Source organism: Urtica dioica, chromosome 2, assembly GCF_054948205.1.
Source record: "Urtica dioica subsp. dioica isolate 48M chromosome 2, U.dioica_male_clone48M_v1_H2, whole genome shotgun sequence".
Lineage (NCBI taxonomy): Eukaryota > Viridiplantae > Streptophyta > Magnoliopsida > Rosales > Urticaceae > Urtica > Urtica dioica.
In genome coordinates, this window is record NC_142757.1 from 51,594,556 (window position 1) to 51,657,648 (window position 63,093).

General features: G+C 35.9%; 6 protein-coding genes across 7 annotated transcripts in view; 3 read left to right on the top strand and 3 right to left on the bottom strand.

Annotated features, from left to right (window-relative positions):
* LOC149405444 (short-chain dehydrogenase TIC 32 B, chloroplastic-like) overlaps nucleotides 1-2,610 on the top strand; it is a 3,623-nt gene extending 1,013 nt beyond the window's left edge. The window contains exons 3-8 of the mRNA XM_089603611.1: nucleotide 1; nucleotides 95-251; nucleotides 664-745; nucleotides 908-995; nucleotides 1,282-1,328; nucleotides 2,100-2,610. The exon at nucleotide 1 is cut by the window's left edge and continues 79 nt beyond it. Of these exons, the coding sequence (XP_089459737.1) occupies nucleotide 1; nucleotides 95-251; nucleotides 664-745; nucleotides 908-995; nucleotides 1,282-1,328; nucleotides 2,100-2,294 (570 nt within the window). The 3' untranslated portion in view covers nucleotides 2,295-2,610. The remainder of the gene's footprint in view (nucleotides 2-94; nucleotides 252-663; nucleotides 746-907; nucleotides 996-1,281; nucleotides 1,329-2,099) is intronic.
* Nucleotides 2,611-7,060: 4,450 nt separating this feature from the next.
* Nucleotides 7,061-12,063, top strand: LOC149405445 (copper ion binding / methyltransferase). Its single transcript, XM_089607187.1, has 12 exons — nucleotides 7,061-7,271; nucleotides 7,361-7,632; nucleotides 8,500-8,573; nucleotides 8,693-8,787; nucleotides 9,312-9,409; nucleotides 9,568-9,651; nucleotides 9,894-9,974; nucleotides 10,082-10,165; nucleotides 10,286-10,381; nucleotides 10,887-10,966; nucleotides 11,098-11,186; nucleotides 11,272-12,063. The coding sequence occupies exons 1-12, from the start codon at nucleotides 7,136-7,138 to the stop codon at nucleotides 11,865-11,867; spliced, it is 1,785 nt and encodes a 594-aa protein (XP_089463313.1). The 5' UTR covers nucleotides 7,061-7,135; the 3' UTR covers nucleotides 11,868-12,063.
* A 7,062-nt stretch (nucleotides 12,064-19,125) lies between these two features.
* LOC149405446 (WD repeat-containing protein YMR102C-like) lies at nucleotides 19,126-22,703 on the bottom strand. The gene is made up of 7 exons (XM_089607186.1): nucleotides 21,405-22,703; nucleotides 21,229-21,319; nucleotides 20,949-21,106; nucleotides 20,776-20,827; nucleotides 20,586-20,665; nucleotides 20,418-20,511; nucleotides 19,126-20,197 (listed from the first exon to the last, which is right to left on the bottom strand). The coding sequence occupies exons 1-7, from the start codon at nucleotides 22,314-22,316 to the stop codon at nucleotides 19,629-19,631; spliced, it is 1,956 nt and encodes a 651-aa protein (XP_089463312.1). The 5' UTR covers nucleotides 22,317-22,703; the 3' UTR covers nucleotides 19,126-19,628.
* Nucleotides 22,704-24,126: 1,423 nt separating this feature from the next.
* Nucleotides 24,127-28,036, bottom strand: LOC149405447 (serine/threonine-protein kinase WNK8-like). Of its 2 annotated transcripts, XM_089607188.1 has the most exons (7): nucleotides 27,283-28,036; nucleotides 26,584-26,621; nucleotides 26,254-26,481; nucleotides 25,936-26,156; nucleotides 25,709-25,866; nucleotides 25,202-25,610; nucleotides 24,127-24,897 (listed from the first exon to the last, which is right to left on the bottom strand). In XM_089607188.1, exons 1-7 carry the CDS (start codon nucleotides 27,358-27,360, stop codon nucleotides 24,245-24,247), a joined length of 1,785 nt encoding a protein of 594 aa, XP_089463314.1. In that variant the 5' UTR covers nucleotides 27,361-28,036; the 3' UTR covers nucleotides 24,127-24,244. The 2 variants fall into 2 exon arrangements, with proteins under 2 accessions (XP_089463314.1, XP_089463315.1); XM_089607189.1 differs by lacking the exon at nucleotides 26,584-26,621 and having other exon boundaries at nucleotides 27,283-28,035.
* A 13,984-nt stretch (nucleotides 28,037-42,020) lies between these two features.
* LOC149405448 (dof zinc finger protein DOF1.8-like) lies at nucleotides 42,021-43,854 on the bottom strand. The gene is made up of 2 exons (XM_089601473.1): nucleotides 43,644-43,854; nucleotides 42,021-43,324 (listed from the first exon to the last, which is right to left on the bottom strand). The coding sequence occupies exons 1-2, from the start codon at nucleotides 43,665-43,667 to the stop codon at nucleotides 42,527-42,529; spliced, it is 822 nt and encodes a 273-aa protein (XP_089457599.1). The 5' UTR covers nucleotides 43,668-43,854; the 3' UTR covers nucleotides 42,021-42,526.
* A 15,166-nt stretch (nucleotides 43,855-59,020) lies between these two features.
* On the top strand, nucleotides 59,021-60,222 carry LOC149405449 (putative glutathione S-transferase). The gene is made up of 2 exons (XM_089603440.1): nucleotides 59,021-59,384; nucleotides 59,783-60,222. The coding sequence occupies exons 1-2, from the start codon at nucleotides 59,073-59,075 to the stop codon at nucleotides 60,128-60,130; spliced, it is 660 nt and encodes a 219-aa protein (XP_089459566.1). The 5' UTR covers nucleotides 59,021-59,072; the 3' UTR covers nucleotides 60,131-60,222.
* The last annotated feature ends 2,871 nt before the right edge of the window (nucleotides 60,223-63,093 follow it).

Here is a 63,093-nt window from a genome sequence, read left to right on the forward strand (position 1 = left end):
GGTTTGTTTCTTCTGATTAAATCAACTGGTTGTTTATTACGAGTTAATTTAAATTATTTATTTATTTGTTTGTTTTTATTTCTTTTATTTTCAGGTCATTTCTTGTTGACGAAGTTGCTGTTAAAGAAGATGATCGAAACAGCGAAAGTGTCGGGAATTCAAGGCCGAGTGGTCAACGTTTCGTCAACGGTACACGGCTGGTTCGCCGGCGATTTGCTGAAATATCTCGGCGAGATAAGCCGAGCTAAAAGGTGAGGTAGATATTTAAATTAACAAGGATTTCAGTTATTTTTTTTTTATTTCAGCAATATTGAGAACATTTTTAGTTTTTTTAATTTTTTTAATTTTTTAAATTTATGTGGCGAAATAATGAACATATAATGTTTTATAAACTTATAAAAACAAGAATTATTTGAAATAGTTCATTACTATTTTTTTTAGCAAAATAGTGGATGGATAACGTTTTAAATTTATAATAGGAAGTAACTGTTTAAATTATAGCTCCGTTTCTACCTCAACTAAAATTAGAGATTGATTATCTAAACTATTTTAAAAAAATATAAACTTTATGTGTACAATAATAATACCTACTTAGCAAACCTCAAAATCATTTATATTTTTATTCGTTAATTTGACTAATTTATATATTTATTTATATATCAGCCAATATGACCCGACACGTGCGTACGCACTTTCGAAGCTCGCCAATGTATTGCACACGAAGGAACTGGCTCGGAGACTCCATGTACGTTCATCATCGTTAAAGACAAAATATAAGAACTAAATAATATAACGAATATATAAGTACTAACTACATATAAAATAAAAAAGCGAAATTTGTTTTCTTTCGTAATATAATATATATTCATTTATTTGGATATTAATTTTTATCTTAATTGATCTACAGCAAATGGGTGCGAACGTGACTGTGAACTGTGTCCATCCAGGAATTGTTAAGACCAGACTCACCAGAGAAAGAGAAGGCCTAATTACAGGTTATAATTAAATTTATATATTGCTTTCTTTCTTTATATATATATATATATATACATATATATGTTTAAGTGTAAGTAATCATAGTTCAATAATTTTTTTAGTGGATTAGTTCTTTTAATTTTATTTGTCCTTTAGCCTTGATCACGTATAGATTTTCTCTCTTTATATATACGATTTTTTTTTTCTAATATTCTTATTATATATGTACTATCAAACTTTATTTTGGTGGATTAGTTTCTTAATATAATTTTCTTTTCTTTTTGCTTAATCATTGATTTTGAATAGATTTGGTGTTCTTCTTGGCTTCCAAGCTCTTAAAGACAATTCCTCAGGTAACCATTTTCTATTTGGCCTCTTGTCAACTATTATTTTTTTCTTCTTCTTTTTTTTTTTTTTTTTTTGCCAATGATTTATATATGTATTGTTTGATTGATCTATAAAAATACTTCAAATTAGCTAGTTTGTTCAACATCTATATACGCACTCTCTAGTTGGAAAGTATCTATGTAGATATAGAACCACGAAATATTGTTGTGTGCCAATTGCCAACTAATAATCTATGTTTTATGTAGTAATTTTAATCAATCAATCCATTTCATAAAATCATTTTTAATCGTTTATTTTATAGAAAATATATTAACATTACACTCTAGCGAACTAGCTATTTATAAGTTATAACCTTATCTTTAAAATAACACTTACACATAACCAACACTGATAATTCACTATACATGAACTCTTTTAATACCTAAGAACTCATGCAATAGCCAAGAACTCTTTTTTTTTTTTTAATACTATTGTCTTTTGGCTTTGGTCTATTTGCCCGGTTTAATAAAATTAATAAAATTAAAAAAAAAAAAAAAACTCGTCTAGCGACTATTTTACTTCATTTTCTGCACGAAATGTTTCAATCCTCTATTATTTATTAAGTTTTGTAAATTTTTAAGCTATCTCTACAAGGATTCATGTGATCAGCCGTAAAAAGGCAAATGTGAATTTTTAATTTGAGATATCTATAAATGTATATTAATCGTAATACAAAAAAATGGTCATGTCATTATCTTGTAATACAATTCATGATAATCAGTGTTAATTTTATTTAGGCGGCAGCAACGACTTGTTACGTGGCAACAAATCCAAGACTGATCGGCGTCTCGGGGAAGTACTTTTCTGATTGTAACGAAACGTCGGTTTCGAATAAAGCTTCGAGTTTGAACGAGGCATCGGAGTTATGGACTGCCTCTGAAATCATGGTCTCCACAGACACCAAACTAGTAAATGCTTTTATCACACCTTGAGAGACACGTGGACAATCAATCAAGTGTAGTTTATTATCGAAAATATAGTAGTACTGTTCTGTTCATAAAATGCATGCTTCCATATATTATATTGTTGTCATATTATTTTTATCTTGTTTGTAACTGCTAGGGTGTGTTAGTTGAGGGATATACATTTAGTTCATCAAGAGTATAGAAAGCTTTGGATACATAGATTATAGATATATAGTTTTGGATGTATAAACGACGTGGTATACGTAGCATATAAATTATATAATGGAAGGTTGGGGAATATTATATTTTTTATTATTTGATATCTTTGGGAAACAATCTGATACATATCGTTGTACTTTTATATTTGCAAGCGTTTATTTTTTAGCAACGTTTACGTCACATGAATGTTAGATTGGATCTATTTTTAATATAATTTCTATAAAATGAAATTGAAAAGTTCAAATTAACAACCGGTAAAAAAAATATTAATTGTATTTGGTATTTTTATTCATAATTTCAGGGTCGGATGATATAATCTTGTGATTATGGGATAGAATATGGTATATATATTAGTGTGCAATGATACAATGATCAAATGAGGATAAACTTTGAGTTGGAAAAAGAAAGTGCTTGGAAGGAAATCCAAGTGTAGTTAGGTACTTTGCAATATAATATTGCTAAAACAAATAGTACATATACACTTATCGATATAGTAATTGGTTGATTTCTTTAATTATATACATAATAAAAAAAAGGAAAGAATAAGAGGGCATTAAGAAGGTGGACATGTGGTAGGTTGATTTTAGAAGAGTATCTTCCGGTGGTGTGTGATGATAAATGGGTCCTACTAACGTGAATGAACCCCAATGCACGCGTTTAAGGAAAGATATATATCCTTATTTACTTTTATTAAATTTTTTTTTTTTTGCTCGAAATTTACTTTTATTAATTATTCTACTTGATTGTGTCCCAATATAGTTTAAAACTTTTGAATAATAAGTATCTCTTCTACGGTTGTTTTAGTCTCCATCGCTTAGAATTGCTCAGGGATTTTAGAAATGTGTTTTAAAAAGGGCTTTTTCTTACCGTGAGTATTTGTTTTCAACTCGAATCCAGACAATTTTTAACATATGTGCTTTTGTACATTATTATTATTATTATTATTGATTTATTGATGTAGTTAGAGGTCGGGATCAATTTATCCTATTTCTTAGTCTTTTCATCAAATTAATGTAGGTAAACACTTGATTTGTGAATGAATTTCATAAGAAAACTATATATATATATATATATATATATATATATATATATATATATATATATTAGTAAATCTATTTTGAGCAATTTGGTGATTATTTGTCAAGAGAAATGGAGAAAATACGTGCAAAATACATAAAATTGATATTTAAAGTTGAAGATTGTGTTAAAGAAAAAATCATTCTATTAGAAAATGTCTTCATAATAAAACTTAAAGAATTCCTTATAATATGTGCTTAAAAATGTCTAATGTAATAACTTGTACATGTATATATGTGATGTAACAATGAAAAATAGTAAATTAAAAAAAAAACGATATTAACTTAAATTTTGGCGGCACATAGCAATTCAAACCATGTAATAAAATAAATAAATAATATAAAACTAAAAAAAAAAGACAAAAAAACTCACGTATAAGCTCAAAAGTTGTTGAGCATTATAAAACCTGTCTTTTTTAAATATACATTATCTATTTTGTTTTTTTTTTACTATCTCATCATACAATTATATGTGGAAGATTTAATCTCAGTTTCAATAAAATATTGTAAAGATTAAATAATGGAGACAAATCGCTATCTCGAAGGACTGAACTCATGTTCTAACGCAAGAAGAGACCACGCAAAAAAGAGGTAGTACCACCTAAACTAAATGCTTAGGGTAAAACCTGTCTTAGATGTTCATGGTATGGTATATGAATTTAATTGTATTTTAGGAGAGCGCAATGTTTGTGTGCCACGAGAAATGTCAGGTTTTGGGTGTAAGAGCGAAAATGAGAGTGAAAGGGATAATAGATTGTTTAATGTAAATTTGAATGTTCAATTGGAACTGCCTTATATTTTTAAAAAGCACATCCGGTCTTGGCCGAAACGGTATTTTCCAACTGTAAGGATTGGAAGTATCGTGATTCCGAAACAGAAATATCCAGTGTAGAGCTGGAAGTTTTCGTTTCCGGGAAAAGATAATAATTATAATAATAAGTATTTACATACGATTGTAAACAGGTTTTCAATTATCTATTTTTTTTTTAAAAGAAGCTGCTAAAATGAAAAGGTTGGATAATGAAAAAAAAAAGATTGAAAACGTCCTCATTGAACCTTCTCCAAGCAACCTAGTGATAAACGTTGGTAGAGAAATGAGTGTCTTTAAATCTTATTATAATTATTCAAAGTTACAAATATTTGATGAACAAGCCAATCTTTATCAAGCATTTATGCCTCGACCATTTCAATGTTTAACTACATTTCTTATCATCGATAATGCGGCCCGGACTACTAAATGCACTTTGGATGAAACAGTCGAGATCGATATAGTGAGTATGTCAGGAGTCATTTTTGACAAAATGAGAAGCATGATTTGTGTTGCCTTGACCATGCCAAGATTATCTTGCCTCATAAAACAAATTTCTCGACAGCTAAAGAGTGTGTGATCTCGTCGTGTTGGGACAGTTCTTGATATTTTGAGGAACTTGGCTATGAACTAATTTATGTAATCACACCAACACATATGGATGGAGGGTTTGAAACATGTAACAACTTGTTGATTCTTTGTCTACAACTACCTTTAGTAGTTGTGGCAATTCTTCCTACACAAGCTCCTTCTTATTGTTCTTCCTTTTTAAATCTTTAGGATTTTTCTTGATATACTTTATAGGGGTCTTGAGACCTTTGACCATGCCTAGATTTTGGTTGAAAATGGAATTGAGGTTGTAGATAATATGGATATTAAGGGTTTATTTATAAGGGAAATGTGGGAGGAAATCTTTTAATTATTTTTTTTGAAAAAATTGTAAATATAAAAAGCAAACTTAGTGTTCTCAATTTGAAAAACACTCGTTTTCGTGATAAAAAAAAAAGTTTTAAAAACATTATTCATGCGATGAGTTTCCAAAAAAAAAAAAAAAAACACTTTCACATGTACTTTTTCCAATTTCATTTCTTTTTTTGGTATGTGAAGATTGAAGCGCAAATTTTGAAACGATGTTTGAAATTTATCTTACATGCCCCATTCTTATCTAGTAGATAAAAAAAATGTCAATAGTAACATATTTGATGCTTCATAGGTGCAAATAATAAAGTGAAAAATAAATGTTCATGCACGGTTCAATTTAATAGTAAAACACCGAATGACTACACTTTAGCAAAGACTGGGAATACCCTGTTATTGTGGGTGACTCTCTCGGTGGTGAGGTCTTCATCCCCCTAGAGACTAAAAAATTTGGTGGGAAGCTATGTGGAAGCTTAGAATTAGAGATGACAATTTTATCCGGTTTAAACGGGTAATACCTGTTATTGTGGAGATAATGGGTAAATTGTGGGAAGATATTAGTGGGTCCGGGTAACAAAATAGATAGACTCATACCTGTTTAATCGGTACTCAGTCCATTATCACTAAAAAAATTAATGCTTTCACTAGGATTTGATCTCGAGTTCATTAAGTTGTTTCTAACATCAATTACCACTCGATTAACCTTCTAATTTAATGTTGATAGTGATTTATTATGTTTTATAATTAGATAAATTAGATAAACAAAACAAAAGTCATAAACTTTGATATTTATAAATTTTGAATTTCAAATTTTTTTTTTTATTGTATTATGAGTTTGATATTTATTTATATTTGGATTAATAATAATGTTGGATGTTTAGTGTTTTTTTTTTATATTTTTATATTAATTTTTTTTACAAATGGGTAACCGGGTCTACTCGACCAAGATTCGAACCTTCATTCGGAAGATAGGACAAGAATGGATCCCCACATTTGGGAATCTCGCACGTAGAGGCATGCCTATTAACCAATTTTGTCCCCGTTGTCCAAAGAGAGTGTTAAAAGTTTTGAAGGTGCTTGGTTGGTGAAATATGATAAATGCTTTTTATCTTCACACGATTTTTGAGCTTTTTGTGATGGTGATATAGAAGGCTTGGAACCGCCACAACATCCTTCGTAACATTCCGGTTCCGATCGAGCTTTGTCAATTGGGCGGTCAATTTTCTCGACAAGTTTCCACGCAAAATTGACGAACCGAGGCAACACCGGCCTACGCCTCCCCGAAGAACACATTGCCCCCGGTCCGTGAAGTGACGGCCGTGAGTGCTAATTCGACCATTGATATTGACGGAATAAAATGTGGAGGGCGATGTATTTTTTGTAACTCTATTAATATTTTTTTTCTTTGTCTAGTGCTCCTTTTACCCGATTTTTTTATTGCGAAAATTACGACGATTTTGCATGATTTGAAGGAAGCTCTTGTCGAAGGGATCCCGAAGATTTTGGTGTAATTGTATTATAAAGTGGTTCCCGGGCCTCATTAACGCAATCTCCGTAGTCAAGAAAGGTAAATAATCTTCTAATTTTACATCCATTAATTTGAACAATTTTTTTTTAAATTTGTCGTTTAAATAAATACATTTTGCAAATTAAAATATTTTGAAACAATTTTACTTATGTAACTTGGTCAAAGTTTTCATTTTGGAAAAGGAAAAAGAGAAAGAAAAAAGAAAACTCTAAAACTAAGAAATGCACCTAAACCCTCAATAAACCCTAGAAAACAGAGAAACACAGGAAAATAAATAAATCAATAAAAGATTCTTCTCTCCTCTTTGGCTCGTCCGAAAATGGCGAACTCAGTCGTTTCGGAGACGACGAAGAGACTCTTCACTGCCGACACTCTCCGCATCGCCGCCAAACACTCCATCGGCTGCTTCGTCGTCCCCGTCCGCCTCCGCCGCGCCATCAAAAAATACATCCGAGGTTTCTCTCTCTCTATCCATTTTAGCCCTAACTGAGAGATTATCTATATATCTGTATACTTACGTGTATATATTTACACGAATTGGCAGATAACGAGGATCGTCACGTAAAAAAGAAGGTGCTGAGGCTATCGCAGTCGCTGAACGAGATCAAAGCCACAAACCTCCTCATTGCAGCGTCCGAGACCTCACGGCAGCTTATCGAGGATCCGCAGAGCCGTACGAGTAAAAGCTCGCGGCGGTGGAAGATCCAGAGCTCCTATGGCGACAATGGCCTCATCTACAGAGACGATGAGACCATCGCATATGTCGCCTCTCGAATGCCCGCTGTCTTCTCTGCCTGCTACAGAGTCCTCTCCGAGGTACATTTTTTTTTTTTTTTCTGATAGTGACGATTTATGCTAGTTGATGGAGTGTTGATTGTTTGATTGGTATAGTTCCTCATACTGTCGAAAGGAATTTTTTTTTTATGGCGATGATTTCTTTTATAGCTGATCAGTTCAGTGATTAGAGTGTTGATCGTTTGAAAATCATTGTTCTTCATACTGTTGAAATGAACTACTTTGTAATCTCTTAGACGGTGATGATTTCTGTTAGTTGATAAGTCCAGCATTTGAAGTGTTGTTTATTTGATTGACATTATTACTCATATTGTCGAAATGAACCAAGTATTTTTTATTTTATTTTTTAGTTTTATTAATTGATGACTGATGCTTTCTTGGCTTAGAATTGGGTGAAATAGGGATCAATTTAGCAACTTTCACGCCAAGTCCTAACATTTTACTGCGCTAGGATCGGTTTTGGAGAGTACTGTGTCACACCTATATTTTATTGGATTTTCAGCACCCGTGACCAGTTACAAAATCAGATTTCATATTCTCTCTTTCACTACAGCTGAACCTTTTATAGTGAAGGTGGTAGTGTTTTGTATGGAGGAGAGTGTTACTTGGAGATTAACATTTTTATGTTATTTTCTTGAGACGATCGACTGGTTCATAGAAGTGTAATTTTGTCGAGAAGCGTAAAACTTGGTTTGTTTCTGTGCAGTGGAGGTTTTTATGAGGTGTTTCATAACCTCAATTTTCACTTTGGTCAAATGTGCAAAACTGAATTCAAGAATATATATATATATATATATATATATATATATATATATATATATATATATATATTTTACAGTCTTCCTTTTTTATATGGAATATTAAGTTCATGCTGTGTTTGCTACACAGTTACATACAAGGCTGCCCGGTTTTACTCCAACGACCGTGCTTGATTTCGGGGCTGGTACAGGTTCAGCATTTTGGTGAGGATCATTATTTTATGTGGCTATTACAATCAATCAAGTTCTGAAATTTTCCTATTGACCATTTCTTTTATATTCAAAAGTTGATGAGTTTCCCGATTATTAAATGCATGACACAGGGCATTGCGAGAGCTTTGGCCAAAGTCTTTGAAGAAAGTAAACATCGTAGAACCATCCCAGTCAATGCAGCGAGCAGGCCAGGGCTTAATACAAGGTCTTTATTTATCTTTGATTTTAACTCGACGTATTAATGTTACTACGCCACAAAGGCTTGCTGATACACAAGTTTATATGAGAGCATTAGCCAGTGAAACCGATTTCCCTGTATTAACAAACAAACCAGGGTACGTTTGTTAGGCCTAAAGAGACGAGGGATGGATTAGTTATTTTGTTTGCTGTGTTGGCAAGGAATATGAGTTGGGAGTGAGGCTATAGGGTATTGACTTTGGCTGTGAGAGGAATCATTGGAAAAAGAATTGTTTTTACTGAGCTATACTTATTTGAGAGATACTCAGCTTCTCGAATGGTCACTTTGCTCATAGTGCTCTGTACTTTTTATTTCTCAGATTTGAGTGAATTACTTCATACATAATATAGCTCAGTTTCATCGCTTCCAAGTCAAACTCAGTTTGTTTCATTGTTGTTTCAAGAATTGTTAATTACAAAGGCAGATCATAGTGACAATATTTGGTTGAGATATCAATCAAGCCTCTGATAGTAACTTGCTATTGATTTCAGGTCTGAAGAACTTACCAACTATTCACAGTTATGATTCCATTAAAAACCTATGTAAGAAACTTAAAATGCCGGAAAGGAAACATGACATAGTGATAGCGGTGAGTTGCTTATGAAGTTCACTGTTTGTTACATTTGAGTACATGTGTCATCATGATTTCAACATTCAAGTATTGTACGGAAAATTATGCACCGTAGATATTTGTAACCCCAACAGCGGTACTGATCAATGATCTATGTTTGTTGCTTGATGATGAAGTCTTATGTGATTGGAGAGATTCCATCTACGAGGGACCGTATAACTACAGTACGCCAGCTCTGGCAACTCACACAGGATATTTTGGTAAGTATATCAATGGTTCAGAATTTTTTTTATAAACTTCCACAATTTCATCATAACAACTGATGGAAGCTAGAAGTTAATCCTTGCTGGCCTAGTTAATATAAGTAAAGGATGTTTGTTACTTGAATTTTCGTAAATGGGGTAACATGGAGGAAGAAAACACTAAAGCCGCTCATCTCTTAACGGTTTCAAGCTCCGCTCTTTATTTCCTTCTCTAAAAAAAACACAAAAACAAATTGTAGGTCTTGATTGAACCGGGAACTCCACAAGGATTCAAAACCATATCTCAGATGCGATCCCATATATTATGGATGGAGAAAAGGGTACATCTCCACTTTTTATTTATTTAAGATTTGCATAGATAGATATCGTTGCTTCTGAAATGGCGATCTTATTATCTTGTTATAGTCTTTTGTTCGTGATCTTTCAGAAATTGAATAAATTAAATGCAAAAAAAGACGAGCACTGTCGGGACTTGACGGATCCAAGTCAAGGCGCACATATAGTGGCTCCAGTGAGTAAAATAATGTTACACACGTACTTTTCTCTGTTTCTGGTCCAATTATTTTTTTCCAGTGGCTCTATGTAGCTTATTCAGTTCATGTATGAAGAATTCCATTGACTCTTAATGCAGTGTTCTCATGATGGGGCGTGCCCATTGGAGAGAACTGGGACATATTGTCATTTTGTTCAGCGGTTGCAAAGGACAAATACTCAGCGTCAATTCAAGGTTTGAGTTGTGTCATTAATTCTAATTGCTTACACAGATACATATGAAGTAGAAGAGAATGTGTGTGTGTGTGTGTGTGTGTGTGTTTTTTTTTTCTTTCCGAGACGTTAAGATATGATGTCCTAATTGAAGTAAAAGACTAATAAAAATTTGCTCAAGCTCCTACTTAACGAGATAAATTACAAAGGGGGGATTTAGCGAAGTAGAAATATCCATTTGCAAACATACCGATTTAATTTTAAAGCTTATATAATATATCAATTTTTCAAATGGTCGGACCACTTAATGGAGAAACACATTCAAGCATCGAGGATTTTTATGGAAAGATAATTTTCATTGCCTAAGAGCAATTGGGTCTAATCCTTAATGCTGTATCAGAAACTCGTAGATCTGCCAAAGTATAGCTGATGGATTTTTCTTTTTCTAGTCTTTCAAAATGTATACAACGATGGAAACTCTAAATCAAATTAACATTTACGACTTTTCCCTCCCTTTTTTTTTGCAGACTTCCAATGGCAGGGCTTTACGTGGCTTTGAAGACGAGAAATTTTCTTTCGTTGTCATCAGGAGAGGACAACGTCCCAAGTAAGTTTTTATTTATTTATTTACTTTTTTTTTAAATTCTTTCAAGACTAGTCATTGGATTAGTCACCTCTTTAGAATATTGCAACTGCACAACATTCTGTAACTTGAGAGACGCACTTCTGATGCTTCAGGGAAACTTGGCCTCTGGACGCAATGTACTTCGAGAATTTAAAAGAGCAAAAGGCTAGACTGAAGCAAGAGGGTCTTGGTATATACCACGGTAATCCCATATCCCCATAGCTTACTCTACCTCTCTTGAAATATTGTTCGAACTCTAAATATTCGTTTCTTTTTACCTCTTCCAGAAGATGATTTTGAAGAAGAAGAAGAGACCAACCAAGCTTCCTATGACTCTAATAACACAACAAACATCGAAAATGAGAGAGAAGAAGAAGAAGAAGAAGAAGAAGAAGAAGAAGAAGACAAAGAGACCAACCAAGCTTCCTATGACTCTAATGACACAACAAACATCGAAGATCAGAGAGAAGAAGAAGAAGAAGAAGAAGAAGAAGAAGAAGAAGAGAACAATCAAGCTTCATATGATTCCGATGATGCAAATGAAGAAGAAGAAGAAGAAGAAGAAGAAGAAGAAGAAGAAGAAAGGAACCAACTTATCAATGCCTCGGACAGGGAAATGGACGAGGACGGTGATGATGAGAGCGGAGGCGAGCAAAAAGACGATGAGGACAGCGAAGCGAGAGCTAATTTAGGGGGTGGTTGGGGCAGGATCGTCTTTTCACCAATTTGCAGAGGAAGACATGTCATACTGAACGTGTGCCGGTCGGCCAACCCGGAAGCGACATCGGGGGCTTATAAACAAATAATAATGACAAAGTCGAAGAACCCGACTTTGCATCGCCACGCTCGCAAATCCATGTGGGGAGACTTGTGGCCCAATTGATTTATTTATTTATAACATGATATTGCGAATTTTACATTGCCATGTATAATGTATGTAACCGTGGACTTGGCAAAATAATAATAATAGGAAAAACAATGATGCAACCATGGACAAGAAGGCCTTTATTTTATTTATTATTTTGCGAAGGGTTTCGCTTGAGATAAATGTTTTATTTACGAGGAAATGGCGGCAAAAGTCCCTAAAGTTTCCAGAAACGCTAAGTTAGTCTCTATTTTATTTATTTATTTATTTATTTTTTTACGGTAAAAGTCATTAATGTTTAGTTTTCCTAATTCCGTAGGTCCCTAACCTCATTTTGGCGTTAATATGTAACGATGTTAGGTCAAAAACGTTAATTTTGACTGAAAATATATTTTAAGTCAAAAGTTAAACAAATAATAAAAAAAAAAACAAATTAAATGAAAGGTTTTGAAATAAACAGAGGCCATATTGCCGAGACCGATATTGCCTGGGTGAGACTGGATTTATAAGTCACCAGCCAAATGAAGTTTAGGATCATCAGCAAGGAGCCGGATCTAAGCCTTCTAGATCTATGTGCTCCGAAATAGCCCAAATAACACGAGCACATATTCTTGGAGTATTCACCTGCCAAATGGCAGAACGATTTATAAGTCAATTAAACAGGGCCGAGCATAACCATCTAAAGAATTTCCATACCTTACGTAAATCTTTCACAAGTTCACGTTGCAAGTTTTGCAATCTTGTCACGTTTAAGATTTGTTATTGAGAAGCACCGTCCTTGACTCTTTTCACACCTCCCCTCGTATCATAGATTTGACACAACCTAACGAGCAGCTTCAAGTAGCAGTCTATGGTATACGTTCGACCATCACAGTCCCATTTGACAGAAGGCCTGCAAACTTCAACCACTTCAAGAGCAGGCTCGGTCCAGTTTAGCGCACCATAGCCAGTTCCGTAAGCTAAAGCTCCGATGACCCTGTTCTCTTTACCCGAGTTCTTTTATTCGGGTAACTATAGAGATAACTGGAAACAACTTTCCACCAAAGACGCCACTAGCTCCTCCCTAAACAAGCTTTTACTCGTAACACTGTTAAGGTCATCTCTTATTCTAGCGTCCTCAAAAAGAGAGGCAATATCGGTCCCGGCAACAGGTTTCTGTTTTTATTTGTTTGATTTGTTTTTATTTCTTTTATTTGTTTAATTTCTGACTTAAAATATGTTTTCAGTCAAAATTAACGTTTTTGACCTAACATCGTTACATATTAACGCCAAAATGGGGTTAGGGATCTATGTAATTAGGAAAACTAAACATTAAGGATTTTTACCGTAAAAAAATGAATAAGGACTAACTTAATTGTTTCTGGAAACTTTAGGGACTTTTGCCGTCATTACCGATTTTGTGAGGCATCATATCTTATCTACATAACTAGTTAATTTTAACAATTTTGGATTTTGTTTTAGTGATACATCTATGAACAAGTTATTCAAATTTATAAATAGTATTTTAAGTTGCTTACGTGTTGAATTTCATTGAAAACATCTGTTTTATTTATTAAAAAAACGAAATTGTTCGAAATCAATAGTTTTGAGGATAATAATTGATGTAAAATTAATTTAAGTACGTAAATATCAATTGCATAATAGTTTAGAGCTCTTCACTAAAAATAAACTTTAGTATTAGAAGACATCATGAGGTTTCAAAAAATCGTAATGATATAGTGCTAAGAATATCATTATTAATGTTTTATTATACAATGTCGGGCAACGAATCTCGTCATGTGCCAAAGAGCTTGAGAATAATTCATTCCCTATTTTTCTTTTTCCTTATCCGGTTTCTCTTCTACTCTATTTTCTTCTTAGTCGTCTCTAAATAAATTGCATAACCTAAATAAATTGAAATAACACATCGTCAATAAATAATAAGCTTAAAATAAACGTCTATTACATTACTCACCTCCTCTTTGAACTTGTCTTCATGCTCAAACTCTAAATAGGTTTCCTTGTTCCGCTTCATCTTCGTTCGTCTCCATTTGAATTTTTACGCAAAACAACCGCTACAACGACATCCCACAATGTAGATTTCTTCGTAGTTGACAACAAACATTTAGCTCTTCGCTCGACCATCTCTACTCTTGAGGTTGAGACCTGCTTAAAGTGATGGCTTGGTTTGTCCTTATACTCTGGTCTGGTGGTGGTGCACCTGTCGATATGTAGACCTCATGCTTCCATGTCCGTGTGCTTTCGCTCAACTGTTCCGGCTAGATTCATGGAGATGCCCAATTACACGAGTTATTGTAGCTCTACACTGCATTGTAACGAATCTATTAGCGTTGTTATGAAGAATTACACCTGTTGATCTTGGCGCCCCCACACCGTGTAAGCCAAGAGGGATTGAAACTCTTGGTGGTAATCCTCCGCAATTCCATGCTAATTCATGTTTGTTAATCATCAAAGCGGCTTGTTTCTCAGTCACGGCCTGAAGCAAAACGTTGCGTCGAGCACAAAGTGTTTTCCATGTGATGTGGGATTGTTTATGCTCTAGCTACATAGTCCTAAATTTGTGCTACTATCTCACTCGGTTACATTTTTAGCATATTTCTTTTGATTAATGGCTTCCATTATTGCCCTCACACTTTCTTCAAAATTCCAGAGCTCGCCGTCACGAGCTTTTAACAATACTTTCTTTGTGATTGTTATTCTCCAATATTTTCTTCTTAGTTGTCCCTCATCACTTTGTTAGGATTTGAGTCCCAAACCCGACCTAAAACCAGAAAACGAATCACACAAACACGAAGAACAAAGACACATAGATTTAAAGTGGTTCGCTTTCACTGTGAAAGCTACGTCCACTCTTGCCGTTGCAGGTTGTCACTGATACCCAAAATCGGGAAAAAAAATGTGTTTACAATCTCTCTTGCGCTTTGAAACACATATCGGTGCACATAATATTTATAGGGAAAAGCTAAGGATAATAGACAAGCCGATCCGCGAATCATCGGCGTAAGGTCTTCAGTTGTTATAGCCGATCGATTAGGCTCCACACCTCAACACACTTTTCTAATCACACCTTTCATTTAGCTTTATATTTCTAAATAAGTGAAGAATTATTTTTCTTTTGGTTGACTCTCTAGTACCATATTTCTCATTCATTAGGCTCTTTAAGTACGCCAACAGCTACACATACTAGTGAGATGAGCCCTTATAACTGTTTAAATAAGGAAGGTGGACATGAATAATACTAAACAAAATGCTTTACCAAACTGTTGAAAACTTTTTTTCTTCAAAATTAATATTTTTTTTATGCAAAACCCATCATAAAATACAGCATTTTATGACGAGTTCGTCATAAAACAGTTTACGTTTAGATAAATAATTATCTTTCATTTTCTGGTAAAACTAAAAAACATTGAAGGATTATTCATGTCAATTTTCCTTTAAATAACTCAAACCCTAATAACAAGTAAAAATTTAATAAGGTGGATAAAATAACTTAAGCCATATAATTTAGCATAACCTAAATAAAACCCAGGTAAACCTAATAAGCCAAAATAAAACTCCGACCTATTCCTAATAACAAGTAACAATAATGAAACTTTGTAACCATTGTGTGATTCTACTATTTTCCCAACGCTAAAACAATATACAGCAGTTATTTTTCAGATTCATCATAGAAGTTTCTGATACTCTTTATAGATCTCATCAAGCAGAGCTTCAGAGCCACAAGCTTCATTAAAAGGCACAGACTCTTCACCACCATGACCATCTTCAAGCTCAGACTCGAGCCAATAGAGACACACATCTTGTTTTTGAAACCCATCAATGTTTGAGTACTCGACCTTTGTACTCTCTGAAGACTGTAGCTCTTTTTTGCAAGTCTTTTTGCGTGCACTGCAAAGTCTAAGTGTGTCTTTTCTTTTGCTGAGATGTGAATTCCAATGGATTCTTATTTCATCGACGCATCGGCCGGGAATTCTTCGGGAAATGAGAGACCAACGGTCTCCGAGAAGGGAATGAAGCCTTATTATCAGATCTTCTTCTTCAGCTGTGAATGTCATGTCTGCTCTCATATTGTTCTTCCATTTTAGCCCACAGCTAATTATGCCACATCTCAGTTCACCTATACGTTTTCACAAATTTAAACGAGATTATAATTTTACATTATCAACTGCACTAGTTGAAAGAAGTTTTAATCAGGAAACAAGGATAAATGGTCATAAAATTGACCCTTATTGTGACTTTTCCATCACTTTTTGTTTTAGAAAAATAATACTTTTCGGAACATAGAACTAAATTTTCAATTGGCGTATTTATAAAGATATAAATTTTTTTTTTTATGAAATGGCTAATATTCAATTTCATGGTATACATTAATTAATAAAAGAACAATGAAAATAAAAAATGAGGCTTACATTGCTTTGCAAAATCGATTTCTATGGCTAATAACTTAGTCCATCCAAATAATATTACTAGTTTGACAAATTTAAAAGAGGATATAAGGAGTCTTCAAATCATATTTTGCAACACATTCTACTAAATAGTTTATTTTTATTTCATCTTCATGTTTGTTTGTCTAAAGACTTCATTCATTTACTTTTTTCTTTTATGATTCAAATAGGATAAGGAACTATCGAAAGAACTATTTAAATGGATTAACACCTCTGAAAGCATGCAATACTAATTTTCTAAAGCACATAATAATTGTAATAATGTATAGTTTTGCGTTACACGTCAAGTAAAATTAAATGTTGCAAAAGTGACATTTATGGCCATAATTACAAACAATGTTTGAAAAAAAAAAGACGGAAAAAACTGTAGGATTACTTACCAGCTTCTTTGGGATTCCGAGTGGTTCTATTCAAATGGGGTCTTCTCATTATCTCCAAATATATATGATTTTCTGAATTCTCCGACTACAAAGTACAAGCTACAAGCTACAAAGTCTTTCTGAGCAAAAAAAAAAAAAAAAAAAAAAAAAACCTACAGACTTTTGGGCACAAAGAGAATCTCAAGTCTCCCTCCTGTTGGGATATTTATATATTAAGTATAAAATGTAGAGAGGAATCGAGGATATGTGATTATCTTCAAATAAAATATAAAATTGTACGGTCTCCTATGCGCAATAATACCCGAATTGGAGTCAAACATTCCAAGAAGGAAAACAAAGACAAAATAGTGTGTCAAATCAGTTTTCATATCATGTTTATATATTATTTTTCTTCTTCTCTTTCTTTTACTCTGATTTTCTTGATTATAATACTCACCAAGCATTATTAGGCCTCATAGGGAACAAAGCTCAACTACCTTTCTTCTCGTTTTTACCGGCCGTTCCTTGTTTTCAACGGTCAAATATCTTATCTTACACGCCTATCTATGTTACATGTTTCATCATTCATAAATCATTGTTGGACGGCAACTAAAATTGATGGTTCATAGTAAATTGAAGGTCCTAGTATTGATATTCTATTCTTGATACTAAATATGATAGTGAGATGTTTCAAGTAATTAATCTTAATCTTGCGTCGAGATCTACACAAGTAGTATTAATGAGAATAGATCAAGGTTTTAAATATAAGCAACTTCTAGCTATATCTAGCCTATATTAATATTTAAGCTTTTGAAGAGTCGGTATGATATCTGTAATGTAACTTGTAGTTTTAAAATATAGTACAATTTTTTTTACAAATTTTGTGAGTCAAATAGTTCAAATTTGGTAAAATTTTGTTCAATTCTTATTAATCTTATTTTTATTTTTAAAATTATTACAAAATATATTTACTAATTTTACTTTTAATTTTGAATTATTGTTGACAGAAAGCATCAATAGTACACTTGTCATTATGTGTAATAATTTCAGATCAAGTCTCGTACTAAAAAAGAAAAGAAACATATAAATTGTAGGAACCCAAATATGAATATGAAGAACATTAATATAATTTGAAAAATAAATAAGAATTAACATATGTTAAGATTTTGATTTTGAAATATGTATATATATATATATATATATATATATATATATATCATTTTGTATAATATCCGTCGATATCTCAGTGAAACTCTGATCGGTATGTCGATAACGATATTTCAAATATCTATAAAATCTTCGTCGGTAACGAATATCTCAATAAATCGGATCATCGATATCTGATCTCTAACGGTATTTAAAATCTTGGTATGGATACATGTTTAGAAATTTATAATATTGATTCACTCGATACAATAGTGGTGGGAATCTCATTGTAATAATGATGAGAGTCATGAGACCCACCCGCCTAGGTGTGTCACGCTGTCTTTTGCCTTTTTAGTACATTCATTATATTATTATTTCTTCTTCTAACGATATATAGCTATTTTTTTCTACTCATATTAGAAACTAATAATAGTTATAAGGGTTACTAGTTATAATATGATTAAAGTTTACAAAATAGTAATGGATTCTGATTTAGAATTTATCAACTTAAATTTAATTATTTGCAATGTTGACGTATAGATGGGTTCTTGCTGGTTAAATAAATAATTTACTCGTCATTTTAACATAGATAGATTCTTGGTGAGGAAATTAGAAAATATCAGTTATTTTTTTTTTATCACGAGTGGTGCCTTGTACGCAAATCAACGCGAGAGAGAGAGAGAGAGAGAGAGAGAGAGAGAGAGAGAGATGATACAAAATAAAAATATCTCGTGCATAGTTAGATTTGAATAACAATATATAATCGGAGGTAAGAATTGTCATGGAAAGGGTCCCAATAGTGGCGAGAAAAAGAATCCGAGTACGACCAAACATAAAAACTTCATGTACTCCACATATTCAGTATATAGCATTGATTGATTGATTTTTTTTTTTTTTTTTTTTTTTTTTTTTTTTTTTTTTTTTTTTTTTTTTTAAGATGGACACAACACACTAAGGATATTATTGAAAACTCAATTCAATTTCGATGAAAGATGGACCACCGACGAATTATTGACATTCTTGAAAGACAAAGTACTCTCATCACTAGTCATGATGCTCATATAACCAATTGATTTCATTTTCAGCAAAATGGTTCTCTGCAACAGAAAGAAGAAAATACCAACTGCAACCCCACACCACATGTTATCTTTCTCTTCATTTTTGACATAAGACTCGTTTTCTCAATTTAATGATTATTACATCATACAATTTACTTGTAACAAAACGCCTAAATAGAATTCGTATACATATATATAGATTAAGGACAAACAGTACAACCATAAAATGAATGCTGTATTCATTTTTCATTAAAGAGAAGAGCTGAACTTCAAGTAAAATAGAGCAGCTATACAATCCCTTTCTTACATAAATGAGCTTTCATATATCTTGAAATTTCAACCAAAATTACAACTTGTGTATGTGTGTGTGTGTGTGTGTGTGTGTGTGTGTGTACATGTATATAAATATAATGGCTAAAAAGAAGAAGCCCCCACAGATGAACTCTATTATGCACACAAATTATAAACACAAGGGACCAGAGCCACATGAAACGTTTGACCTAATTTTCGGCCGACAGTCCTTTTGAGAAAAAAAAAAATCAATGAATATTATCAATATTGACCTCTTCCTCTTCAATACATGCACTGGTTTCAACTTTTAACCATGAAAACCAATGCATAGAAGAGAAAAAAACATGCAATCCCGAAAAGCCAATTCTGGCTTTTCTGTATAACTGGGAATATGCAGTCAAAATTAGACACCCGAGTTTGACCAAGACTTCTCACATAAATAGCACTTTAATAACCGAAAAGACTAACCGATTTCTTTGTTTAGAGGCGAAGAGGCAGGCCGTGATTGAGAAAGGTTCTTATGCGACCGTCCCAACCGGCGGTCACAATCACGAGGCCCCACATGTGAGGAGACCCGGAAGACATTGTCTGAAGAGCGCTCCGCAAGAACTTGAACTTCGACGACGACCTCGTCGCGGTCGGGCTCGATGAGCTGGCGGCGAGCTTCTCTTCGGGCCAGGTGGCGGCCACTCTCGGCAACGAGTCGAGGAAGCCCGCCAGAGAGAAGCACTCCGGCGAAGAGGACGAGCCGAGCCCCGATCCTCTGTGTCGTTGTTGTTCGGGGACGATCTGCGATTCCGCGGACGGGACGGAATCTCCGGCGGCTTTCGGGCCGCACCAAGGGATCGCGATTGAGGCGTTCCGAGACGGGAAGCTCTCGGAAGCCCATATGCTCTTCTTCTTCCGTAAAAAAGAAGAAGAAGAAGTGGTTCTTTCCTGGGCGTTGTTGTAGTTCCAGATGTAGACGCTCGAATCTTCGGTCGCTGATACAATGTGTTTCCCGTCCGGGGTGAACGATGCAGATGCGTGGCTACCTGCGTTTTTTAGTCCTAAACCACGGAAATGAAATTAATGTCGTATCAACAAAGCAGAATATCGAACGGCGGTCTAGCTATTTGAAGCTAGGTTTTGCGAAATAGATATACTTAAGATTCAAAAAATGTGAATAAAGTGACTAAGGTACTATAAAATGTGAAATCTTGGCTATTTTGCTCAAGACGTTTGTCCATCAAAAGACTCGGGTCATGAATTTGGGTACGTAATACATACCCTTAAATTTGAAGATGACATTGTTCCCAGAGACTATGCGGACTAACGAATCGGCAGAAGTGATCATTACTTTGCCCGGGTCATCTGGGGTGAACTGAAAAGACCCTAATTATCAGTATTTGGCGAAATAAGCTTTTAGTTATATAATATTTATTAAAATCAAACTACCTTGAAGCCAGTTATTCTCCTGCCCGATGACTTCTTTTTACCCGGTAAGCAAATTTGAGCATCCAATTGCAGACGGTCATCTAAAAATAAATAAAATCAACATTGAAGCAACAAAAATGACCACGCGTGATTTGTGATGCAAAAATAGTAACCACGCATGATTTTGTGTAGTTTAAAGGCATTGACTTACCGACGATATTGTAGAAAAGACAAGTGCCGATCATTGAACCTACAATCCCTCCCTGCAAATAATATTAGCGAAAAAAGAAAAAGAAAAATGCTGTCAGTAGAACAAGGAAATTCATTGAACTTGTTTACCATTTTGAAATGTTTTTTTTTTTTAAATAATAATAATGACGATACCTTTCCGTCGGGGCGATACGACACAGCTGTGACGATTTCTCGAACATCGATGTAATCAATGACACGGCAGCGTTGGACTTCCCATATTCGGACTTTCCCATCTATTGAACCGCTGATGAAATGATTGTCGTCCACCGGGTTGAAATCAACACATGTCACTGCCACAAAACATATCATTCATTACCACCCGAAAAATTAGAAAGAAAAAAAAAAAAAAAAAAAAAAAAAAAAAAAAAAAAAAAAAATTGAATTTGAAGAAATCAACCGACAGAAAACTTACCATAATTGTTGTGAAGAAAGACTCGAAGGCAATCATCACACCCAACTTGCCACAGACGAACGGTCTTATCGATTGACGACGAGAGAAGAAACTGCAAAACAGACAGAAATAACAACTTAAATCAACGTAATGATATGATACGATACGATATGATCTGATCTGATCAGATGACTAACCCCTTTTGTGGACCACGAGAGATCAAAGACCTCTCCGACGTGCCCTTGAAACTCGTGGAGAGGCTTGTCGAGTATGTTGAACGCCTTGCGAGGGTAAACCACACACGCAGAGTTCGACCTCTTCAACGACGTTCGATCGACTGCGAAGCACTCGTCGCCGGCGAGCCTCGCTCTCTCGCTCTCCCTCTCGTTGACCTCCCAAACCCTAACGACGCCGTCCTCGCCGGCGCTGGCCAAGTACCGCCCGTCGTGGCTGAACTTCATCGTCGAAATCCACCCCTCGTGGGCCCGGATCTCCTGCTCCGCGTGCAGCGAAGAAAGTTCCTTCGTCCTTTTCTTGTACGGATACACCGGAACTTTGCTCTTTGCGCTATCCTCGTCCGGAGAGGAATCTCCGTTGATGCCTAGTTTCCTCAGCCAACCTCTCTTGGCTCGCTGTATCGGATCGATGAAGCGACGAGACGGCGGACCGCAGTGATCGCGGACCGTCCGATCAAAATCCCCGATTTTACGCGCGAAACTCTCCAGGGATTCGATGACGACCGACGAGGACGATGACGACGAGATCGATTCTGCGGAGCTTGAATTCCTCAGAACAGCGCCGCTGGATTCCGTGGCTCTCTCCTCGTCCAATTCGATTTCGGATGTGCTTTTCGTCGCGATCAAGTCGGAATCGGAGTCGGAACCGGATTCCGAACCGGAATTCGTTGCTAAACCCATCCATTTCAAGAATTTCCTACGGCGCTCTAGAACAGAGCCGAATTTCTCGGTCCAGGCATCGTACCTTAACCTACCGGAGACGATCGAATTGCGATCATCGGAATGGTCTGAATCCCAATCGGACGCCGATGAAGAAAGTTCTTCGCGAGCGTCGTAGAATTCATCTTCTCGATTACAGCACGAACTCTTCATTATTTTTTTTTTCCTTTTTATCTTATCCCGTGAGATCTCCGAAAAAGACCAAATTGCATTTCAAGAACTCGAATTTTTTTTTTTTTTTTTTGGTGTGGAGTTAAATTAGCAACTTGAGAGTAAATGAAATGAAATCAAAACTCGATCGACAATATTTTGACGACAAGTTAGATAAACAAGAAGAAGAATTTAGGGAACCAAACAAACCTCGCATAGGGATTTTCACCTTCTCCAATATCCTCGCTCTCGGCAAGGAATAGTAGAAGAACAAGGAAGAAAAGAAAATATAATTAATTAATAATAATATATAAATAAATAAAGGCGTGGGAAGAGTGAGTCACAGGAAAGAAAGAAGAGGACTGAAAAGTGGGGATTGTTGGCTGTTATGACTTGAAAACTCGCTTTCTTTGTAATTTTTAGCGTGTTTTGCTATGTTGATAATAATAATATATTAATTGGATTTGCTGGTACACGAGAACTCTTAGTGTGAACCGCTAAAATGACATTGAAAAAGTAATTAGAGGATTAATAAGATAACTAGCTGAAAAGTATGCCACGAACCTGACAGCCAAAGAGCCACGGGAGTAATTTAAACAAACAAATAAATATTAAAAAAATTACACCTAGCGGGAGCCAGAATTAAAACTCAGAACTAAAGGTGGTCATATGAGATCCCGCGGGATCCCATTTCCCGTATTTTTGGTACCATATGGAAAATGGGAAAAAACCATATTAGGAAATATGGTACCGGGACTTTTGTCCCAGAACCATCCGGGAAATGGGACGGAACCGGGATCCCCGTTTAGCACCATTTAGTACCATATTTTTTAAAATTGTATTTTTAATTGAAAATATATGAATTTTTATTTATTTTTCAATGCATTCATGATTAAAATAAAATGAAAAAAAATACAAACGGGAAATATGGGAATCCCGGAACCGGGAAATATGGTACCGGGAATTCCCGGTACCGTGAAAAATGGTTCCGGGATTTCCCGGTACCATTTTTTACGGTTCCGAGAATCCCATTTCCCGCAAAATATGGGACGGGACCAGGGGATCCCATTTCTCGGGTTTCATATGGTCAGCTTTACTCAGAACACATTAGATAAAAAAAATATAATTAAAAGAAAATTAAGGTGTAAATATAACAATAAATATAATTAACAAATAACAATAAGAAAAAAAAAATGCAATTTATCCATTTTTGTGTATAAATTCTTGACCTTGTCAAACATTATAATGTTTGGTTCTATGGACTCTTTATTGAACGAATATAACCATATTTGTGTATCAACTAGTGTAGTAATGTTATACGAAATAAAAGTAAAACTAAAAATTTATCAGATTAATGTTCATTTTCTTAATTTATATTAATTAACATATATATATATATATATATATATATATATATATGTCATATATGCAATGAGCAATGACCACAAACCTATTTTATTTTTTCCGATTAAAAAACATATTTTATTTCAAAGTGGTCGGTCAACTTTCATTATAGCTCCAAGTCTCCAACACCAAACGCTCTCCTCAACCTTCTTGTCAAATCAAAGCTTTTGTTTTTTCTCCATTGCATTTATTTTACATTTAAATAAGAATACCACATCTGATTGCTCTTTTTCTCTACATCTCGAGGTTATTGTTTGCTCCTAATAAATGTGCCACAGAAGATTTATTTGCCTATAAATATCTTTAGAATAATGTTGAAATTCACCCTATAAACAGTATAGCAATTCTTTTCCTATGATTATGAGTGTTCGGATTAAAATCCACAAAGAAAATTATTTAAAAAAAAAAAAAAAAATTGCCAAAGATTTGTGCCCACAATGATTTATGTAAATGACAAAAAAAAATAAAAAATTGCAACCCTAAAAAGAAAAAAAAAAAAAAGTAAATTTAAAAAATAATAAATGAATCTAAGCAACAGGAATTTTTTTCTTCATCATCCACTTCTTCTTGGCAGACTCGATGGCTTGTTCTCTCATGCTCAAGAGCTGAGAGCAACACTGATGATACTGAGTATCGATTGCTTCGAGCTCAAGCTTCAAGTCGTCCTGCGAACAGAAATCCCCGGTGGACGAGGATTGTATGCTCGAAAAGCTAAACGATCTCGACAAATCCGACAACGAGAAGTTAAACGAGATCGCAGAGTTCTCAGTCTCGAGTTTCGCTCCTCCTTCTTCCGCTTTTTCTTCAACGCGACAAGAGTCGTTCTCTTTCATGAATCTATCGAGGCTGTAATACGATGATTCCAAAGCGCCCAACTCGGACGGGTCTATCGAGTCGCAATCTGCCGATATATACAAGACCGAGGAGTCGTAATCCTCGTCTGAACTCGGCGAGTTTTCGTTGGTCGGTCGCATGGAAGAGCAATCTCCGAAGGAGCTCGTTAGGGTTCCGAATGACGATTTCCAGTCGGGCACGAGCTTGATGAGCAAGTCGTCGATCAGCTCGGAAATGACTGTCACGTCCTCTGTCGTGAGATCGAGCGGCTCGACCATCTCCTCTACGATCGAGATCGCGGTATCGAGGTTCAGATAGAACGCAAAATGAATGTTTCTTTTCCGACCTAATGAAGAATCATGAAACAAGAGTCAAACTTTTTTTCTAGTGCATAAAAGCCCTTAAAAGATTTTTTTGCGCAAATAGTAGTCCCCACAAGCAAAATAACACTTCAACTTAAAAAAAAAAAATAAAAAAAAAATAAAATAAAAAAGTTTTGAAAATCCATTTGTCATTATTTGTGTTAGTACCTTAGAGGAGCTAAAATCTATAAGATCAATAGTTCCAGTACTAGTTAGGCTAACAAAAAAAAAAAACAATAAAAGTAAAATAAATAACTAGACAAGATACTAGTCGCCGAATTTACTCACCAGAAGAGTCAGTAATAATCAACTCCAATGAGATTGTGCTTTCATCGTCTTTAACTCCTTTCAAGCAGAATATATTATCCTCGGTGCGTCTCCAGAGTTCTGGGCCTGTCCCACCGAGAGAATCGACAGCTTGTTCGTAACAAGAGTCGACATCAGAGGGTTTTTTGCTGTTAGAAGAGTCTACGTCCATCGCGTGAGAGGGAGGTTGTGAAGAAGAGGGGCCGATTAATCTGGGGACGATATTTCTCATTGGCGAGCTGGCGTAACCATTGAGATTTTCCGCTGCGAGAAACGGATCTTTCAAAAGATCACTCGCAGAACACCTTTCAGAGGCGGGAACTATGCACTTCTCAATGAATTGCCTGATTTCGGGATCATCTACTTTTTGCAGCGAAGCTGGCTTTATGCCCTGTAACAGAGACAAAAAAGAAAAAAATTAAATCTATGTATATATATATTTAGCACAAGATTTAAACTTTAAAGCAGAGTGAGGTAATAGTAACTTACCGACGAAACCTTCTTGAAAATTTGGGCCGCGTTTCTGCATTCGGAATAAGGGTATTCCAAAGTCACCATTTCCAAAATGCACATCCCAAACGAATATATGTCAACAAGTTCGTTATATTCCTCGTCATAAAGCTCGGGGGCCATAAATTCAGGAGTTCCTGTACAGAAGAGAGGGATTAGAACTTTATGAACCAGAAATAACTCGGTAGACGTATTAAGAGTATTACCAATTACACTATGAGCAACAGGTTGCTGCATTACGATTGCCAGCCCGAGATCCCCGATTTTCACTTCCCCGGTATGTCCGTTGACAAATATGTTGTCACACTTGAGATCTCTGTGAATAATACAAGGGTTTTGGGTGTGCAAAAAGTGTAATCCTCGAAGAATCTGTCTCGCCCAGTTCTTGATGGCTTTCATATCGACATGCTTATGCTTCATCCGATACCTAGATCCATTTGAATTATTTTTTTTTTAATGAAATACAATATAAAACCATATATATAGTAAAAAATACACGAACTTCAAGAAAAAAATATACTCACTTCCTCAAACTTCCGGATGTGAACAACTCGGTTATCAGGTTAATAGTCTTGGTCTTTTCATCTACCCAAGAGTGAACGTATTTGATGATATTGTTGTGATCGAGCGACTTCAAGAGATGGACCTCCGAATAAAGTCTCTCTAGCTGCTGCGGAGACTGCAATAATGCCTCGACGCTCACTTGGTTCCAAGCTATTTCTGTTCCCTCAACTTCATCGAAACCCTTATACCTAAAGTACAAAACAAATATGATAAATTCCAAAATTAGTTGAAAGGAAAGGTTGATCAAGAGAGCATCAAACAACTAATTTACAATTTAATTAACTACATACACTGTCTTGAATGCACCCTGACCCAGAATTTCGTCAAACTGTAAATTCATCAAACAATATAAGCGCACATTAGAGAGAGAGAGAGAGAAAAAAAAAAGGGACAAACATGTGAATGTAAGGGCATCCAATTAACAGGGGGGAAAAATATCACCCAAAAATTAAATCTTTCTAAAGAAAAAAACACAAACGAAAAGTAAAAATAGAAACAAAAGCTATCTCTCCTGTTAATATGCCCTTACATCCAATTATGGATTCAGAATAAAATAGTTTAAATCTTCTGATGTTCAATTTAACATAAATTGTTTTCTACTAAAGAGACAATAGATCACCGGCTCAAAATTTCCTCAAACCATAAATTAATCAAACAATATAAGCTCATTAAAAAAAAATAAAAAATCCCATCAAAGCTACAAACTTGTGAATGTAAGGCTTCAAATCAACAGGGAAAAAAACAGCCTAATAGTTTTAGCATCATCAACAAAAGCAAATATAAAATTGCAATCAGAATTAAAGTTTTTAATCTCCAGATGTTCAAACAGTTTTTACCTACAAGTTTTTATGCTACAGAGCTAAACGTTTATAAATTTAATCCATATAACTCAAAACACTTACACTAGAAAGCTAAATTATGTTACACATTACCACCATCACAGAAAACAAAACAAATACAAAATCAAACAAAGGATCAGAATTTCGTACCCTCAAAAACCGCCCAGCTGGATCTCGCTCCACAACCACGCAATCACCGGAGTTCGAATTATCTGTACACGAATTCATGGCGGAACCACGACGAACAGAAAACAAAAAAAACAAAAAACAAAAAGAATCCCCAAAAGAAAAGAAAAATCCTCACTCGACCACAACCACACCAAACCGCGAAAAGAAAACGCTATTAAAGAACTTCGGACTCGTAAGCGATTGACATCGGAACGTAATTACGAAGACTCGACTGTTCAGAGAATGCCTCGCAAGCAACGGAATAGGAATCGAACGCCGATCGAACGCGGAAACGGCATCCGAAAAAACACAACCCGAACAATCCAAATCCCATACCGGAGTCTCTAATGGCGGCGCGAATCGAATTTCTACGATCTATCCCAAGCCGAGCCATGGCTCTCCTTGCATCTTTTGGTGGATAAAGAAAAATCCCAATTTGGTAAACCCTAAAATCGATGAAACCACAAAACAATCCCAAAAAACGAAGAAGAAGAACGATCGAAGAGGGGAAAAAGAAGAAAAGAGAGAGATTTCGGATGCTTAAAAAATCGATGAGCAGATCGATTGAATGATTGGTTTGTTAGGGTTAGGTTATGATTGAGCGATTGCGATGAAGAATCGGAGGGTTTCTCGGTGCTGTTGGATCAGAATGACAAAATTCAGTTTGATTTTTCCGGACTCCGAAAAAACTCAATAAAAGAAAAATATATACACACCAATATATGTATATTGGTGTTCGTTATCTTATCCTATTTTTCTTCTTTTTAAAAAAAGGATTAATTGATTTTTTATTTTTTTAAATTGGTTTTTTATTTATAAATATTATATATATTTTTTTAACAGATTATATTATCAAATTTGTTCTTTTCCTACGCCTAGCTTAGCGTGCGTCCACATATCACTTTACCTGCTTTTATTTTAGATTACTAGTAAACATCACGTGCTTCCACGTGAGTAGTAATCTAAGGGCCCGTAATCCACAAACCCACATACCCATTTAGATCACTAAACTCATTTGAACACGCGAATCGGTTTAGGCCCTTAAACATCACGTGCTTCCACATATCACTTTACCTGCTTTGATTTAGAAGATTTCAATATTTTGAAGTAAATATGTCTAAGAGCCTAAACCGATTCGCGTGTTCAGATGAGTTTAGTGATTTAAATGGGTCTGTGGGTCTAAGTGTGTTCGTGGGTTACATGGTCCATTGAAACACGATTAATAAATGGGTCTTAGTGGGTTGGGTCTGTGTTTGACAAAAAAAGTAGTGGGTCGTGTTTGGGTTTTGCTCCTAGACACGATTAATAAATGGGTCGGGTCTGAGTCTGTCAAAAAATACATGAAAACGAATAAGACACGACACGTAACCCGAATTGTCACCCTTACTGGTACCATAAATTTGTCGCTAAGAAAAAAAATATAAAAAATTAATTAAAACATTCATAATAGAAATCATTAAAAAATTTAGCTTCACAATCGTCTAAAGTGTGTGTTCTTCAGAGACCTTTCATCATTAATAGGAGAACCAGAGATTGAGAGGCCCAATCAAATCCTCTCTCGTCCATGCCATGTCCTATTGAGGCTCAACTCTAGATTATATAGTTCTAAAGGCATGTCGACGATTATATTTGCGATCTTCCAAGACTATATATATATATATATCATAAAAGTAGCATTTCAAAGACCAACACTATTATCAGAGAATCAGATTATTTGTTTTTGTTCTAATATGCAATAATGTCAGCAATCCTTTCCTTTTGGCAAACCTTAAAGATCATTTATGTATGTAAAAAGTTTCAACAATCTAAATGTGTATCAGTCATTCAGTCTTGGTGTGTATATATATATATGTACAAAAAACCGGTCCTACTATTTGATTATAGTAATAGAGAGCTAAAAAAATGCTCATCTGTTTTAATCATGTAAAAGGAGAAACTATACAAAATCAACGAGCCTTAAATTAAAGCATATAGATAAACAATATATGGGAAAAAAAAATGCAAAACATGGTGGAGAAGTGTGATCTGTTTCTCAAAACCAACATATTTACACACTGGAATAAATTGGCATGTATTATGTTAAATACTCAATGATATCATCAATTTTTTTTTATTGTAATATTCACTACTAAAAACCGTAGTGATTTAAAAAAGACTACAATCTTTATAGTGTAGTCTTTCTTACCATAGTATATTTTCAATATAATAGACTACATTTTTTCGTTGTAGTCTAATTTATTGAAAAACGTAGTCTTATCTAGTTAAAATTCTATTAGACTACAATTTTTTAACTGTAGTCGTTACTTAATTATATCTTCGTTACGATTACACTATAGTCTTTACTTAATTATATCTTCGTTATGACTACACTACAAGGTTTAGCTCTACTAATAAATGATTAGTCATTTCTTATTATTATTTTTTTTTATTGATACTCACAATTTTAATTTTAAAATAATTTATTCAAACAAATAAATAATGATCTCATATACAATGCAATCATAATAACTACCTTCAAAATACTATAAGACATACAAGTCACGAGTTACATATATATACTGAAAAAGAGACCTAAAATATATACAAATGTACATCGTAAATTTTTTTTCTAAAATCAATTAAATACCATATTTGATCCACTATATTAAAATTGTATGTTTAGTATTGACATGTGAAGATGGACCGAAAACTTGCGTGACAGTGAGCTTCACAACGCTCACAACAGTTGCAGCTTCGCAAAGCGTTGGATTACTTAATTAACTTCTTTACAAAGCTGATTACACGTCACAAAACTGTGAATTTACGCTTCTCAAAACTGTGAATCATTTGCATTTCAAATTAAAAAAAAATTGTGCATCACCACAGTAAGTGCAAATCCAATTGCAATAAGTGTTGTCTTATTGTTTGAAATGTTGTGAATTTACAATGCAAAAAAATGTATCTACATATGCCAATGTTGTCTTATTGCTTGCTATCAAGGCAAAATGATGTCATAACTCCTTTCCATCTTGAACAATGAAGCATCCAAACAAAAATTTTCTATGAGTGTGATTTTGTTAATTACCTTCACGTTTTTGTTAAGGGCTATTGACATAACTAGGAGTAAATTATGGTGGTTGGACACATAACTACTTTTTTTGAAAAATGGCACATTTAGGAGAAGTCAAAGGAGAGATAAATATGGTCAACTGAGAGAGGAGAAAAAATTACCCATTTTAACCTCCATTTAAATCCGTAATTACTTCAGTACCACCCTATATACCTAACCCCTATCCCTTTTCTCTTCTGCCTTCAACCGAACCCAGCTCTCAACCGAACCCACCGAACCCAGCTCTCAACCGAACCCAGCCATCTTCGTCATCATCTTCGGCTCTCTTCTGCTAACCCAAAAAAAAACCGCCGTTTCCCATCCCAGTTTCTGCCTCGTCATCATCTTCGGTTGTCCCACCTTTGTTGCCGAGGTGTTTGAACTAAACCGCCGTGAAGAAATTTTCCGATCACCGATCATCGTCAAGTCCATCCGATGACCGGGTTGGTGTTCATACCAAAGATCTTCGCCGGATCCCTGTAAATTTCGTGCCCAGATCTGCATCAATCAATTCAATACAGGTTAGTCTCATATATTGTTGATTAAAAAAAATCCGGAACCCAGATTAAACATTACTGAGTTTAGTTACAGGGAAATCACTGAGAAATGTATGTTTTTTTTGTTTAGTTATGTTTCTGTAACTAATTCCGGTAGTTTTCTTGTGTAGTTACGTACACATAACTAACACGCCACACTGTTATGAAATGAGTGTAATTCTCTGTAACTAATAATTTTGCAGCGGCTATGAAAGGAGATATATTCACGTACGTCAAGCATAGCGGTGAGTGGCTAAGAGATGATTATTACCAGGCCGGTGTTTCGTATGCAGCTCTCATACCGCCGACGACCAAGTATGAAGATTTGACAAAAGTTCTGTTCACGTGTTCCGGGGGAAAGTTAAATCAAAACAGTCATAAGGTTGTTAGTGTGAAATATGAAACAGAAGGGGCGGTAAAACCAATAGTAATTGACTCCGACATTAGTTTGGCATGTTATTTACATATTCGGAAAGAGAAACCGAATACATCAATAATGTCTCTGGTTTTGGAGATTGAGTCATTGAAGACTTCTTCTGCGCATGTTGGTTCGACTCCGAATACCGGAGAGAGTGGTTTTCCAGGAGCAGGTCTCTTACCGCCTGTGATGAAACGTGAGTCTCCTCTGCCAGCCGGTGAACCATCTGACAGTAGTGAGAGTGATCCTCCTCCAGCTGCCGGTGAAACGAGCCAGCCCCCTTCTCCTGCCGCCGGTGAACCGAGCCAGCCCCCTCCTCCAGCCGCTGGTGAACCGAGCCAGCCCCCTCCTCCAGCCGCTGGTGAACCGAGCCAGCCCCCTTCTCCAGTCCCAGGCGAACCGAGCAGTCCTTCGCCTTCTCAAGGAGCGACAACAGTTCCATCATCGGATTCCACGCTCTTGGACGTGATGGACATACATTCTCCCATAAGGGTATGTAAAGGAGGATTGTATGCTAACAAAACCGCGTTGCAAAAACATTTGAGCATGTATGCAATCAACAATCATTTTACGTTCAAGGTTAGAACGTCTACTACACAGTATCTCCACGTGGTTTGTCGTGATGACTCTTGTAAGTGGACCGTGCGTGCAGTTAGACTGAGGAAAACACTATTATTCCATATAAGGAGGTAATACTACAAAAACAATTAGAGTAGTGTAAATCTTTCCAAGCTGTCGTCAGTTTACATGCATATAACTTGTTATTGTGCCTGATGTTTGTAGGTTCGACCCTGCGCACACTTGTGCTGCACAATACAGGCAAGGACAACATCCTCAGGCGACCATGTATTTGGTTGGGGAGGTTGTGAAACACAGACTCGTTGATCCAACATTATCACCATGTAGGCCCAAAGACATCATGGCGCACATGGAGCAGGATTACGGAGTACAATTGAATTATAAAAAAGCATGGAGGGCTAGAGAGAAAGCTTTAGAATCGTTATATGGGACTGAGGATGGATCGTTCGCAAGGTTGCCTACATTGAGGTACGTGATGGAGATGGCCAATCCAGGTTCTTCATTCGACCTTGTGACTACTGTACGTTCTCGTCGTTTTAGATACTTCTTTATGTCCCTTAGCGCGTGGAAAAGAGGATGGAAATACCTTCGTCCCGTAATTATCATCGACGGAACTTTTCTGACGAATTACTACAAAGGCACACTGTTTTCCGCCTGCGGGATGGATGCAAACGAACAGATTTTTCCACTCGCCTTTGGTGTTGGTGATTCAGAGTCTACGGAGTCGTGGGTTTACTTCTTAACACAGTTAAAAAAAGCAATTGGGGAGAGACAACACCAAGTGATTGTGTCAGATAGGAACAAAGGAATACTTCAGGCTGTTGGAAAGGTATTTAGAGAATCCGATCACGGGTATTGCATGTACCATCTACTGAAAAATGTGAGGAATAAATTCAAAGGTTTGACGAAAGAAGCGGCATGGAAATTTTCCGGTGCCGCCAAGGCGTACACTCACGTCGAGTGGGAAAGGTTTATGGGTATGCTTGATGAAGAAGATGAGGGAATCCGAACCTACCTTGAGAAGGAGGTAGGCCATGAGAAGTGGGCTCGGGCACATTTCACCGAAAAAAGGTACTCCATCATGACCTCCAACAATGCCGAATCTTTGAACTCCGTGCTTCTCAAAGCTCGGGAGTTCCCGATCGCGAAGATTTTTGATTTTTTGAGGGAGAGGATGACAAAATGGTTTTACGAAAGAAGAGAGAAAGCTCTTGGTACCATGACTGCTCTCTCTGTGGATTCGAATGCAAAGCTTATCGGGTACATCGGGCAAGCGTGTGGAATGCAGGTAATAAGTAACTAATATATACGTGTTTTAGTTACCAATACGTAACTTATAAAAGTGTTTTAGTTATATAAGTTGGTCTGGTATTTAGTTACCAATACGTAACTTATATATGTGTTTTAGTTTCTTAAAAGGAACTAAAATATAATAGTCATATGGAACTAAAACAGTTTAATTGTGATTGTGAAGGTACGACCGTCGTCGGTGTACGAGTTCGAGGTCATTGACAGGGATGGTCAGTCATGGGCTGTAAATTTGACGAATAAGACATGCACGTGTCGAATGTTTCAAGTAGACAACTTTATATGTCCTCACGGGATCGCATGTTGCCGCTTTCGGAACTATGTTGTTGAGGACTACATTTCTTTGTTTTACACTACAGAGTATTGGAAATCTTCTTATACAGGTGTAATCCATCCACACGGCAACGTTGAATCATGGTTGATTCCCGACAACGTGAAACAGATCATAGTCAAACCACCCTCAACGTACGCACGTCAGGCTGGCAGACCGAAAAAGAGAAGAATACCATCTCAAGGCGAAGGTAATACCAATGGTTGTCGAAAATGTTCTCGATGCGGAGGAGTAGGACACAATCGGGCAACTTGTCGTAGTCCAATTTCGTTGAACGAAATGCAATAATAAATTTGTTATGAACTTTTAATTTCAGTTTTATGGTGTATGTGACTTTGAATTTTACAATAAATGTAGCTTAAAATTAAATCCAACATTACTATATGAAGCACTGAATACTATTTATAATCGATCATTTAGTTACGTACATATAACTGAAATCGATAATGTAGTTACAAACAGGTAACTATTTGTTACGTACGTATAACTATAATCGATAATTTAGTTACAAACAGGTAACTATTAGTTACGTACGTATAACTATAATCGATAATTTAGTTACAAACAGGTAACTATTTGTTACGTACGTATAACTATAATGGCTAATTTAGTTACAAACAGGTAACTAACATCGATAAGTCGTTACAAACAGCTAACTAAATGTTGTTGACGGCAATAAATGCAAATGTAAACATTATGGTGTAGGGCTAACTATAAATTCCCTCAACCATAATTCTACGAAGCATTGAATGCTATTTAATATAGTCAACAATATAAATGTATCAGGTTTGAAAGCTTCCATTATCGTTATTAAATGCCATCAACCATAATTCTAAGAAGCATTGAATGCTATTTAGTATCAGGTTTGAAAGCTGCATTTGTTATTAAAGGCACTCAGCCATAATTCTTAAATCTGCATTTATTGTCGTCGTCATTATCCGATTGGGAATGGTTTTCCCTATCAGTTACGAATCGATCATTTAGTTACGTACGTATAACTATAATCGATAATTTAGTTACAAACAGGTAACTATTAGTTACGTACGTATAACTATAATCGATAATTTAGTTACAAACAGGTAACTAACATCGATAAGTCGTTACAAACAGGTAACTAAATGTTGTTGACGGCAATAAATGCAAATGTAAACATTATGGTGTAGGGCTAACTATAAATTCCCTCAACCATAATTCTACGAAGCATTGAATGCTATTTAATATAGTCAACAATATAAAGGTATCAGGTTTGAAAGCTGCATTTGTTATTAAAGGCACTCAACCATAATTCTTAAATCTGCATTTATTGTCGTCGTCATTATCCGATTGGGAATGGTTTTCCCTATCAGTTACGAATCGATCATTTAGTTACGTACATATAACTATAATCGATCAGTTTGTTACAAACAGGTAACTATAATCGATCAGTTTGTTACAAACAGGTAACTACAGTCGATCATTTTGTTACAAATCGGTAACTACACTCGATCGTTAAAAACAAGGAACTATTATTAGGAAAAGTAGGAAGTACAATTAGAAATCCGAAGAACTAGAATAACAAAATAAGTTGAACTATTATCAGTCCTTCTTCTCCGCTTCCGAGGTTGGCGCAGAAACCTTGCCTCTAGTGTTTGGGACTTCCGCCATAGCTCCATTGGCTTTCAAAAATTCCTCCCAATTCTGGCCGAATAGTTCTTCCATCACGGACGGAGCAACCAATATGGGACTATTATCCTCACATCCTCTATTCTCCAAATATTCATTGTATTCAGCTTCTGTTAGGTCTGCCCCATACTTGAGCCTTCTTTTTGTAGAACCCGATGAAGAAGCTTCATCGCGTATTATGATTACGTTCGGAGTCGCTTTGGTCGTGTCAGGCTTTCCTTCCATTCTGAATTCTAAAAGTACTTATTCCTAGGGTTTTTTGTGTACTAATCATAACATATGTATATATAACGTTTTTTGGGGGCTTTTTTGGGGCTTCTTGGGCCTGAGAGACTATAAACGTCTTGGGCCTGGGAGAGGCTTCATAGTTATATGTAACTAATTTTATGAATTAGTTATATATAAGAAACTACTAAACTCTAATTTCTAGACTGTAGTTACGTATACATAACTACTATTATGATTTAGTTACAAATGAGTAACTACAATATGGATTTTAGTTGCATGTGCGTAACTAATTAACAGATAGAATTTGATAATATATAACTAATATTATGTTTTAGTTACATATGAGGAACTATTCTGAACTCATATTACGTTTTAGTTACATAATTACAAAATACTTGTCCCAAAATACAACGTCTAATCTTAAATAACACATACATACTTGTCTCCAAATATGAACCCTATATATAATTTTCCGAGTCCGAATTAACATTCGGACTTGCGTTTTTAAGTGCCCCGTGCTTATACAAGTCGATACACAGCTTCTGTCTAAACATTATCATGTCGTCTTGTTTCAGATTGGCCAATGGAGAGTAATGTACAAGAAATTCTGCAGCTTTGATGGTGAACATGCCGCAGTCACCACTACAAAAAAAGTCACCAAAGTAGTGTTGTTAGATTCAAGTAACTCATGATCACATCAATGGTATAATATGTTTCTTTCATTACCCGTTACGTTGTTGTGGCATGAAAGACGCGTACACTACGTCGAAAGGCAGTGAGCTATGATATTCATCTGTGCGAATATCCCAAACTCGTTTACAGAGTATGATTGGAATCAGCTCTGCCATGTGATCGATGACAGCATATCTTCCGGTGAGCAACGAGTCGTAAACAGTGACAGACCTCTCAGGGATGGAAATCACCGCAAGGACCCAATGGTTGCCTTTGACATGGACGGGAACATATATAGTCCCGGCTTTCACCCACGGCCTTTCTGCTCTATTCCGGGGTCTCTCAGCCAGAATTTGCTCAACCAAGGCGTGTCGTCCAGTCCAATCGTAATTATCTTTATCTTTCAATTCATCCCACTCTTTGTATGTTTTTTCCACTAGCTGACAAAAGTGACTGTCCGCAGTAGTGTACCTATGCGTCACCAGTTTTGCTTTTTTCCTCAGGTAGTAGAAAGCCACATTTAAGTGCTGCAAATTAACATAAGTAACAAAAACAATGTAATTAATTATTCATACGTATCTATGTTAGAGTAATTATTTATCCATAGTTACTAAATTATAGTCATTAGTTATCAACATGTAACTAAATTATATTCATTAGTAATTCGGACGTAACTAAATTAGAGTAACTAGTTGTCCATAGTAACTAAATTCTAGTTATTAGTTATCAACATGTAACTAATCAGTTCTCCATAGTAACTAAATTATCGTAATTAGTTATACGTACGTAACTAAATTATGAGTACTTAGTTATTAGGACGCCACTAAATTAGTTATCCACATGAAACTTACGGAACCACTGAGCCAAGCTGCCGGTGTCCAAATCTTGTAGAACCAGGTCTTCTGTGAAATGACCTCTACACGAAAATCAAACACCCTTGGCCATAGTTCTTCTTCCAATTTGGTGTACATAAGCTCATCGTCAACATCAATAACCCTGTTCATCAAAACAAAAATTAATAACCACCATTCAATCATCCTCAAACAACAAATTAAACAAATGGGACTAACTTCTTTAATCCCTTCAACACCCACTCCTGCATTACTGGCACATCGCCATCGTTCGGGGGCGCGAATGGGTCCGCCAGTGGATGCTTTAAAGGTTTGGGCCGCCCTCTTGTGAACTTTGAGTAGATCTTCGGCTCTACTGTTGGCGTAAAATGTATTGGCGCCCGCCTTACACGTGATTGTCTTTCCGGTGATTCACAAAGGGAAATCACCTGGTCAGTGGTCACCTCAGATGCCTCTCCATCCACTGTTTGAGATCTTTCGGGTACAGTGAAATTACATTCAGATCCCGACATGGCATAAGACTCAACCCCTCCATAAGAATATGGTTGAGGAGAGCGAAGAGGTCCTAGTGTGGCCGATATGCCATCACTGTCGTTGTCGTCTGAGTCAGACGCTTCAACGCCACCTTTACCTCCCCCACCACCACCAGGACACTCACTATCAGTTGTTTTATCTTCTTCTGTCTTGCACAATCCCTCATCGTTGTGTGTCTTGCGGGTGTCGTTGTGGTTCCCTCCTTTTTTGTCCTCTTCGTCGTCGTCTTTTTTTTGGACTGAATCTTCTTTGCACTTCGTAACCAACTCCTCCTCATTATCATCTTCTTCCCTCTTTCCATTTTGGTTATCTTTCTCTGTTTCTTCTTCTCCTTTCTCTTTCTCTAATGCTATCTTTTCTTTCCCATCTTTCTCTTTTGGTTGTTCCTTTTCTTCTTGCTCTTCTTTCTCTTCTCTCGCTTCTTGTTGCTCTTCTTTCCCATCTTTCTCTTTTGGTTGTTCATTTTCTTCTTGCTCTTCTTTCTCTTCTCTCTGTTGTTGTTGCTCTTCTTTCTCTTTCTCTTCCTCATGGTCACGTTTCCGTCTCTCCTCTGACAGCTTCTCTGCCTGGTCCTCCATAAGCTTTTCCTTCGCAGCCTTTTGTGCCGAGAAGGTGGTCAGCGTATCCAGGACAAACTTCATGTCCTCTGATATCCTTTTGATCTCTCGATGAAGATCAATGAAATCAGTATGCATGTTACTGAACTCTTTCTCCAGATTGGCTAATCTATCCTGAAACAACGTCATTAACAATGTGATTTAGTTACATACACGTCACTACAATCTGTAAATTAGATACATACAACTCACTAAAATCTGTAACTACAATAGAAACAAGTCACTAATATAATAAATTAGTTACATACACGTCACTACAATCTGTAAATTAGATACATACAACTCACTAAAATCTGTAACTAAAATAGAAACAAGTCACTAATATAATAAATTAGTTACATACACGTCACTACAATCTGTAAATTAGATACATACAACTCACTAAAATCTGTAACTAAAATAGATACAAGTCACTAATATTATAAATTAGTTACATACACGTCACTACAATCTGTAAATTAGATACAAACATCCACTAAAATCTATAACTTAGATACAAACATGTCACTAAAATCTATAACTTAGTTACATACAAGTCACTAAAATGTATAATTTAGTGACATACATGTCACTAAAATCTATAACGTAGTGACATACATGTCACTGAAATCTATAACGTAGTTACATGTATGTCACTAAAATGTATAATTTAGTGACATACATGTCACTAAAATCTATAACGTAGTTACATACAAGTCACTAATGATCATGTCACTAAATTACCTCATGATCAGCACAAGAGTTTTCATTCTCCGCAAATGTTTTCAATTTCTTTCGACTGCGACTAATGGTTGAGTCGGGCTGAGAGGGGGGTTGTACGATGTCACTCCCAATGGCTCTAAACTCAACCTGGAAAACATTATAAACACTTCTTAGGATCTGTGCATAAACTATGGTACCTCTTGAAATGTAAATTTTGGTACCTCTTGTAACCGAATGGACTGCAATGCAGATTCGGATACTCTGGCGGAAGAAGACCATCGCAGAATCAACGGTCTAGCATCGTCTTTAAATACTGTGCATAAACCCAAAGACTCCAATTTGGGTATACACTCGTACGCCCATACCTGCAAAGGTAGCAGGAAGGCCTCGAAATGAACCTTTTTGGTTTTGGATGGGCTACTTGGGCTGGCAGCTTTCTTCACAAAACTCCTCACGGTCAGCATGAAGTGATCCCATACAACATTTCCCCAGGGGAATCCGTTGAATGTAGCCGGATCATCAACCATCTTTATGTATGATTTGTTCTTCATGGCAACTGTTCGTTGGCCCGGGAGAAGCACATTGTAGAGGAAGTGGAGAAGAAGAAACCGGACTCGCTTCTCAACGTCATTCCAGTCCGTGCTGTCCTTGATGAGTGCTGCAATGTTGCCCCGAGTGGCAAGTGCCCCTTGCTTGAAGGTTTCAACATATAGACCCCCTGGTGCAACCTGGTCGTACTCCGTCGCCTTGTACGACTCATCTACTCGGAGACCTGTGATAAGACTGAAATCTTCCCTGGTGAACTCCCTAGGGACGCCACCAATCTCTATATGTAATCTATCTTCTGCTTTGGGAAGTCCGTCAAAGTAACCCGTCCTCATCATAAGGTTACTGAGGATCTTAGACGAGCGGGTTATCGAGGGCATCTCCAAAAAATGGCCAAAGCAGGACTCTCTAAACAGGTCTGATTCCTGTTTCGACATGGCAGCTTCTTCAACGAAAGACATGACGTTCCCGTGGAAGTTGAAGTTGAACTGCCCCACAGAATCATCTGTCACGTATCTAGTCCAACCCTATAAATATATACATAAAAACCAGTAACAATTAGTTACATTTAACAAAAAAAACAGTAACGTCACAAAAAATGGTCTCCATCCATGGGTCTTCGAAATCAAACTTCTAGTCACAATCAAATTCCAACATCATTACAACCAATCCAAACATGCACCCAAACAAGTTTTGAAAAAACTACCTAAACTCACTCACCGGAATTACGAGTAAATTATCCTATACAAACAAATTTCAACATCTCTACAACCGATCCAAACATGCACCCCTATAAGTTTCGCAAAAATGACCTCAACACACCTGAATCAGGTTTTCCTGCCTCTGATTAACGTCACAGTAGGAATCGGACTCCTCACCGTCGCTCGCTCTCCGACGCTTTGAATTTGGGGTTCTATTTGCTGGACTCTTTTTCTTTGACCTAGATGACTCCGCCTCAGTTTTCTTCTCCGTCGTTTTCTTCATCGGCGACGAAGCGACCCTAACACTCCGCCGCGGTGGCGTTTGATCGGGAAGTTTGGATTTTTGGTTTTTTTGGGAGTTTCCATCGCCTTCTACCAGTTTTCTTTTCTTCATTTTTGGGTAATCTCTTTTCGTCATTTTGGGTATTCTGCAAATGGTATGGGTTTCGAACAAGGACAATGGTGGTTGAACTTGGTTCGCGATTTGGGTTCGCGACTGCTTGAACTTAGGTTCGCGATTTGGGGATTTCGCGATTTGGGGGTTTGCGATTTGGGGATAAAGCAGAGATCGTGGGAGAGAAACAGGAAAAAGGGGATAAACCAGAGATCGTGGGAGAAACAGGAAAAAGGAGAGGGAGGTGACGATGAATGTGAAGGACTCGGCGGCGGTTTCCTTGGTTACGTTGAATCGGTGGAGAAAGAAATGAAGAGGAAAATGAACAGTCGCGGGATAACAAACGTTTATATAGAGGGAAACAAATTGGGGATAAGGGCATATTTGTAATTGTACACATCAAATTCAAATACCTACTCCTAGATGTGCCATTTTTCAAAAAAGATAGTAATGTGTCCAAATCTAATAATTTACTCCTACTTGTGGCAATTTCTATTTTGTTAATTAATGTCATTTTGGGCTTGAACTTTAATGGGCTTGGCTTGATAACTTCAGTTATAACTTACAAATGGAATATTTACACGTATAACCATATTAAGAGTGTGATTCCCACGTTATATTAACAAAAACTATTAAAATAATTTTTTTTTTAGAATGGAGCACAAAATTACGATGTTATCACAAACAGTGACGGAGCCAAGTATAGGCCAGCAGTGGTTTAAGCCCCCCTTCAAAATTTTTTTTTTTGCACTTTTTGCCCATTTTAAAAAAAAATTACATTTTTTCCCTTAAAAATTTATATTTTTGGCCCAATTTTTATAAATTTTTTACAATCAAACTCCCCTGATTTTTTTTTTCTTCAAATTAGCCCCCCCTGATGGGCTTTTCTAGCTCCGTCACTTCACAAACATAATTCCGATGCTATGTTTAGGCGGATTAGAACTAAATTCCGGTTGTGTTTGCTCAAATTGAATCATGGTTATGGTTTTCCGTTACATAGATATGAAGAAACAAATAACACATATAATACATACAAAATCCCTACCTATAATATGTGTATATAAACTATATAATATGTATGTGGGGGAGGTGAAGATCTGTATGGATCAACTTAGTGCGTTGTATTATTCTTTCGCACACTTGCCGAGGGGAATGTTCGTGGGACCCAACAGATGACCGAAGAAATGAGGATTTGTCAGAGAGAGAGAGAGAGAGAGAGAGAGAGAGATCATGGAAATGGGACGTTGCGAGTCTCCGAAGCTGTATTTGAGTACACAAAAGTCAGTGGAAGATGAGAGCTTTTCGTTGCGGCAAGTTTAAGTGGCAGACATATAAAAATGTTCACTTTATAGTTTTATTTTTGTTTGAACATTTCCTTTTCTTGCAAGTCATGTGGAGAGAGAGAGAGAGAGAGAGAGAGAGAGAGAGAGAGAGAGCTATGCTTTCATTTTGAGCTTTGCTGTATTGAGGAAGAAAGTTACGGTCAAAGCACTTATTATAATAGACAATTCTAGGTCATAAGGTAATGGGTTTAGCTATAATGCTTTAGCCATATACACACAATAGTAAAGTTCATTCATAAATTGACCATATACAATAATTAGAAACAAATTTAAACATTCTAGTAAGTACATTTTATTCTTTAACCAAAGCCAAACAAGGGCACAAAATAGGACCAAATATTCAATTGCTACGTACTTCTTTCACTCTAGTGATTCGTACAAGGGAAACAATAATATAAGATACAGCTCTTAATTGTCTCAAAGGTTTCAATCTGATCAAATCAAGAGTCAACCTTTCTCTCTCATGAAGCTAAATCTAAAATGAGCTTCAAAATGTACGTAAACTAAATTAAATAATAAAACTAATTAATATGGAAGATGAATAAAAAGGGAATTGAAGAAATGCAAGAGATACAAAGATACCCATGTATTGAAAATAATCCTATGATCTGTTAGTTATACTTATACCCTTACCATGAACCAAAAAAAAAAAAAACCCAACCCACAATTACAACCAATAATAGTACTGATGAAGAGAAAATAATAAATTAAAATTATTACCATGATCCACCACCCAACATTCCAGTCCAATACCCAGTTGCTGGAAAGTCTTCCTGATCTTTGATATTACTATTATTATTATTATTAGACTCTAAAACAATCCCATTTGAGCCCTTCAAATAGTCTTCAAAGGGAAACAAAAGCCTCCCATTATTTGTATTAATATTTCCTCCACCACCACTCTCTTGAACACCACTTCCAATCCCATCAAGAGAAAAGTCCAAACTCGGCTTGAAATCTTGATCTTGAGTGTTATCAATCAGAGAGAACCCAAACGAAGCACAACCACCACTACTAGTAGTAGTAGTACTAGCAGCCAATGGGTGAGGATGAACGAAGGAACTATTGAGAATCATCCCAAACGAATTACTGTTATTATTATTATTATTACCACCGATTACCTTCGCATCGGCGCGAGTGAGAGCCAAGTTGAGATCTTGGCCTTGGACCAGATCAGGAAGTCTATTGATATTGTTGATCATCTTTGATGATGATTGTGATGATCTGATCTTGTTGATCTTCCTTGAGGCACCACCGACAGGGATGTTTCTGAGGGACCCACCTTGAGTCCAGTACCTTCTACAAGCCTTGCAGAAGAATCTGGGCTGAGTGAGGCTGTAATTGTTGTAGTAACAGAACTTTGTGTTGCCTGAGTTACACCTTGGACACTTTAGGGCTTCTTGTTCTTGACCTGTTTTTTTCTGATCTTGATCATCACTCTTGTTCTTGTAGTTATTGTTGCTGTTGTTGTTGTTTGGGACTATGATCTCTTCTATTGGCTTCACCACAATCTCCTATGTTATAACAATTAGAAAAGAAATTATTATTTGTTTTTAATTTTTTTTTCTTTTTGAATTAAGGAAAAAAGATAAAGATAAAGAAGGAAGAAGCAAAAGCTGTGCCCTACTAGTGAATTATGTATGAAAATTGAATATTGATTTTTTTTTTCTTTCTTTTTTGCGGAAAGAAGAGATCAAACAAAAAGGACATGAGATGAGATGATATGATATGACAAGATAAGTGGGTAAAATTAAAAGCCTGATAGATCTAAGCCAAGAAAAAAAAAAAGGAAAAGAATAGCTTAGTCAATAGTAGCGAGGATTTGAAAGAAACCTGTGGCCATTGAGCTGTGTCCATGGCGGAAATCTGAACGAGAAAGAACTTTGAGTTTTGAAGAGAGAGAGAGAGACAGAGAGAGAGAGAGAGAGAGAGCTTGTGATCTTTCTAAAGTTGCAGGGAAAAGAATGTTTTGAGAAAAGGGTTTGCGTGGACGTTCTAGTGGTTGCTTTATGAGAGAGAGAGAGAGAGAGAGAGAGAGAGAGAGAGAGAGTGAGAGAGAGAGAGAGCGCATAGTAACATGTTCATGATAAGTATTTAATAGTTTAAAACATACTAAGTGGAATATTTGTCTGTAAAATTTAGTAATTTAATACGGAAGAGTGTTAGATACATGTCGATTTCCAATATCCTCTTAATTTCACTATTTTCATAAATAAAATGAATGAAAATAAACTTAAAAGGAGCGTAAAGCTTTTCAGGAGACGATAATTTTCAAATCAGTAAAAATGATCTTTTTTTTTTCTTTTCTTTTTTTCAAATCAGGAAAAATCTACTTCTTCTTTAACACTGGCTCATAAAAAAAAATTAGTAAATGGAAAAACCTAGACTTTTGTTGATTTTTTAAAAATGTATGTATTTTATTTGACAAGAATCCTTAAATGGACTTCAACTTAACCCTTTAATATATGTAATTTTATATGTTTGATTAGTTTTGAAATGCAACGTTTTTCTTCTTATTCTTTGTTTAATACTTCCATGTTATTCCTTGTTTATGAGATTTTCGGTTTCTTGTGATGTTAAATTATATATTTTTTAATTTCCAATTTTAAATTTAACTACATTTATTTAAACAGATAATTAGCAAACTAACCAACTAAAACCGCATATTAAAAGCTAACGTTTTGTAAATTTTAGATAAATAATTAATGTTTTGTAAGTTTTAGATAAATAACCAATGTTTTAATAATGTATTTCGGTCAATTTACGTGTGTAAATATTTGATCATGCGATTATTTACCAAAAACTTATTAAAAATTGACTAAATGGCAAAAAAAAATTATAAATAAAACTATATATCTATTGGACCTTTATTTAAACAACATATAAAAAGGTAAATGTTTTAACTTTTTTAAATTCATCTTTACTAATGCATAAAAGAAAAAATGCGTAATATGCTGGTCACAGGTTAAACCGGTAGTCCAAAAAAAATACGCTATATAGGGAAAAAAAATTGAAATATGGTTAACTGGGTCACCATTTAAATTAATCAGATTGTCAAATATTCTGATTAATTTAAATTGATTGCGATTGGAAATTTTTTTACCAGTTAAAACATTCATCTTTACTATTACATATGACTATTCGATATGTGGTACTACAAATGACTAGTGCAGTCGATAATTAAACACCCACGCCTCCAAATGTAAAGATGAATTTGAATCACCACAAAAGTAAGAATGAATAATTTTTTTTGTTTTTTGTTTTTGTTTTTTTATATGTCAATCAATTTTTATGGTCCTCGATCGTTGAAAAAATCAGACCAATGCCATGGATACAAAAATGCTATTTTATTAAAATATTATTGCAATTTGTTTCGCAACAACTATTAAGTAAATAATATGATATTTTATTATTATTATATTTAGTGATAATAATACCTTGTTTACTGTCACATTTGTTAACTTTTGCGAAACACAGGTCATAAATGAACTATCTTTTTTTATTTTTATTTTATAAAAGACTCCTTAAGAGAATATATTGATAAAATCCAAAAACTTAAATTATAAAATTATCACAAAAGAAATTCAAAAACTTTTATAAGAAAAAAATATAATGTGGATCACAAACAATGATAAATACAACAAAATAACTTATGAGTTACCCATCTGTGAAGGAAACCAGTCATTATCAGATTACTATACGAATTATGAACGAAAACATCGGTCTTTGCCTATTGCATATTGTGTTTTTAGGGTTTTTATCTGACTAAAATCCGCATCCAAAGAATAAATTCACATCTTAGATTAGAGATTCAGATTTGAAGAAAAATTCAAAATCACTGAGATTAAAGATCGAGCGGTATAAAAGTCAAATCTTATAAGTCTAAACTATTGAAACATATTCAAAACAGAAAGTAAAACATGAAGAAAAAAAACAATAAATAAAATTACATTTTTTTGTAGGTCGAAAATCTTCCATTGGTCAAAATCATCGGAGTCTTTTATTATAGGGAAAGAGATTATACTGAAAATTGAAAATCCAAACTTTGATTTTTGGGATAGAAAGGGACTGGATTTTTATAAATGAACTATCTTTCCAAAACCCTAAAAAGGAAGAAAAACATACCTAAGATACGTAGTTTTCATTTACCTTAGAGATAGTGTTTTTGGCTGTTTCTTGTTGCCTTGTTACCGATTTGAGTACCTTTTTCCTAACAGTGATGCAATTAATTCGGACCCAGAATTGTATGCATGCTTCTTCAGGAACATGTAAAAGCGACTTTAGCTCAGATATAGTACAGATTTTTTATATGATATCTTTTTTATGCAAAAATAACCTATGCATGTTTATATATATGCTCGCAGCAAATGTGGTCCAAGCTGAGTAAAAGTGCAACGCAATTTGGTTACAAAGGTGAGTTTCATAGGAAAATAAAAGAATACATATAGAATCCCCATAGTTTTCGATCAGAAAGAGATACTGCTGGTTTTGGTGAGAGGTTTTAGAGTTTTGTGGCCACATTTATTCAACTTTTGACTAATTTTCCTCTTTTTCATTATCTGTGTTTAAGGAAAGGATTGAAATGTCACTTTTTATGACGTTAGGTATAACCAATTTAAAATGGTTTAAAAGTTAGAAAAATGAGAAAAATATTTATGGACAGAAAAATGATTTTTTGAAGAAATCATTTTTATATATGCAGGTTTTTGAATTTTTAATTTTATAAAATAAGTGAATGAGTTCAAAACAAGTTACAGAATTTAGATTGAGAGATTAAAAAAAAAATATGGATTTTTATGTCTAAAATGATCGTAAGAGTAATTTTGACCAAAGAATCTCATTTACAATAAGAAAAGGTCTGTTGATCACATATTCATAATTGGTGATTTTAATTGAAATGACTGAAAGATACGTTTATCATTTATTTGGAAAATGGTTAAATTTATGATTGTAAAAAAAGTTAATTTGAAAGTATTATTGAATGTATGATTGTTTGCAAAATATGGATGAGCTTCGCATTACAAATTTTAAATGATATGATTCATGTTGCAAAGAAGTTGAAAAACGACATTATGTATGCAAATGACAGAAAGTACAAAATAGTATAAAATAGAATAAAAAATGACACTAATTACCCCTATATATTTTTAGACTGATAGTCTATTTCATTTCTTTCTCCTAGTAATGCTCTATATTTACATATAATTTACATTAATAAGGGGGACATTGTTTTGCAAACAAACTTGAAATGTGGCATATATGTAGGCCGCTAAAAAACAGAGTAAAAATGACATTATTTGCCATTACTTTGAGAATGATAGATCTTTATACCTCTTTCATATTTTTCTCTTAGTAATGCCATTTATTGACACAAAATTTTACACGAAAAAGGATTATTAACAAACATGAAATGATGCATATATGCTTACCACTAAAAAAATTGAGGCAACCATATTCAATATTTATTTTATTTTATTTTTTTAAAAAAAGATGGGTGACTGTCTACAAATCTCTATAATGGAAAGAAGACAAAAAAAAAAAAAATTGCATACACAAAAATGATAGAAATAAAAAAGCAACAAAACCTGTAAAAAATGATCATTAAGTATGATATAGTACTAGATGAATACCATTGATTCCTCGGTGAATAATTCAACCGCTAATCATATTATGAAAGTGTACACATCAAGGAAAAAAATGCCGTTTTCGTTGCCGTTTCGAGGCTCCTGATTTACGGAAAATAGTCATGCCGATGGAAAATCGAACGGAAAAAATGTGAAAAAGGACAAGTGAATTACCGTTTTCAAATGCCGTTTTCCATGGAGAATCGACGTGCCGATGGAAAACCGAACGGAAAAAATGTTGCATAATATGTTATTTATATATATATATATATATATATATGTATTCAATTTTTAACTATATTTTATAATATTTAATATTTAATTTATTTTGCACAAATATAATGTCAAATACATTTATTAAATTCAATCGCTCAACGTAATTATATTTAATTATTTATATCAAATACATATATAAATATAATTGTATAAATATGTATATACATATTTATATCTCTCTATAATTTGTAATTATATTTATATCAAATATATATATAGTTGTATCAAATTTTAAAATTTATACTAACTATACATTATAATTTTTAATATTTAATTATTTTTACACAAACATAATATCAAAAACTCTCATTAATATTAATTTCAACGTATTTATACCAATATATATATATAATTATATAAATGTTTATATACATATGTATATATATCTCTAATATATAAATGTTTATATATATCTCTAATATATATGAGATACATATTATATATTAATCTGCATAATATAAACTAAGATGTTGTCTGGTGTGGTGGTAAACGTCTGGACGTATGAATCAGAGCTCCTGAGTTCGAATCCCAAGACTCACTCAAATTTTTCTTATTTAACAAACGACATTTCGGCGAAAAAACGAGAAAAAACGAAAAACGACGATATTCGGCGAAAAACGACGACGAAACGAAAAACTTGCTCTTCGTCGGCCGTTGACCCACCGAAATGGAATTTCCAGCCGAAATTCCTGGAAATCCGGCGACATTTGATTCATTGGTACACATTAGCTCTCTTTCAGGATACTTAGATTCCGCATGTGTAAATTCCATTCAGAGGTGATCATACTTTGAATCCCCTAAAAATGAATATTTAAGTCTTGATTAGTATGAACGAACGAATCAAATAGCCCGAGAATATGACCTAGAAGTCTAGATACATTAATCACCGATCAAGTCTAATAGCGTTCCAACCAGAGTAGATGTTTCATACTGAAATAGAAACATCTAATCGAGTTACTTCATAAAATATCAACTGATTAATAACACTTCATTTACAAATGTTATTACTAAGAATTGAAATAACACTTCTAATTAAATAATAAAAATATCAACTGATTTATTAATTAGAAGTCGGAATTTACTATAATCATCTTACGTGGACAATATTTTTAACAAAAAATTAGAAAAATAGCCAACTTAAACGTTTGATATTGCTAAATAGCCAAGGTTTGGTAAATATTAAGTAAATAGCCATAAATGATGACGTGGCTCAATATGGCAGTGGCTATTTACTTGATATTTACGTTTGTAAATATATAAAAATGGCTATTTACTTACTATTTACCAAACCTTGGCTATTTAGCAATTCTCAACGTTTAAGTTGGCTATTTTGCTAAATTACCCTATTTTTAACACTTACCTCAACTCAAACACTCTTTTGAGAGTTTAACAAAGAATCAAAATAATGAGATCACTGCAAATCAAAACTACAAACTCCATCTCTGTAGAAATCGGTCACACCATTTGTTCCCAATCTAGCGAAAAGACAATCATAGACGCTCAATGTCGAAATACTTCCTACACTAAAAAACTCGAAGCATAAAATCGATAGCCGTTTGTAAATATACATAAGGGGAAGCTGAAAACTATTTAGGAGAATACTCATTTGACTATTTAAGATTAAATATAAACTTTCCATCTGACTATTTTTTATTTCTTACACCTAAGTTAAACATAGTCGAGTCACTAGCCCCAAGTTAAGAATACTCATGACTATTGATACACCTAAGTTAATATTTGGAACAAATTTTACGCAAAAATCCTGCAACTGACTTCGTCATTGTCATAGAATAGGACATCGTTAGGCCAAAATAGGTATATACACAATAATCAATAGGAGTAGACAAAAATTGATATCGTTAGTGTGGTCTCAATCGTCACTATAGTAGTATGGTACACATAGAACTACACTAACGAGGACATTTTGTCGTCTCTATAGATCAAATTACTTTTATTTTGTCGTCTCTATATGATTATTAAGGATGTTAACGACATATAAGTAGTGTTTTGCCGAGGAAATATATATATATAGCTTAGTTAGAAAAATGGATGGAATAGATTCTCATTCATATTGCTAATATAGATTCCTATTCATAGTGCTTATGGAGAATTACAGATCAATTTTAGAAAAATCTTAATTAAGTACCTCAACTACTAAGTTGACTCTTTTTCATATTACATATGATGGTTCCGAAAATGCTTCATACAACAAGAACACTAAAGACACATCTACATCGCTATACATTTAAAGTTTAAACAACAAATTTATGAGTATTTTCAATGGAAACCCTCAAACTTTCATTTTAAGGATTTTTGGACCTTTAATGGAGAACTCTAAATTCTCATTGTGGGAGTTTCAATAGTGCACCCTCATATTTGAGGTATTTGAGGGAGCACTATTTCAATCTTAAAAAATTATTGTTAAATTATTTAATAGTCTTATTCTTTATATAAATTGTTAAAAATTACCCCATTTTCCAAAATTTAATATAATATTTTATTTTTTGGTGCATAATGATAAATATATTTTAAAATTATGTTATATTATTATTCGTATGTAATTTCATCTTTTTATTTATGTTTTATTATAATGTCACTTTATATTGTGCATGTTTTATTTTTATTTATGGAGGTATAACAATATTCAATATTATTAAATATTAAGGTTTAATATGCAATAAAGATAAATTTTTAGGGATAAATTTGAGGGTCCCCATTGGAGTTGAGAGCCTTTAAACTCTCATATGGAGATTTAAGGATCCTCAAAATGATGGTTCCTATTGGAGATGCTCAGTGAAAGTTTGTAAATTACTTATAAATAGCTAATTTTTCGCTAATTATAAATAAATACCTATCCAAATGATGTGTCACGTGGATAATTCTAGCATTATATATATATATATATATATACATTTTTGTGTATTATATAAACTTTGATATTTACGTAAATACTCACAATTAACGAAAAAATGACTATATATCGATTTTATTATGTTTATAAGATTATATATCTAGAGAAACCAAAACTCGAGCATAATTAGACCTAAAGAAACTAATAAGACCCTAATTGCAAAGCCCAAACTAGAAATTAAAACTTGAAAGAAAATACTATTTTATTTGCACTGAAAAATAACTCTTACAATTCCAAATTAGAAAAATAGTTATTTTATGATGCGAACAATAGTGTTAAACTTACTAATGGCTGAATCATAAACATAATAAAACTGTATGAAATTGTTCAATAGTCACATATGAATAAAATTATGGATAAATTACACTATTGCCCCCTCAACTATGACGTTGATAACGTTTCACCCCCTGAATTATGAAATCTTACACGACAAATCTTAAAATCCTACATTGTAACAAACATCTCCTTCTGTCAGGTTTTATTAACGGAAGTCGTTACTTTGGTCACGTTTCCAGCACGTGAATTGGTATATGAGTGACATTACATTAATACCCTTATTTATACTTGTTAAAAACAAAAAAAAAATGTGTTGTTATATATTTATTCCTTCGTTTATACAGGACTGAATCAAAATCCCCAAATTTTTCCCATCAAATCCCTCATATTTTTTCATTTGTTCGGTCCTCAATCCATCAGCCTCATTATCATCAATCAGTTTCTTCAATAGAGCTTTAAATTCTCTCTTTCTCTATAGTGACGACCACGGTGAACCCAAGTTTCTTTCCTCCTCCATACTCGAACTCGCTGTCTCCAAGTTCCCGCTGCCAAAAAAAAAAAAACGCCATCGTCTTTGCTACCAAAAATCGATTATAAATCCCGTTGTTCTCTTCACCAACGGCGAGGGAATAGATTTGGAAGGCCTCGCCAATATCGATGTTGCTTCCGTCGTCAATTCTCGCCCCCAAATTCTTTATGCTTAGTTACGTCGCTGTCAAATTTTGAATTTCTTCATCTTTCTAGTTTTTCTTGGTCGACAATGGAGATGGATTGGATTTGCTAAAAGTTGATGATGGATTCATAATTTTCTTTCTTTTTTGTTTGGGTGAGTTGTAGATTGGAAAGATAGAGAGAGACATAGAGATGTGTGAGTCACATATGCTAACAGCTAAACGCTAGTCTTTTTTGGAAAGAATATGTGTATGTGTGTTTGTGTGGATTTACCGATTTTTATCAAAAAAAAATTGTATGTGTTTGTGCATATGTATACATATGTTTGTGTATATCATGAAAACATAGAGATACTAATAAAAACATTTGATTATTTATATATAACCAGAATAATAATAATAAAAAAACTAAAAAAATTAATGAAGAAAAAAAATACTTCTTTACCTTTAATGATTTCACACCGTCAAGTAGATTTGGGGATTTAGGGGTTTCAATGTGGAGAAAAGAGTAACGAGGCACAAAATAAATAAAAGTAATAATTTTTTAATTGTACAATTACCGATTTACCCTTTAAACACTTGACAACCATTAATAAAATCTGACAGAAGGAGATGTTTGTTACAATGTAGGATTTTAAGGTCTGTCGTGTAAGATTTCATAATTCAGGGGGTGAAACGTTATCAACGTCATAGTTGAGGGGGCAATAGTGTAATTTATCCTAAAATTATAGCTTAACTATTTTAATATTAAAAGTATAGCCCAAACTTTTCATTCCCGAATATGTTCAAAAGTAAATCAAATTAACCATTTGAATAAATTAAATTAACAAAAAATTATGAAAATCATTCTTGGTTGAACTTCTTTTTCCTGAGCTTCATGCTGGCATTTAATAACTTTTTAAAGCAAATAAAATTAATCATCGCAATAAATTAAATTAACAAAAATTATGCTATTTTCTTCATTATTTGATAGTTGAACTTGAAATGAAAGTTTACTTTCCAATAATATTGTACATGTAATATGACTATTATATATTAATTGAGTTTCAATTTGTAGTATGTCTTTGCTCCGATTATAGAATATGATGCATTGTGAAACAAGGAGTGTCTAATGATGACAACAAACAAAAGAAAAAAGACCCCTAATTTAATTAGTCTAGTCATAATTTTACACATCATCTAATGTGAGATTGTGGTTCGCATATTCCTACTAGAACAATTGATGAGAAGAATAGTATTTTATACATATTAAAAATGAGAAAGGAAAAGAGTTGGCCTTAAAATACTTGAAAGACTCTCTCCCCAAAAGAATGCTCTCCGTACATGAGGGTCCGTCTGACAACTTGATCTCGAACGCCGGTGACTCTTCCTAATATGCCGAGCTCCTTGGTTTTATCGGCCTCAAGTGGGATTCCTGTGGTCCCTGGGGTGTGTTTTGCCCCTGTATCCTCTTTTTAGGATCCTCACGCTCTTTACGATATGAGCTCTGGTATTGACAGCGACGATTTGGGGGAGCTGGCCCACACCATCACCACTTTCTCGGCTTTTGACCTGGCTCCTGAAGAAACTCCGGATACCCACCCGACGCCTGAGACTGATCACATCCTCTTGGGGAAGCTCCTTACTGACTGACCGACATGGAAAAGTACCTTGGTGGCGGTATTGAACAGGGTCTGGAAAACAACGGCAGCTTGGTCATTAACAGAGGTTAAACCAGGGCTGTTTCGCTTTACTTTTCGTTTGCAGAAAGATCGAGATCACATACTCGCTAATTTCCCCTGGACGGTGAAGGGGACGCACCTCCTTATCCAACCTTGGCCAGAGAATCTCAGTTTGGAAGAATTGAGTTTTCTTAAATGCCCGTTTTGGGTTCATCTCATTGGTTTACCCCCGGCAATGATACACACCCAGAGCGCTTTGAAGTTAGCCAGTTTGTTTGGGGAGGCCTTGGATTATCGGGTGAAGGCCGGAACTCGGTTTGCATCGTCTCTCTGCCTCCGAGTGAATGTCCTGGTCACCAAGCCTTTTTTTCCGGGTTTTTTCCTGGAAAGACCGAACCTCCCTCCCCTGTGGATCCAAGCAAAGTTTGAGAATCTGGGAATCTTTTGCTTTACCTGTGGTGTCCTCGGCCATAGCCAAGGTGACTGTCCCCGGAGGAAGGAGGCGCGCTTGGAAAAATCTGGATTTCCGGCAGTGCCTTTGTATGGCGATTGGATCCACCATCTCTCGCAAACCGCGTCTTGCTTCACGAATGGCGGCCGGAAAACCTCACCGCCGTTAGCCCAGGCCGAGGAGAGAGAGTCTGGGTACGAGAGAGACGTTGGAGCATCTGCAAAAAGTACACCTCGGGATGCACGCCCACTGAAGTCAACCACCGAGAAGTGCTCCGGATCAGACCTGGGAACCTGTGTGCCTGGGGCTCCTCTTCCTGGTGGTGTCGGCGAGTCACGTCCTACTTTTGCCACTTCGGCTGATACTGAGGAGCTGGACCGCCTGAAGGTAGGAAAGGGTAATATGTCCTTATCTCTTTTGGGAGGCACGAGTACAAATGAGATACAGATGAGAGAGAGTAGGGTTTATGCTAAGGGCTCCAAGTTGGGCCTTGGGCCGGATCTTATGGGAACAGGCCCTCTAGGCACACCTAAATCTCCCATCTCTCCTTCTCGGGCTGAGAATAATGGGCCCGGGCTGGCTGGGCCCATCCTATTCCTATCCCTCAAAGGGTGAAGTCCTTGCTTTCTCGGCCCATCTGCAGAAGTCCTTTTTTGGCGACGGTCACAGAAATGCTAAGGTTATTTAAAAAAAAGAAATGTTTCCCAGAGGAAGGGAGCTTCGCTGGTCCACACACCGACCCGAACTGCCTATAAGTCGAGGAAACGAGGTTGCCACGCTACTTCCCTCCCTCCCCAGGAGGAAACACCGGCTGCTCTACCTGCTCCCCCCCACTCACGACGCGATTGGCGACGTAGGTCTTTCTGAAGGTGCAGCAGCTGCGGTCCCCGTAACCAATCTGGTTTGTTCTCCGACCCGTGGAGATGAGACCGATTGCTCTATTCCCAGGATATCGGCGCCCTCCTCGGAGATGGGCGACCGGGCGCAATGATAGGTTTGATTTGGAACGTCCAAGGGCTGAAAGGCCCTGGGACGATGAATGCCCTCCGGGATCACATCAAAGTCCATAACCCGGATTTCATTTTCTTGTCGGAAACAAAATCTTCAAAGCTTTATGTGGAGAGATTGCGTTTCTCTTTGGGATTCGGGGGATGTTTTGCGGTGGACCGGGTGGGCATGAGCGGTGGGTTGGTGCTCTACTGGAAAGAAGACAAAGACATTTGTATTGACTCTTTTTCTAGATTTCACATTGAAGCAAGATGTATGGAAACTAATGCGAAGGGATGGCGGTTTATGGGGGTTTACGGGAATCCGAACCCTTCTCAGCATCGTTTTACGTGGGAACTCCTCCGGAAAGTGCATGGCTTGTCTCAGGGGCCATGGCTTTGTGGAGGAGATTTCAACGAAATAGTCTATAATTTCGAAAAACAAGGGGGGACCCCGAAGGAGGCAGGGTCTTTGAGAGCCTTTAGATGCGCGCTTGACGAGTGTAATCTTGAAGACGTGGGCTATTCCGGGGACCCGTTCACTTGGAGGAGTAAGAAGTCGGCGGAGGCCACAGTCGAGAGACTCGATAAGTGTGTAGCGAATGGGGATTGGCTGGAGGCTTTTCCCCGTGCCAAGGTTACCCATCTCGATTTCTGGGGCTCCGACCACCAACCCCTCCTCTTGGCGCCCGAGGGGGAGAGTCCGGGATCATCGCAAGGTCCTCGGCGGAGATATAAGAGATTTTTCTTTGAAGAGGCTTGGTGCGAGGAGCAAGAGTGTGAAGAGATCATCGAGAAGACTTGGAGATCGGGGTATAGGCGAGCCGTGAAGGAATGTACCAGCTCTCTTTCTTCTTGGGGGAAGAACAAATTCTCTTATTTGAAGACGGAGATTGCCAAGCATAAGAGAGCCCTAGAAACCCTTAACTCCTCGACCTCAACGTTCGACTCGGAGGCGATAAGAAAGGAAGAGATGACTCTAAATGCCCTTTGCGAGAAGGAAGACAAGTATTGGCGCCAACGGAGCAAAGTGGCTTGGCTCCGGAGCGGGGACCGGAATACTAGCTTCTTCCACCGGAAAGCTAGCCTTAGGAGGAAGAAAAATTTCATATCCGGGCTGTTTGACTCCAACGACAATTGGACCGAAGACCTAAAGGTGGTTGAAGGTACGATTTCTAGCTATTTCTCGGATATTTTCTCCTCCTCACAGCCCTCTCCGAGAGACATTGATATAGTGACGAGCTGTTTGCGGCCCACGGTTACGAGGGAGATGAATGAGCTTCTTGCCGAAAAGTTCACTAACGAGGAAGTCAAAGGGGCGGTTTTCGACATCGGGGCTCTAAAGGCGCCGGGGCGGGACGGTCTCCCGGGACTTTTCTTCCAAAAGTTTTGGCACATAGTAGGTGATGAAGTAACCAAAGAGTGCTTGGGAATACTAAATGACAACCGGGAAATTGGGGACCACAATGATACCATCATCTCCCTCATTCCGAAAGTCAAGGAGCCTAAGAGGGTGAAGGATTTCCGACCAATTAGCTTATGCACCGTGCTCTACAAAATTGTCTCAAAATGCATTACTAAGCGGCTCCGGAAGACGATGACGGAGACAATTTCGGAGAATCAAAGCGCCTTTGTGGGGGGACGTCAAATCTTTGACAATATGATCGTGGGGTTTGAAGGGTCCCATTCTATGAGACTTGGTAGATTTGGCAACGGGAAATGTGGTGCTTTGAAGCTTGACATGTCGAATGCCTACGATCGAGTAGAATGGAACTACCTCGAGGCGGTCATGAGAAGCCTTGGGTATGAAGGGAAGTGGGTTGACTTGGTCATGAGATGTGTTAGATCGGTGCGTTTCACTCTCAATATCAACGGGACCATGGTCGGCAATATTATCCCCCAACGAGGACTCCGCCAAGGAGACCCCATCTCGCCTTTTTTATTCCTCTTTTGTTCGGAGGGATTATCGGCCATCTTTAAACGGGCGGAGAATCTTGGGAACCTTAGAGGATTAAGGTTCGGGAACCCGGGGGTTTTTGTGTCTCACTTGTTCTTCGCGGATGTTAGCTTGGTTTTTTTCAAAGCCAACGGGGAGGAAAGCCGGGAAGTGAAGACATGCCTTGAGACCTATGCACGAGCTTCCGGCCAAGTGATCAACTTCGACAAATCGGAAGTGTGCTTTGGAAAGAGTATTGGAAAAGACGATGGCGAAGACCTTGCACGTATTTTGGGGGTGCGGTTATCGGATGGTCATGACCGGTACTTGGGTCTCCCGATGACGGTGGGGCGATGCAAGAAAGAAGTGTTCCAATACATCCGAGACCGAGTTTGGGCCAAGATACGGAATTGGAAGAGTAATTTTTTCTCCGCGGCCGGTAAAGAGGTGATTATCAAAGCAATAATACAAGCTATCCCGAGCTATGTTATGTGTTGTTTCAAGCTTCCTAAGGGACTCATTAGCAAACTTCACCGCATGGCGGCTAACTTTTGGTGGGGAAGCGATGACAAGAAAATGAAGACTCATTGGGGGACGTGGGAAAAACTTTGTCGTCGTAAGTCCAAGGGGGGTTTGGGATTCCGGAATCTCGAGTGGTTTAATCAAGCCCTTCTCGCGAAGACCGTGTGGCGAGTGATCCGTTTTCCCGACTCTCTTGCCTCGCGAGTACTAAAGGGGTGTTATTTTCCCGACTCGTGCGTCCTCAACTCAAGTTGGACCTACAAAGCGTCGAGCATTTGGAATGGCATCCGTTGGGGGCGAAAAATCATTTTAGGAGGCTCTAGATGGAGGATTGGAACCGGGGACTTGGTTGATGCTAAGCGAGACCGATGGCTTCCCCGTGACGGGGGGTTTTGTGTTCGGGACCCTTCACGAATTCCGGATGGCATGAAGGTGTCGGAGTTTAAAGACGACTATGGGAGATGAAACGTCAATTTTCTTCGGGATATGCTTTGCGAGGACGATGTGGAAGCGGCTCTACGAATTCCGGAATCCCGGTCGTCTACGTTGGACGGTATTATATGGCACTATAGCTCCGATGGAGATTACTCGGTGCGAAGCGGGTACCGGGTTGCGAGCGACTCGTGGTGTGTGGTGGGTCCCTCCTCACCTCGTGATGTGGAGGCATGGTGGGGGCGTGTTTGGAAGCTTCGGGTGCCGCCGAAGGTTCGCATGTTCTTGTGGAGAGTGGCGAAGGATTGGATCCCTACCGTTGGTAATCTTGCGAATCGGGGTATGAAGATTGACTCCTCATGCCCTCGGTGTCCGAAAGGAACGGAATCTACCTATCACGCTCTGTGGGAATGTCGGGAGAGCATCATGGTGTGGAAATCTCTTGGTTGGTGGAAGATGATCAAGAACAACTTTTGTGGGGAGACTCTCGATCTCCTTATGTCCCTCACCTCGAGTCTACCCCTACAAGAGTTTGAGCTCCTCGCTATGGTTTTATGGGGGGTGTGGAATCGCCGAAATAAAATGATACACCACACTCCGGTGGGTTCTCCGGCCGATATCATCAACGATGCCATCGGGTTCCTTGGCGAGTTTCGACGACTGTCAGGCTGCCCGACCGTGACTCGGGGTGCTCCCCACCAAAAGGCCAAGGCCCGGTGGCCTCCTCCTCCTCCGGATACCGTGGCGGTGAGCGTTGACGCGGCGACCGGGAGTAACGGCGGGAATGACGGAGTGGGAGGGATTTTCCGGAATTCTTCTAGCATTGTTCTCCTTTCTTACAGTGCTCCCCTACACCGGAGCTACAGCCCCTTGATTTCGGAAGCAGTGGCGATTCAGCGAGGACTTGAAGAAGCTCTAAGCCGAGGGTTTACACGGGTGGTGGTGCAATCGGACTGCGAGACGATGGTGAAATTTATTCATGCTAATATGGAGCTGACGACGGAAGTTGGTCTGGTTTTGGTGGACATTTTTAACCTTATGAGTAATTTTTGCTGGTGTAAGGTGGTTTTTATTCCACGTGGCTGTAACTCTATTGCTCATATCCTTGCCAAGGAAGCTCTTTCTTTTGTTTCGGATGTAATTTGGAACTCTTTACCTCCTCTTGATTTACAAGAGCGAGTTTTGGTGGAAATGCCTAATGATAACTAAGGTCGGAGACCTGTTTTCTCAAAAAAAAAAAAAAAAGAGTTGGCCTTTACTTGTTTGTCAAGGACGGACAAGAGCCGAAGTTTCCTTTATGTATCTAGCAGTTATTGACTTTCCGTACAGAAGTGACGAATTTCATTACCAAAGCAATAAATTTCATTACCAATGCAATGACGCAACACGCAGGCTTTTTGGCCAAGGAATCAACTTCATTTGAGAAGCATAAAAAGAGACATTATTGTACTCAAATCCAACATCAAATCAAATTGAGTTTCAATCTTAGCAAAAGAGTTAGAGAATTTGAATCATAATGGGTGAAGAATTAAAGCTGTACGGCGCTTGGGCTAGCCCATTTTGCGGGAGAGTAGAGATGGCACTCAGATTGAAAGGCGTTGACTACGAATTCTACGGAGAAGATTTGACTAACAAGAGTCCTTCGCTTCTCAAATACAACCCGGTTCACAAAAAAATCCCGGTTTTCGTTCACAACGAAAGAGCCATCGCCGAGTCACTTGTCATCGTCGAATACATCGACGAGACATGGAAGAACTGCCCAATCCTCCCCGAAGACCCATTCGAACGAGCCCATGCTCGTTTTTGGGCTCGCTTCATCGATGAAAAGGTATGTTATTAATTAATTCCTTAATTAGGGAATTATTTGTCAACTTCAACGTAGTTTTTGGTCAATTATTTATACATGAACTTATTCTAGCTGCAAATAAATTTTATATTCTTATATTACTTATCTTAAGATGCTAACACAACAAAAAGAAATATAAGCTGAATGCCACGTGTTCAAAGTTCAAACCCAAATAGACTGATGATTTTAGAATTTTTTCTATATAATTTTTAATGGCCAAATTGTGAAAGGAGTAATAAAAAGGAATTTTGATGGATTTATAGTTGTAGTTATCTGCAGCAGCGTGGAATAAGAGTTTTTGATTACGTTGTTTCAATTTTCTACCATAAAAACATTTTTAATGTTGTTTATTTGTTAATTTTTTTTTTTTGGAATTTTAGTGTGTTCTGGCCTTGTGGAAAGCATGCTGGGAGAAGGAAGACCACGAAAAGAACGTGGAAGAAGCTATTGAGCTTCTAGAACATCTCGAGAATGAGCTCAAAGACAAGAAGTTCTACGGAGGTGAAACCCTTGGCCTTGCCGATATTGCTGCGAACTTCGTAGCATTTTGGCTTCGAGCGATTCAAGAGATCAATGAAGTCGAGATTCTGAGTGAAAAGAGATTTCCGAGGCTGTGCCGTTGGAGTGACGAGTTTGCGAATCACGATGTTTCCAAGCTATGTGCGCCTCCAAAGGACAAACTCAAGGCTTTTTTCCAATTAAATTATGGAGCCAGTGCTTCAAACTGAATTGGCCAAGAAAGAGCACTTTTATGAGTGTTAGGGAAACTTTTATTTTGTGTGTTGTTTGTGTTGTATTGTTTTTGTTTTTTTGTTTTTTTTTTTTTTTTTTGGGCTCAGATCTTGTGTTGTGTGTTTATTTCTATGAATAAATGGGTTTACATATTTATTTATTAATTCTTGTATTAATTGAGAAAATCATGTCCAAGACTTATTATCACGTTTGTACCACAATTAAGAACCTAATAGTCATTCACTCTAAATAAGATTACTCACAATCATAGAGCAGCATACACATGGAAGAACATAAACAATTTCACTATTCAAATTAGAAAATAAAATTGAAATGTTATTTTAATAATATTCGGATCTAGGGGTTTGATCTAGCTCTCAACGGATGCTTGGCTCTGAAATATAATACGCAAGTGTATGTTGTGATGGCGTTGAGATTTATGCCTACAAGGAGCTGAAAAACACTCATTGTAATATTTTTGATATAGACATTTTGTTGAATAATAGATAAATGCAAACATTTATTCTGATATATTATATGTTTATGATTATAAGTCTAAACAATTCAAACGGATGAAGAGGTAAGTATATACTTCACCTTTTTTGAGTTAGTTTAAAACGAATAATATTTAAGTCTTCATTAGCTATGAACGAACGAATCAAATAGCCCGAGAATATGACCTAGGAGTCTAGGACAATATTAAGATCAATTCTCATATGACTACCATAGTGACTTCAAATTGTGAGTTGTAATGGTTCCTTAGACATTACATCTTAAAGAAGTTTGTCTAGGGTGTGTACAAATTATCTTAATAGAATGCTCATACTTAGTGAGCCTAAGCCTCTTATCCCACATATATGATTTCAAATCAGATACATTAATCACCGATCAAGTCTAAGCGTTCCAACCAGAGCAGATGTTTCATACTGAAATAGAAACATCTAATCGAGTTACTTCATAAAATATCAACTGATTAATAACACTTCATTGACAAATGTTATTACCAAGAATAATTGAAATAACATTACTAATTAAATAATAAAAATATCAACTGATTTATTAATTAGAAGTCGGAATGTACTATAATCATCTTACGTGGACAATATGTTTAACACTTACCTCAACTCAAACACTCTTCTGAGAGTTTAACAAAGAATCAAAATAATGAGATCACTGCAAATCAAAATTACAAACTCCATCTCTGTGTAGAAATCGGTCACACCATTTGTTCCCAATCTAGCGAAGAGACAATCATAGACGCTCAATGTCGAAATACTTCCTACACTCAAAAACTCGAAGCATAAAATCGATCGTTGTTTGTAAATATACATAAGGGGAAGCTGAAAACTATTTAGGAGAATACTCATTTGACTATTTAAGATTAAATATAAACTTTCCATCTGATTATTTTTTTATTTCTTACACCTAAGTTAAACATACTTGAGTCACTAGCCCCAAGTTAAGAATACTCATGACTATTGATACACCTAAGTTAATATTTTGGAACAAATTTTACGCAAAAATCCTGCAACTGACTTCGTCATTGTCATAGAATAGGACATCGTTAGGCCAAAATAGGTATATACACAATAATCAATAGGAGTAGACAAAAATTGATATCGTTAATGTGGTCTCAATCATCACTATAGTAGTATGGTACACATAGAACTACACTAACGAGGACATTTTGTCGTCTCAATAGATCAAATTACTTTTATTTTGTCATCTCTATATGATTATTAAGGATGTTAACGACATATAAGTACTGTTTTGCGGAGGAACAATATATATATATATGTATATATATATATATATATATATATATATATAGTTTAGTTAGAAAAATGGATGGAATAGATTCTCATTCATATATATATATATATATATATATATATATATATATATATATATATATCTTAGTTAGAAAAATGGATGGAATAGATTCTCATTCATATTGCTAATATAGATTCCTATTCATAGTGCTTATGGAGAATTACAGATCAATTTTAGAAAAATCTTAATTAAGTACCTCAACTACTAAGTTGACTCTTTTTCATATTACATATGATGATTCCGAAAATGCTTCATACAACAAGAACACTAAAGACACATCTACATCGCTGTACATTTAAAGTTTAAACAACAAATTTATGAGTATTTTCAATGAAAACCCTCAAACTTTCATTTTAAGGGTTTTTGGACCTTCAATGGAGAACTCTAAATTCTCATTGTGGGAGTTTCAATAGTGCACCCTCATATTTGAGGGTGCATTATTTGAATCTTAAAAAAAAAATTTAATAGTCCTATTCTTTATATAAGTTGTTAAAAATTACCTCATTTTCCAAAATTTAATATAATATTTTATTTTTTGGTGCATAATGATAAATATATTATAAAATTATGTTATATTACTATTCGTATGTAATTTCATCATTTTATTTACTTTTTATTATAATGTCACTTTATATTGTACATGTTTTATTTTTATTTATAGAGGTATAGCAATATTCAATATTATTAAATATTAAGGTTTGATATGCAATAGAGATAAATTTTTAGGGATAAATTTGAGGGTCCCCATTGGAGTTGAGATCCTTTAAACTCTCATTTTGAGATTTGAGGATCCTCAAAATGATGGTTCCCATTGGAGATGCTTAGTGAAAGTTTGTAAATTACTTATAAATAGCTAATTTTTCGTTAATTATAAATAAATACCTATGCAAATGATGTGTCACGTGGATAATTCTAGCATTATATATATATATATATATATATATATATATATATATATATATATATATATACCTTTTTGTGTATTATATAAACTTTGATATTTACAAAAATTTGACCATGTTTATAAAAATACATGGTTATTTACTCACAATTAACGAAAAAATGACTATATATCGATTTTATTATGTTTATAAGACTATATATCTAGAGAAAACAAAACTCAAAC

Bases quoted from the DNA above. Each gene is read 5' to 3' on its own strand.
- LOC149405445 (XM_089607187.1), top strand. From the start codon at position 7,136: ATGGCGAACTCAGTCGTTTCGGAGACGACGAAGAGACTCTTCACTGCC. The intron at 8,788-9,311 runs GTCTTTATTTAT...TATTGATTTCAG, and splicing joins AGGCCAGGGCTTAATACAAG to GTCTGAAGAACTTACCAACT. The intron at 9,410-9,567 runs GTGAGTTGCTTA...TTGATGATGAAG, and splicing joins AACATGACATAGTGATAGCG to TCTTATGTGATTGGAGAGAT.
- LOC149405446 (XM_089607186.1), bottom strand. From the start codon at position 22,316: ATGAAGAGTTCGTGCTGTAATCGAGAAGATGAATTCTACGACGCTCGC. The intron at 21,320-21,404 runs GTTAGTCATCTG...TCTGTTTTGCAG, and splicing joins TCTCGTGGTCCACAAAAGGG to TTTCTTCTCTCGTCGTCAAT. The intron at 20,666-20,775 runs GTAAGTCAATGC...ATTTATTTTTAG, and splicing joins TCTTTTCTACAATATCGTCG to ATGACCGTCTGCAATTGGAT.
- LOC149405447 (XM_089607188.1), bottom strand. From the start codon at position 27,360: ATGAATTCGTGTACAGATAATTCGAACTCCGGTGATTGCGTGGTTGTG. The intron at 26,482-26,583 runs GTATGTAGTTAA...TTTGTACTTTAG, and splicing joins CAGGGTGCATTCAAGACAGT to GTATAAGGGTTTCGATGAAG. The intron at 26,157-26,253 runs GTGAGTATATTT...AAATGGATCTAG, and splicing joins ACATCCGGAAGTTTGAGGAA to GTATCGGATGAAGCATAAGC.
- LOC149405448 (XM_089601473.1), bottom strand. From the start codon at position 43,667: ATGGACACAGCTCAATGGCCACAG. The intron at 43,325-43,643 runs GTTTCTTTCAAA...GTTATAACATAG, and splicing joins ACACAGCTCAATGGCCACAG to GAGATTGTGGTGAAGCCAAT.
- LOC149405449 (XM_089603440.1), top strand. From the start codon at position 59,073: ATGGGTGAAGAATTAAAGCTGTACGGCGCTTGGGCTAGCCCATTTTGC. The intron at 59,385-59,782 runs GTATGTTATTAA...TTGGAATTTTAG, and splicing joins CTCGCTTCATCGATGAAAAG to TGTGTTCTGGCCTTGTGGAA.